Raw genomic sequence first — 72,089 nt, 5'->3', positions numbered from 1 at the left:
GTTAAGTTTCTCCTCGCTCTTTTCTGCGGGCTTTTCCGCCAGGTCTACAGGCTCGGATCGTCTAGTTTGCGCACCCTTTTTGAACGGAAATGGTTTCCGCGGTCCATTTCGACCGTCCCAGTTTCCCTCCTCGGCGTGCAACTTTCTACGGGTTGCGTACTCTTCGGCTAATTCAGCCGCCCTTTCCACAGTGTTTACATTACCTCTGTCTTGCACCCACAGTTTCACAGCTTGGGGGATGGTTTTGTAAAACTGCTCTAGACACATGCATTCAATGATCATGTCTCTGCTGTCGTACGCTTCCGCACTTTTAAGCCACTCGACTAGGTTGGCCTTTAAGTTATATGCAAACTCCGGATAGCCCTCGCTATCTTTCTTGCCTGTGCTCCTAAACCTTTGCCGAAAAGCTTCGGCTGAAAGGCGGTATTTCTTCAGGAGACTAGCCTTAACTTTTGCATAATCATATGCATCCTGCGCACTCAATCTGGCGATTACTTCCGCCGCCTCACACGGCAACATAGACAGCAACCGCTGTGGCCATGTACTCGGACCGAAGTTCATCTTTTCGCAAGTCCTTTCAAAATTGCTTAGGAACAAGCCTATGTCGGTCCCGACCTCAAATGGCTTTAATAGCCTGTCCATGCGGTACGATTCTGCCTCACTTGATCGACCCAGAGTGCCTTCACTTCCTTGAGACATCTCCAAACGTTTGCTTTCAAGTTCCAGTTGCATTTTTCTTAACTCGCGGTCTTTATCGCGTTCCTCTCTCTCTCGTTTTTCTCTGTCCCGTTATTCTCTTTCTCTTTCCCGTTTCTCTCTTTTTTTGAGAAGTTCCATTCCCATTTCAATATCTGCCTCACTGGCCTGATTGGAAATTAGCTCCAATAATTCCGATTTGAGCATTTCCTTGCGTACATCTAGGCCCAGTTCCTCACCAACAATCAACAACTTGTCTCTCAGCAGTGTCCTTAACTCCATGACTGCTGCTTTACTGCCTTGATTCTGCTCTCTAAATCTAGCTAGGAAAACACAACCTAGCTAACACACAACAATCTAGCTTCCCTACTGTTCTAAACAGAACAACCCCAAAATGAAGCCTAGAGAGTCAAAGCAAAAACCAAGCACTCACCGCAGATACAGCACCATGTCGCAAAGTCCATCTCACCGCTGTCAACCAGTTGTCAGGATTGGGGGCTCAATCCCATCGTCCGTGGTCCTTTGCCAAGATTGGAGTACGGCATGAATTCGAAGGTAGCTGGCCCATGCCGTCGTCCAACTTATTTACGCTGAGATCGTTGATGAAGTGAAGAACTATTTCTCATCGAGAACGAGGAAAAGGGGTTTATTTACAGAAATTAACTCAGTCTAACATGACTGCTTGAGAAAAAGAGTATCAGTCCAACATGACTGCATGAGAGAAGTGACTCAGTCTAACATGACTGCTCAAGAGAAGTGTCCTCAGCATTCGCACAACCACAGTTTTTATACACTCGATCCGCCGGCCATACGAGGCGGCGACTGTTCGTTTACTCATCACCAACTCGCCGCTGCTCTGCAGATCAGTTTACAGACACAAAGGCACACACATTCCGATTCCCAAACGACGGTGTAGGAGGGCCGCCGTTCCGGGAATTATCGGTGCCGATCGAGGGTCGCTCGTTGTTTTGCGCCACGCCGAAGCGTGAGAAGCACCAAAATACGTAGTTCCCGCGGCAGCTTGTCCATGCGTGTCAAATCAGCCCCGCGTTGGGGAACTCCAGAATCATTGTTCACACACCGAACTAGTTCCGTCACAATGTCGACGGGGCTGGAGGAAGGAGGCAGTTTTCAGCACAAAGGCCGCTTCTTCGAACGCCTCCCAGCTGCAGCGACGGTGAGGGGGAGATGCGCGTCGTGTCGCCCTGTCGTAACTGTGTGGCAATCTTGTTTTGCAGCTCGCCATTCTTAACAGTTCACGCCATAATTCATGAGCACCTCGGTTATCGGCTCTTGTGTGCGCAATGGATCCCCAAGATTTTGGTCCACCGCGAGAAGACGGAGAAGTTTAGCGCTGCCTTGACTCATCTGATCCGGTATCACAATGTGGATGACGACTTCTTATTTGCAATTGTGATCGGGGACGAACCATGGTGCCACTACTACGAGCCTGAAACACGACGGCAAAGCTTACAGTGGAAACATTCGAATTTACCGCGCCCAAAGAACGCAAAGGCCGTCATTTCCGCCGGAAAGGTGTTGTTACCTTTTTTTTCGATCGTCAGGGGCCGTTACTGATAGAATTTGCTAAATCTTGAAAGGCTATCAATTGTTTCCGATATTGTTAAACGCCGGAACGGCAGCGTGCCGGAATCAAGAACAAACAACGTGGAAAATTGACGAATGGGGTCATCTTGTTCCACGACAATGCCTGTCCCCACGTCGCCGATGTGGTTAATACAATATTGCCAAAATCCAAGCGGGAAACGCTGCATCATCCGCCATACAGCTCAGACATGTCACCTTGCGACATCCACATTTTGGGGCAGCCGAAAAAACAGCTCACGGGAACCAGATTCGTGCCGGACGATGACTTGAAAAAGTCAGTTACAGACTTTTTGGAGGAGCAACCCAAGGAGTTTTATAAGACGGGAATCACGCGATTCGTTAGTCAATGGGACAAATGTCTAAGTTCTCATGAAGACTACTTTTAAATAAAGTACCCGTTTGTCATATATTCGCGTTGCCTCACATTCATTTGACTTGCCCACGTATATCTTGCAGAACCCCTGCTTTTTATACGTGCTCTCTTTCGCGACTATAACTTTGGTGCAATTACTCAGGATACACGACAGGGGAGAGCTGCTGCTGCGTAATACATTGGAACAAATGACAGCGTCATTGAGATATTTAACTGGCCATTGCATATACACAAGAATGTAAACACGGATCTTGAATGACAAAGTTTCATTACCATATTTGTCCTCAACTTGTTCATTTCATTGCCTTTTCATTTTTCATATCAGCGGCATGCACTGCTTTCCTGGTTTCGATCGGATATAGCTCTAAAGTTCATGTGATATTCTCTTTACTTAATAAATAGACAAAAAATATGGAAGCATTGATATCAGTTATTTTGGGCACAATTTTTGGCACATACCAGTATATGGAGTTTTAAACTTGATAGTTTCGTTTCCTGAAAATTTGCAATTTTAGTCAATTTTTAATAAAAAGCTGACAATCTAAATGAAAAATTCGAAACCAGCAGTCACTAGAAATAAACTTTTTTCTTTTAAATGCAACAAACCTCGTCAAATTTGGTGCAATGGTTGCAGGGAAAAACGAATTCCCTTTTACATGTATTTAAATAGGAGCACCCGAGCTAAAGCTTCCTCTTAAGGAGGAGGCCGAGCTGCAACGTGAGCCCCCCCCACCCCCCCCCCCTCCCCGAACGAAATTTCTCGCTACGCCACTGGTAGCCACATACCTAAAGAGCACAGATGAATGCTTACCATTCAAACCCTCTCAATATACGCTATTTCCCGAGATGAAAGTGCAATCGAAGGAGAACTGACGCACGAGCTACCAAACTTCCTAATGAAAGCTGCTTCAATGATTTCACATGTGAGCTGTTAACTATGTCTAGCCAGCACTTCGCTCTTTTCCAAGTAGTGCTTACACCCGTGGTCGTGGCACTGAATGCCCAGATCACCCTGTACCGTGTTATACACATTGTTGTACACATACTGCATCCGTGTTATCTTGCCACCTGAGGTGAAATTCCTGTATTCTGGCTTCACACCCTCCATAAGGCATGGAGTGAGGATATGCAAGATCCTACCTTCATAATGGCAACGTCAAGCTCGTCTGTACCATGACAGCCTTTACCGCTTCAGTGCCTCGAGAGACCGTCCACAGCGAAAAAGAAATGGCGTGAGTTGTGCGCGCTATCCGACAGAACGACTGAGTTCCTCTGGCAGCGGACGCTCACGGCCTTGCGAGACATCGCTCCAAAGAAATCGCCGCAGCCAAGTAACCGTGTGCACATTGTGGGTGACATGGGACTGCCAGAAAAAGTGACACAGTTTCGGAGTCTTGGACCGAAATTCGCTGTGGAACATTGGAAAACACTCCATGAACTACTCACGTATGTCAAACAAATTGCTCAATGCTTTCCGGAAGGCGAATAAAGTAGGTGTGTATCTAAAGGTGTACACATTTTGTTACGGCGAAAACCACTTTGTAATGCATTGCCGACTAAACATGTAGCTTCCTTCTTAAAGGCGCCATCCCTAAGGCTTTTACCTTATGACAAAGAAGGTGGCTTTGCTGTGTTGCCTTTCGGTACCTTCAATACCAAGGCCACTCTAGCTATGGGCACCCTGCAATGGTCAGGCGGCGCAGCGATCGGTTCAGCCGTCAGCGCCACCGTGTCAGTTGCGCCAAACACCGAGGCGGCCACTGCTATATACGGAGGCATGCTTTTGCGGCGCTCGTTTGAAACTTGTTGGACGTTCTAAATGGTGATTTTAGGGCAATCGAAAACATCGAGCCCCATTTTGGACTACCGACTCTTGAGAAAGGACGTCAAATTTACGACAACAACCATGTATATCATGTCAAAGAAGTAAACAGCACGGTCATCACAGCGAGGTGCTTAAATTAAATAATGCTGATTTAGGTGCCAACACCACGACATGATTAGGAGGCACGCCGTGGTGGGGGGTTCCGGAATAAATTGGACCACCTGGGGTTCTTTAACGTAGACCTAAATCAAATTACAAGGGTGCTTTGTTATTTAGACCCCGTTGAAATTCGGCCGCCGTGCCGGGATTTAATCCCTCGAGCTCGTGCTTAGCAGCCCAGCACCATCTATAGCCACTAAGCAACCACCGCAGCTCGCGAAGTATTTGTCGCAACAAAACAAGCATACTTACGTCGAACTCAAAGTGAGTTAACAAATCATTATTGTATGCCACTTAAGTGATCAAATACGGCCGTGGACGTGCTTGAACTGTCGTTTGTCGTTGTCACATCTGTAGAGGTTTTGGCGAATTGGTAGGCAAGTGCTTTTTTCTCCGTTGCCAAGTGCCTCGAGCATATTCTGGTATTGTCGTTCGGGCTCGAATATGAAAGGGCATTACCGCTAAAGCACCATAGAGGGCAATCAGCTGATACTAAACAACGTGAAGACTGAACAAATGTGCGCAAGAGTGTGCGATAGAAATGCTAATTTTCGAATACTCGAAGTATGCTGCTGTGTACTCCAATTTTAGTTCTGTTGATCTAAGCGCGAGAAAATATCGGTGCGAATGAGCTCGGTTCCAGCATTCGCGTCTTGATCTTGGCGCAGGAAGAAACACAGCGCGTACAAAGCTCCAGCACGGAGCGCTTATGAAGCTAGATTAGACACGTAACAACCACTGCGCGTTTGTTTTGGAGTAAGACGAGCTAAACAAATATACCTAAACTAATTTACAAGAGCGCGAATAAGTTCACGCGTTTTTGTGCCGTTGACGCTTTATTGCGTGTTTTTACGGATGCCGCTGCTGGTTCATATTTTATTTTTCTTGTTTTTGCATTTACGTCGTAGTTCGTTTAAAGGAATTCAGAAGACCGACACGAACCACGACGATCCATTGCAACCGCCGGATTGCTTCCCCCTGTTTTGAAGGGAAGCGGTACAATTTGATACCGATCGACATTCCCTTCGAGGTGGTGACAATCCTTAACGCAGCAGTATCTGCGCGTGTTCTTTTTGTTCACACTTCTCACGAAGGAGCTGCCAAGAGGCCGCGGTGAATCCACTGAAAATTGGAAACTCAGGCTTTCAGGCGGGCCTGAGTGCACCACGCACAATGGTGAAATGACTGTGAGGGCCTTGAGGGCCTACCCGCGGGTGCTCACCGCCGCTGCTAGGTGGCGCGACATGTACAGGCCAAACTTCATTGCAGGGTGCCCATTGAATGCGTTTTCCGACGAGATTATATTTCTCGCACTAAAGTGAAATCCGAAGCCACGAGGCTTTGCAATGCCCATGGTCTCGACAAAATAGCAAAGTCAGCCAAAAATCAGCAAAGCTAAGTTTGGATTTCCCTTTTACAGCTAAAATTCACAAGAATGACTGCCCTCTACGAGTAATTGTAACCGAAAAGGGACTTGGCAGAAATCTGTCGCGATACTTCTGCAGAATAAGGCTAATCTACTAACCATTGAGGACCCCTATCTGGTAAGAGACTCGGATGCTGTGATCAGGTTTTTAAAAGTAAATAATAAGGGTCTGAGGGCTTTTTCTATCGATGTAAATACATGTATGTTATTCCCTGGCACATGATGATATGCTAAGATGTGTAGAAGGATGCACAGACAACTTTTGATCGATAGCATTCCGGAACGAGACAGGAATTGCGGTTAGTGGGTTTTTAGAATTGTCCTTTAATCTTAAATCTACGTTTGTCTCTTGGGAGAAAAGCCAGTACATTAAAAAAACAGAATTTGAATAGGTTCATGTGTTGCGCCTTTTCTCAGTGATATTTACCTCGCACATAAAGACCGCATTATTCAAACTTTTCTTGATATGACCCTGACTGAAAAAGTGTGCAGATATGTAGACGATTTTTTAGTTCTAATTGAATGTCCGGAGGAGGTGTCTGAGCAGGCAGCAGGAAAAGTGTTAGATGTATTCAGAAAAAAAACCTGCATCTGTTAGAGGTGATGCATGAGCTACCCGAATATAACTGTTTAAGGTTTTCGGACGTCAGGCTGTGCATGTTGTTAAGAATGGCCACCTGCAGTGCAAGATTGTCACCCACTTACGACTATGACGGCAACATCCCGGCGCTGTTAAGAATGGCCAGCTGCAGTGTGCAAGATTGTCACCCACTTACGACTATGACGGCAACATCCCGGCGCTGTTAAGAATGGCCAGCTGCAGTGTGCAAGATTGCCACCCACTTACGACTATAACGGCAACATTCCGGGAGCGTCGCCGCCAACTTCTAGCCACAGCGTGACTAAATCGACTTTGTGACGGAATGAGTTCGGCGGGTCAACTATTGTTCCCAAACTCCCCAACGCGCTACCCAGTACGGCTCCGAGTTCTACGGGGCCCATCTGACGTCGGCTCCGGACATTCGAACGAGTGTGCATTTGTGTGCGTAGACCGTCCTGCGGGGAGGCGGCTAGTTTATGATGACTAAACGAATGTTCGCATCACCTTGTTCGCGGGAGGACCGAGTGTTTAAAAGCTGCTGTTGTGCGGATGCTCGACACACTTCTCTTAAGCAGTCATGTTGGACTGACACTCTCTCGCAAGCAGTCATGTTAGACCGATGTACTTTCTCAAACAGTCATGTTAGGCTGATATAAATACTGTAAATAAACCCATATTCCTCGTTCTCGATGAGAAGCAGTCCTTCCCTTCATCAACGTCCTCAGCGTGGATAAGTTGGACGACGGCATGGGCCAGCTACCTTCTAATTCATGCCCGACTCCAATCTTGACAACGGATCACGAGCGATGGGATTGAGCCCCAATCCTGACAATGTCCAGTAGACATTTGTGCTGGTCGTTCAAACCAAGGAGCGGGAAACTGCTTCTCTCTTTTCAGTCAGCACATTGAAAATTAGTCAGAAGAGCAATCGTTAACGTGTGCCTTGTCAGTGCCCTCAGAAGGTCACGTCCGCATTCTACGAAAAAAAAAAGTTTAGTACACGAAGGCTTTAGTATCAGCTGTCGCGGAAAAGCTTTTTAAGCAAATCAAGCATGGCCAAGCTGATCGAGCACCACGTCTGCCGGTCGAAAAAAAAAGAACTTGCAGTACTTCCGTATATAATTGATGTGTCCCACAATCTGAAGAGAGTAGGGCAAAGTGCTGGTGGTGCGTTGGTTTCTTCCGCTCCGGAAAATCTAGCAAAGTTTTGCAAGTTTGCTTCACAAGCCAGGCGTGGCCATTGTACCGTGAAACACAGGAAGCGTTTAGTGCCCTGCATCACTGGCGTGGTGTACGTGATTCCTCTCACTTGCGGAAAGAAGTACGTGAGACAGACACGAACGTTCTTAAATAATCGTCTCAGGGAGCACCATAACAATGTGTACAACACGGTACATGGCCATCTGGACATTCATTGCCGCAACCCCGGGTGTAAGCCCTACTTGAAAAAAAAGCGAAGTGCTGACTAAACATAGTTCACAGCACATGTGAAATTATTGAAGCAGATTTTATTAGGAAGTTTGATAGCTCGTGCGCCAGTTCTCCTTCGATTGCACTTTCATCTCGGGAAATAGCCTAGCTTGACAGGGTTTGAATGGCAAGCATTCCGTGGGCTCTGTAGGTACATGGCTATCGTTATCAGGATTGCAAATGATGTTCCAGGTTTTTTTGCCGGTCATTACCATATTGCGCATGGTAGTACCCTATATATTTATTCATTCATGGCTTCATGAATAAACTGTTGTAAGTCAGCGCTGTGTGCGTGTCGCTCTCTCGTGTCCTTGTCTTTCTTGTGCTGTGCCCTTTTTCCGATGGCAATTGTTGCGGCTGTTGAAGCGTGTCGCGGTAGACCAAGACAGGTTCTGAGCGCGTAGGCTTGCATGCTGTCAAGCACTCTGGGAGTTGTCTTCCTGGTGGTTGATAGCACTGGAGCACTGTAACGCAAGAAAACCATGAAGAGCACATTGTACAGTGGGAGTATATAACACACCGACGGTACCCACATTTTTCCATCGATGACATTAAAAAAGCGACGGATCGAGATAACAGTCCCCTTTCGGTAGGCAACATGGCGCCTCCAGGAGAGGTCGTGGTCGACAATGATCCCTAACAATCGGGGAGTTCTTCTGTACAAAAGCTATGCAGATCCCACGCACTGTGAGAATCGAGGTAAGCGAAGCTTTCTGTGCTGTTTGCTTTGATCGACGATAATTAGCGGGGATGTTGACAGCGAATTTTTAATTTCTTCAACGTTCATGTCCAACACGAGAATAGTGAGTTGAAGTTTGTATGTGTGTGTGTGTGTGTGCGTGTGTGCGTGCGTGCGTGCGTGCGTGTGTGTGTGTGTGTGTGTGTGTGTGTGTGTGTGTGTGTGTGTGTGTGTGTGTGTGTGTGTGTGTGTGTGTGTGTGTGTTGTGTGACGACTGTGTCTAAAGGCGACTAATGCGAACTTTGGTGTTGAGACGCTGACTCTCTGAAGCTAAGCACACGTCAGTGTTGGAGCATTTTGTAATCTTGCGCGAACCTTGGGGCGAGTTACTCCTGAAGTCCCGATTAAAATGTCATGTCGTAACTTGACAGGCTGACCGACTGTGGCAGTCATTCCTCTAGCTCAAGCAGAGCTAGGTTGAACAAAACTGGGCTCAAGACACCAGCTTGTCGGATTCCACTGCTCGCGTTGTGGTCGGTAGTTTGGCCATATTCAGTAAATACAAAGAAGCTTCTTCGGGTCAGGTAGCTCCGAATCCACCGAAAAGTGCGGCCTCCAATGCGGCTTCATGAGAAACATTGTCATAAGCGCCCTTCACGTCTAAAAATAGCACTGCGGATAGACGTTTGGTTGATTTCTGTTGTTGAATGGAAGACTCAAGACCGATGACGTTGTTAACTGACGACGGCCCGCGTCGAAAGCCTGCCATAGCGTCCGGATAAACATTGTAATGTTCAGGGAACCACTCGAGGCGCGTGAGGATCAGCCTTTCGGTTAACTAGCCAACATCAATACCGATAGAAGTAGATCGATTTGATGTTACTTTAAGCAGATAATTTCCTTGCTTTGGAATGGGACAAGACAGCTACGATTCCATTGAGAGGAAACAACACCGTTAATCTCTGAGACGTTGAGGTCGTGTTGTAGGATCTCGCGTGCTTCATGGTCAAAGTGGCTTAGAGCAGCGCACGGTATCGTCAAGTCCGGGGGAAAAGGAACGCCTGCAAACGGCCAGAGCAGCCTGCAGTGAAGAAAGGTGCATCCTTGCAGAATCTCACATTAAGGGAACAACGTGCACTTCCATCTTCTTTAGTAAAACTGTGTCACCTGCGATTGTCTTACGAAACCTTTTTCCGACATCCACTTCTCAGCACCTTGATAGAGAGCAAGTGCCTTAAAAAGCTAGCGTTGCTGGGGAGAAGAGGGAAGGCACTGAAGTGCTCGCCATACGCGAGCGGGCGGTTTCCGGGAGTCCAACCAGTCACATAATTACTTCCATCGTTCATTGTCTAAATTTTCCATGCACTGCATCTGCAATCAGAAGCCACGTGCAAGGCTTCCCTTGCGTTCGACGTCCATAGAGGCTTTAAATGGAGACCAGTCAATTCAATTCTTCGAGCGACCGTGAGTGAGGGGCTGCTGCTTAGACCTTTGATAGCAACGTCAAGGAATATAGGCAGTTCCAAGGGTTTACAAGTGAGTAAACCAGTGGACTCTCGAGGTAAGGCATTAGAACACAAAAAGTCAGGTATTGGCAGCTGCTGTACGACGATCCTCTGAAGAATATCGGGCTGCCATCATTGAAAAGGCAGAGGTCATGGTCAGAAGTAAAATATACTTGAGTCCTGCCTCTTAATAATGTGCTTGTAGTTTGCCAAAGTGGGTGGTGAGCGCTAAAATCTCCTGTGATTATCGAGGGATCGAAGGCCATCATCAAAAGATTTTCAATACTTTACAGTCTAAATGACTTGATTCCAGTAAACTGAAAAGAACACCGAAGTGTCGACTGATCCCCGCCTAATCGCTACGCGATTGAGGTCAACAACTACGAGCAAGTGTCTGCGGTCACTACTGGTATATTTACTACACCTGTTTTGCAGCGATTGTTGTATTGAGCATGTCTGACAGACGATCCGCGATGGCGTGTGTTGGTGATTCCTTCTTACTATTGTTACAGCTGACAGTTGGGGTGAACGTTCTTTTCACGTGGCCAAAAAAGTCACAGTTTCGCCCGAAAGGCGAAGCATAGAGTGCGATAGCAAATTAGTGGACAGCTATACGGAGTAAGACTAGCAGTTTTATCAGCCGAGTAAACCTGTAAACATAGGCATACTAACTAAATTAACAAGGAGGGTGTCACGCGCTCAAGCAAACATGAACAGATCTCACTCGATGACCGCGAAAGTTGCTGTCAAAACGCTGGAGTGCGGAAGCGCGGCAGCAGCAGCGAGCGGATTGACCTTCGCTTTGCCTCTCGCATCAACGCGAACTAAGCCGCGAAAACACAGCGCATGGCGGACTCTGTCCCGTCGTAGATGGCTTTGAAGATACAGCAATACAGCGGCCCACGCAGGCGCGCGCGGGCCGCCCAAGGTAGACCCCCCCCTCCCTCCCTACCCGCTGTTCGGAGCCTTGCGCGCTACGGAATACGGTGCGCTGCGTCCCCGCATTCCTCCATTTCATGCACGAGATTTAGCCGCGATCGCCGGCTCACCCACGCACGCTTTCACTCTAAGAACAGTTTACACCCTTTGGCTTGCCCCTTCTGCCACACAAAAATAATCGTCATTTGCCTTGATGCGTTTCCTTTCTTTATCGCTGCGAGCCCGGAACTTTCCAGTAACGAACGGCACGCGCGTTATCAGCATAGAACAGTTTACACCCTTTGCAGTGCCTCGTCTGATAACGCGCGTGCCGTTCGTCACTGGAAAGTTCCGGGCTTGCAGCGATAAAGACAGGAAACGCATCAAGGCAGATGATGATTATTTTTGTGTGGCAGAAGGGGCAAGCCAAAGGGTGTAAACTGTTCTTAGAGTGTTCATTCGCATACAGCATACGGCACGCGGCGACGATTTTTATCGCCCTTGGACTTTATACGGAACTTCACATTGACGCCGACGGCAGAAATGCGCTTGGAGTGTCCATACAATTGTTATCGCAATAAAACAACGCCAAGAGCACTGAACTATCGCTCGGACGACGAAGACATTTCGGGCTCTCCAAAACGCCGTACAATACCGTGTTTCCAGCGGCGAACATAAATGAGTGAGTCCACATGTGGGCGCATCGGTGTTTGCGTTATTGCACCAGTGCGAAACCTAATCAATTCTCTTTAACGCATGCTGCGTGTGAGCGAGCGAGCGACGTTCTGAGTATTGGCAGGCGCCAGCATGGTGGCTAGGCCCTGTCAAGCCCTGACATGAGGACCTTTTTGTTCCTTGAGACGAACTATCCCCCGGCTGCGCCAAGGCTACCAGTTACCGTATTACTTTCCATTGCCAGCCACGAGTATTCTTCTTCGCTGAGGTAGCAAGGCATCATTCCTGGAACTCTGACAAAAGTGTGGGAACAATGACAAAATATTGCTGTTCGACACCCTTTTCTGGCAAGATAATTGCTCCTGTGACCTACGACGTTCATGTCAGCACTACTTTTTCCTGCGATAGCAGGTAAGCCTACAAGGCTTACCTGCTATCCCTACCTGCTATCGCTACCTGCAATCCGTCAGACGCTCGACTTGCGTCGAGCGTCTGACGGTTTCAAGGTTCCTAGTCCTCTACCCTTTTTACGCTATGTACCTCAGAACTACAGAATGCCACTCGATAATTGTCGCTTAGATTCCCTGAGGCACAACTTTCTCAAGGGCTAAAATAGCAGTATTTCTGGAACGTCTGTGACGAGCGCGGGAACAGTGGCAAGGCTCTCCCGTACTGGCTGTCCGGCACACTTATTAGGCAAGATAATTTAACCTTAGATCAAAGGTGCTACCAGAAGGGCGCGCCTTTTTGTAGGGTTAGCAGGACAGCATTTCTAGGATGACTGTGACGAGCTCGTGAACAGAGGCTGTCTGGCGCACTTTTGAGGCAATCGCCTTCTAGATTTAAGATGTCGCCAGTGGCATTCCTCTTTGTAGGGTTAGCAGGACATTCTTTCTAGAATGCCTTGACACGCTCGTGAACTGGTAAGTGGCTCCTGTCCCGGCTGCCGAGCGCATCTTTCAGGCAAGATAATTGCTCCTTAGATCTAAGATGTCCCCAGAGGTACTCCTTTCTGTAGCGTTGGCAGCACTGCATTTTATATCGCCACTGAGGGGCGTGGAAACAATGCCGATATGCCCCTGTCCAGGGTGCCCGACATACTTTTCAGGCAAGGTTATTGCCCCTTAGATTTAAGATGTCTCCACGGGAGCTCCTGTTTGTAGGGTTATGTGATATCTAAGTACCGCGAGAAGATAGGAGCGGACACTCAAGCACCGTGAAAAAGGAGAAAGTGAGAGGGGGCACAAGAACGGAGGCACGAGGCGTGATGTCGCAGTGGTCGGACCAGGCGGACAGCAGTTCCAAGCTCCCGTGGTGAACGAGGTACAGGTGGGCCAGGTGTGCGTGGCAATGTATGAAAGGCTGCGCAGCAGAGCGAGGAAGAGGCTGTCCGAGGTACCAGGATCCCAGATGCCAGTGCTCGACACGCTAGATGACCCGATGGTCGCTGGTGCGTGAGCTGCCACAGCTCCACTGTGCAAAGCAGAATTCAAGTCCGGAACAGAGATCGCTGTGCAAGAGGCGACACTCCCGTGCGACCGCCGCACGTGGGTTGCGAGCGGCGGACGAGCTGGACACCAAGGCCGTGCTGGATGCGCGACCGTAGCACGTGATTTGCGAGCGGCGTAGGAGCCGGACAACGACGCTGTGCTAGACATAGAGTTTACAGGCTGCCGCTGCTGCTTCTGAACGTGTTGTGCGTCCCTAGAGCTATACTGGACGGGGCATGGACGTGTCGTCGTCACATCCGACTCAAGAACGTTTATTCTACAGGGCCGTAACGACGGAACCGTAAGCCTCTCAGCACGTGACTACCTCTACCCATTTATTCTCGTGTGCTTGTGTGTGGACGTACTGACTGCCGTTACGCAGCTCTAACTTCCGTTATGCCCCTTTTGAGGTTCTTTTGATTTCTTTAAGTGTTCAGAACAGAACAAGATGCCCAAACGATTCTCTGTCACTCTTCCGCATCACTGTGCATTAGCAACAGTGCAGAATAGCCCTAAACAGAAGAATATCTGGCGTCCGTGACAGGGCCAAGCTCTGTTTCAAACCTTCAAAGCCGCACTTCGTTTGTATGCAGTGGGCGGGAATGGACTATGGAGAAGTTTATTCCGATTGGCAAGAAGCTTGACTTGTCAAGTAAAGAAGTGAGAGTGAGTTGACGAGCAGCCTTTAGATAAACAAGTTGAATCACTCTGATAGCTGTTCAAAGCAAAAGTTCTTGAACTAATTAACCTGCACGCCCTTTTAGGAATCGTATGCAGCGACTCTAATACACCCTGGCATTCTAAATACCTGAAGAGGTTATCTAAAAAGCAAGGCTCCTTCGCGCCGCAAAGAAATCGAGAAGCGCCAAGTGCTGGTCTGCCTATAATATAGCTGCTACATCGTATGCTAACGCCTCTACACTGCTAAATTCAATTTTCTTCACACTATACTTCCAACTTTCTTAAGAACTAATCCAAAACAGTTTTGGAGCGCCGTGAAGCCAAAAAATGAAATAGCCATATGCCTCATTGATGAATCTGGTGACCCAGTTCCAAAATATCTCTGTTCGTCGTTACTTAACGTAAGTTGACTCTTTATTTGACTCTTACATTATTCATTATTCGTACGCGCGCGATTTTAGTTATTTATCTACGCATCCCACTACATTCAGAAACTACCGGTATAGCGGCTATCCATAATGAATTGAAACGGTCGTCTTCGTGTGGTATTGACACAATCAACTCAAAATTCCTTACCAAATACCAAATAATATATTTATATCATATAAGGCTGCATTTTACTAAATCACTTCAGGATAACTGTCGGCCAAGAGACTGGAAAATAGCGAAGGTAATTATTACTTTTCATAATTTTGGCGAATGCATAACCCCCGTAACTATCACCCTATCTCCTTTACATCGGTCCCTCGTCAACTAATGGAGCATATTATTTACACTCATCTTGTTAATTTCTTGGACTCAACTTCCACAGCTCCCAACACTGGTTCGTAAATTATTTGTATAGGTAAAGCAACTTTTCATATTTACTAATGATTTGCACGTGGCCCTTGAAATAGGTGTGGTGACTGACAGTATCTTCTTGGACTTCTTCTGTTTGTTCTGTTCTGTATCTTCTGTTTTAGGCCCACTGCCTAATTGCCGTAATCCCCGCCAATTTGCCGTGTGATCATGTAGTTGCACCCGGAGCGGGGGGTGTGGTGGCGCCCTGGACGTGCCTTATGTGTTGCACAAGGAGCGACCAAAAAGCGGCTCGGTGGGGTTCAGGCGGAGTGGTCCAGCTCTCCCAACAGTAAGGAATAGATGGGCTCAGGGGAGAGGTGGGGAGATAGTAAGGTGAGGACTGTGCACGGGGGCAGGTCCAGTACGTGTGGCGAACGTCGGGATAGCCGCCGCACACCGGGCATGCCGGGTGGCCGCGGCGTTGTTCAATAATGTGTTGCATGGCGTCATTCAGCAATGTTTGAGTTTGAGCCTGACGAATTAGGGAACTGTCGTGGCGGGTGAGGGACGGATCAGGGGCCGGAAGGGTACATGCAGACGAGCGCAGTTCGCGGAGCCTAGCGCGGCTTTGCTTGCGGTGTTCAGCGCGGTGCATTCTGGCGCAATAGGTGTCAGGCCATGGAATAGGAGCGCTCGGTATTTTAGACTCGCGAGCGAGGGAATGAGCGCGCTCATTTCCCTGTATCCCCTGATGGCCCGGCACCCACTCCAAGAGGACGTGTAGTGAGGGATATTGTTGCATGTGTAGCGTGAGGGTTGCCCCAATATGACAGGGAAGTAGGTTGTTTGCGAAAGAACGAAGGGCTTCCTGGCTGTCTGAGCGAAGGGTTATGGTTGGCGTGGAGTGAGGGGGAATAGTAATGGCTTCCGATATGGCAAGGATCTCGGCGTCGGTTGGAGACGGTACTCCGCTATGCCAACGAGTGATGTCACCCTGAGGGCCGATGACTGCCGTCTTGGATGCGGTCGGCGAGAAGGCGGCGTCAACATAGTAGGTGTCATGCGCTGGGTCAGTTAGATGGGTCGCCCGCGCCTGTCGCCTGCCTGCGTTGCGTTCGGAGTGCATATTCCGGGGTATCGGTCGGACTTCGATTCGAGGGATAGTTATCCATGGTGGAGGGTCGATGGAAAGAGGTGGAAGGGGTGAAGTGTCGTGTCCCAACATTCGCAGGATGGCGCGTCCTTGGGACGAGGTGCTCAGACGGAGATGCTGAGACTCCCGGTGTGCTTGGACCTTCACATCCAAGGTGTTGTGCAGGGTTGCGCGTTCAACATCGATGCTACGGGCGTACCTGGGAACACCCATTTCAATGCGGTGACATCTTCGCAAAGAAGCCTCGAGTCGTTTGGTCTGGGTGCGTGTAAGTGCAACGTATGGCAGGCCATAGAGGATTCGGGAGTAGATTGCTGCCTCAGCAATTTTACGGAGTTCGTGTTCACGCAGGCCTGTGTGGTGCTTGCTTACGCGTGTCATCATGTGTATGACCTGACTTGCCTGATGGAGAATACGCCGTAGCCACTCCGCACTACGTCCATTCTCTTGCCACAGAAATCCGAGGATGCGGACGGATTTTCTGCGCGGGATAGGTTCTCCGGTCATAGTCAAGGTGATGTGGGCGCGTTCAGCAGCGGCTTTGCGCGTAGAGGAATTCAGTACGACGATGTACTCTGATTTTTCCGGGGAGCATGTGAGGCCTAGCTGGTGTATGTAGGTGTCGACGATGTCTAAGCCGGTTTGAAGTGTGGCTTCCTGTTCGCCTGGGTTTCCGGTGGCACACCAAAGTGTGATATCATCAGCGTATATTGCATGGCGTAAACCTGTAACGAGGTTGAGCTTTCCGGGGAGGTCCTTCATCGCCAAGTTGAAGAGAGTCGGTGACAGAATGGAACCTTGTGGCGTCCCTCGGTTTATAGGGAAGCACATGGATGGCTGGGTGTCCGGACCCAAGAAGCGCACTTGCCTAGCACTGAGGAAGCCGCAGACGTAGCGAACCATGCGTTCTCCGGGTTTGGTGGCTGCTAGGTTGTCAATAATGGCTTGGTGCAGGACGTTATCGAAGACACGTTTGATATCCACGCCTACAATTGTCCGGAGTTGTGCCGAGCTAGGGTGATCGTAGACATCTGTGGTAATTTGCAGGGCCACGTCTTGGGCGCATACGTGCCTGCGGAAGCCGATGAGTGTGTCTGGGAGATGGCCCTGGCTCTCAAGGTGCCATTCTAGTCTCGTCAGGGCCATCTTTTCTATCAATTTTCCCGCGCACGATGTGAGGGATATCGGTCGCAGGTTTTTAAGCGTGTTGGGAGGTTTGCCAGGTTTGGGGAGGAAAATAACTAAAGCTTCCTTCCATGACTGTGGAATGTTCCCCGTCTCCCATGCATGGTTAATGAGGTGTAGAAGGTGCTTCTAGTGGTTTTCGGGCAAGTTGCGGAGCATGGTATATGTTATCTTATCCGGACCCGCAGTCGTATTTCGTCGGAGCTGTATGAGTGCTGACCGCAGCTCCTGGAGTGTGAATGCGGAATCAATCCCTTCTGGCTTAGTTGGTGATTGCGGAAAGGGTGCAAGTGGTGGTGGGTTGAACTCCGGGTAAAATGTCTCTCGCAGTTCTTGGATAATTTCTCCTGTGGAGCGCCCGGTCTGCATTTGATATCGTTGGAGGGCGTAGCGAGGTTTGGCTTGGCCCATGAGAGTGCGAAAGATTTGCCATACTCTGGGTGTGTGAAGCTGGCCATTGAGGTCTTCACATGTTTGCCACCACCGTTCACATGCCAGTTGGTCAGCGTATTCCTGGCTCTCCTGAGTTATGGTGTGTATACGTTGGTGGAGCGTCCTATTATTCTTTGCACGGCGCCACCAGCTCACCAGTCTGCGGCGTCGTTCCCAGAGGGCTAAGAGGTGAGTGTCGACCTGGGGTTGATCCTCTGTGGCGGCAATGCGGGAAGCATGTTGGGACACAACCTGCAGTACATTGTTTGTCCATTCTGTGGGGTCAGTGTTCTCATCAATCTCATCCAGTTCGAGTCGTTTACGCGCCTTGTTCCAGTCAACAAGACAGATGGTTTTGTGGCGGGGTGTCCGACTTGGCCTTTGTGTACGCAAGGGAAGCCGGATCTCAATAATAGTATGATCGCTCCCCAGAGTGTCTTGGGTATTCTCCCATTGAATGTTGTAGCGGCTGATTGACCAAGTGAGATCAGGGTTTGTTTCCTTCTCATGTGAGTTCCCCAGTCTGGTGGGAGTGGTAATGTCGTTTAGGAGAGAGACTTTGTAGTTTGACATGAAGGTGTCTAACTTGCGGCCGAGCGCTGATGTTTGGTCATATCCCCAAGAGGGGTGTCGACAGTTGAAGTCTCCGAGGATTAGGACAGTATGGTGAGGTGTTAAGCGTTGCTGGGAGGGGTTGTAGCTTGATAACGGCCAGATATTTTGGTTTGGCGTCCAATAACAGTTTAAAATATCTAGACTGTAACCATGACCATGACCATGTGACCTGTCCTCGTGCTCACGTGCTCAGTAGTCGATGTATTCATATGCGTAATGTCGAGTTGGACTGTGGGCAAGGAGCTCTTGACGTAAGTCACCGTCACTGTGGGAGTAAGTGGGTCTGACGTGCCCCGTTGTTTGTACGTAATACTAGGAGCAACAAAATGTTCATAGCCAGTGAAGGGAAAGGCACCGTGGGTCTCCTGCAACACAAGAATGTTCGGTTCTGTTTTCATGAATAGCATATGTTGCAGGAGATGTTGTTTTTTGCGTCTGAAACCACGACAATTCCATTGCCATATCCTGATAGATGGGGATGGTGGGGTTGGGATCGGAGGTGTTTGCCTAGAGTTAGTGGCCATGTTGTGATTCAGAAGGGTTATGGGGAATGGGGCGTTTGTGTGGGTGCATAGTGTCCTCTATATGTTGGAGGCGAGTGGAAATTTGCGCAAATTGGTTTGACAAGGGGGTTAGAGCGGTCAGAATGGCGCGTTGTATCTGTTCAGTAATTATAGCTGCGATAGTAGATTCGATCGCTTGTTGCACGATGCGACGAATACGTGCATCTAACTCATCTGACAGCAGGTCTGAGCTCAATGGGGAGGGCTGCGGAGCGGGGGCAGTTTCTGGGAGAGCTGTACCACTCACCTTTAAAGGCGTAGACTGCGTCTGTCGCTAGTTGGGTAGCGCAGGCCAGTTAGGGTCGTCAGTAGCAGGCTTGGGTTTAGGTAGTTGCTGCCACGAAGGACGGCGCGGATCGTGTTGATCACTTTGTGATTTAGCTGTCTGGCTCTGTCTGAAGTCCATCTTCTGCTTGTGGGCGGGCTTCGGTTTTTGTTTGGGCCCATTTTGACTGGGCTTGCGGTTGTGACTTTGACTCTGGTTGCGACTGCGGCTACGGCTACGGCTGCAGTCGGTGTCAAGTGCCGAAAACCGGTTGCTGGTTGGCACGCTGGAGTCTTCTCGAGTAGGCGGTCGTGGGAGGTGGTGGGCTGCTCGGTGATTTGGATCGATCCGCGTCGGTGGTTTGCGTCGGCGAAGCGCCTCCTCTGCAGCGCGGCGGTGTGGGCAGTTTGCGTCCGTAGCCGGGTGGTCACCCCCGCAGTTGCAGCAGCGCATATCGTACTCGTGAGGAGTAGTTGACGTGTCAGTTCCAGGGGGGAAATGTTGCCCACAAGATCTTCAGCACGAATATGTCGAGGCGTTGGGGCAGACATCAGATCTGTGTTTCAGGCTGTAACAATGCCAGCACTGAAGGCATTTCGGCTTCGGTGGGCAAAGCCGGTAGACCGCTGAAAACAGGATGGCGCTCTTTGGTATTTGAGGCCCCTCTACCGTGATGATGAGAGACGCCGTCTTGCCAAGTCGCCGAAAAGACAGGATTTTTCGGCCCGGAATAAGGAGTTCTTCCTGTACGGCATCTTCCGAAAAGGAGAGTGGTACACCGTGCAGGACGGCGCGGGCGTTCTGTGGGTTGTTGGCGCAGTACGCACTCACAGGGTGCGATTTTCCGCAGATATCCACGGACTTTAAGGCGAGCAGTTTGGTGGTGGCCGATGCACGGTACGTGTCGATGGCGATGAGGTTTTGGGTTGTTCGCATTTTCACAACTGTGTCCTGCCTCTCGAACTTGGCAAGGTGGGCCGCCCGACGAATTTGTAGGTTCAACTCGATTGGTGTTACTGTGGAGAGGTTGAAGCCATCTGTCAGCTTCACAACTATGGTGGTGGCCTCGTCCTGCCGTGGTGCTGAAGGGGTCACGCAGGTAAATGCTCCCTGCGAAGCGTCACCAAAGTCCATGCCCTGTGGGTTCAGCGTGGTGGATTTCGCAGGCTGCGATGCAGTCGTAGCTGTTGAGGGCGGCGGATCCATGCCGAGCACGGCAGCGGCGGCGGCGAAGCGCCTGCAGTGCGGCGCGGGGTCGGGGGGCCCTGTGTTGGGGTCGACCGAGGCCGCCGGTGTTTTGGCGAGTCGCAGTGCGGCGGGCCAAAGTTCGCCCGGCGATGACAGGGAGCTCTCAGAGTTCGGCGGAGCTCTCGTTGCGCACGTCCGCTCGGGGCGAGCACTGAGCGCCGACTATGAACGAGTGAAAGCGTGCGAGCGTGAGCCGGCGGTGGCGGCTGTCTCGCGTGTGCAAGGGAGGAAAGCGGTGAGGAAGCGCGCCTTCTTCCGTCGCGTGCAAGGCACCGGGAGGAGGGAAGGGGGGGGGGGGTTCTGTCCGGCTATTCCTGCGTATAACGTGGCGGCGCACGGCCGTGCAGGCCTTATCTTGAAAGCGATCTGCGCGGAGCACAGAGTGTGTGCTGATAGCTTCGTGTGCGATTTGTTTTCACCGCCTAATCCATGTTGAAGCCAGAGGCAGTACGAAGATAAATTCCCTCAGTGCTGCTGCCGCGCTTCCTCTCTTCAGCGTTTTGACAGCGAGTTTCCGCAGTCATCGAGTGAGATGTGTTCATGTTTTCTTGCACTCGCGTGACACCATGCTTGTTAATTTAGTTAGTAAGCGAATGTTGTAGGGGTTGAGGGACGGACTTCGGGATGAAAACAAACTTGGGAGGGTTTATTTTACATTATATACAGAGAGGTGAGACTCAAGTAACAGTCGTACAGTCATTACGGGCCGGCGGCAACTCGGACGCTGCGGCCCGCGGCAAGAAGTTCGAGAGACGTGAATCAGGGAATCAGGGAATGCTCTGGTCTCTCTGGAATGCTTCTTTTAAACCCTTCGAGGACTGGAAGTCGCGTCATGTTCGACTAATGGGAGAGTCCGCTCAGATGACGCCATTTTCAGCCAATGGTTGGCGCCCGTATCGCGTTGTCACACCCGGCGGCTCTCTGTGGTCTTGCCTCGCAGACTTGCAATGCGCTTCTTCCAAGGCGGAGAATGGGGGGGGGTGCTCATACTCCATTGTCCGAGGGCCCACCTGCTCCCGGTGCTACGGCCGCGCAGCGGTAGCAAATGTCTTCTTCAAAGGCGATGAAGAGGTACGCTTGGGCCTTCCCGGCACTTCCGGCTGTCACGGCGCATTACCGCCGTCTTGGTTTGGCACCCACTTTACTTCCAACAATGCCGTGCTATCCCCTCGCTTTCTGGAAAACTCCAGCATTGAATAGTTCCTCGGCGGCACACGACCTGGGGGCCGCAAACTTGTTTGCACGTGTCTTGTGGCCTTCAACTTGTTTGCTCGGGCGCTCCTCTGGAATGTGCGTTCCTGCTTCTGCATTCCTCAATTAGCTGTGCTGCGATTCGATGTGGTCTGGGGAACTCGAAGTAGCCTCAGGAAACGGCGCCATATCTAACCGCTCGTCCTCGCCCCGGTTGTTCTGAATGGCCGGTGAACTCAATTCGCTGGCCATGAGGAACGCTGAAAGAACCTGCAGGGTATTGTTGTCGAGCCTCGTTTGACGAACTTCGGGATCCTGGGCCCTGGAGAACATACGTCAAACAAGCAAAACAACACAGCGCTGCACCACGTGCAAGCGCAGGCTCTTCGCCCCTGACTCGTCAGGCTATTATTGATTCAAAATGAACCCTGATCATTCATTTCCCCAATTTTGACTAAACAGTTCCAACCACCTTTCCAAACCGCTATCCATTTCTCCCCGAATTCCGACAAGACCAGAGTACTATTGTTGCTGCAAAACAAAAGGGTCGTTGACGTTGCAAACAACAAATGAAAACAGCCGAACACACTTTAAGTGGCTTAACTACACGAACAGCATGTTTCCAACCTATCGCAGTGGCGTACTTATCGCACGTATTGGTGCCACTGAACAATCTGGTCAACCTCACAAGCACGTAATCACAAGCGCACTAGCATTGGGGTCACTAAACAAAACGCGTACTTGCGTTGTAGGCAAACTTTTCATTTACGCTTACTCACGTTTCTTCCCTGAAAGTCCTACAGGACACGTGACATAAACGAACAATAAAACTTGCGGGATTTACACACTCCGCAGAACCCTTAAAATAATGCGTCTTTTAATAACTCGTTCCACGCATACTTATCAGAGAAGTCAGAATACGGCTGCCCTCAACACACACGAGCAACCCAGTCATAAATCTGCTTCCTTCCATCCACACAGGACATGCGCTAATGGAACTAAGAACGCTTCTCAGTGCAGATCATGCACTCACTGAAAATCTACGCGCTTAACCTTAGAAAATTCAAAAACACTTAAAAAGAAAGAAGGTTAAATAACACACGCGCTTTACCATAGGCCTTTCGACGATAACCTTGACCTTAAGGTTACTCACACACACACACACAAACAAAGAAAGCCTATATACTTATTAATGAACATCTCGCGAGACTACAGGTTTACTTAAAACGCATCTTTCAAATCTCGAGCTTCTCGAACGAAAACACGAACAAAGCTCATACGTTTACATATTGAAAGAAATCCTAGTCTCAAATCGCGAAAACTTTCCGATGCTCAAAAATAAAAAACAACACACTTCATTTCTACGGAAGGGCTCTTGGCCTTCCTTTCCAAACGTTTTCGACTGACTCATACTTTCAGTCGGACCCGAGGTGGTCGCGGTTTAAAAGCTACTCTGGCTACGGAGGAACAACAAAAGGGCTGACTCACTATCAGCTCCTTCAAGACGTTACAGTCCCCGCCAATTTGCGTCCTCGCGCCCCGCTTTCAACAGGACCTCGACTGACCGCGTCGCTACTCCCCACCTGGTCTCGTCCTGCCACCTTGCGTTTCTTCGAACTGCACGCTGAGCTTTGAAAAGAACTACGGAACGACGAGGAGTTTAACTGCCCCGTGCCCTTTGTCCGCGTCCGTGCAGAACATGCTTCGCGGTCCCCTTTTGACCGGTGGCTCGAACGTTTTCGATGCGTCAACATCGTCCGTGACGACCGCACCTTCTTCCTCGCGCCCTGCCCTTTTGGGTTTCTCGCCATCTTTGGCGGCGCTACATTAGTTACCGACTTTCGGTCTTTACCGCGCTTCTTTTTACGGCGCTTTCTCTTTGCACTCGCCTTCATGTCGCCTTCTCGTGCCTCGTGCTGGCCGGTACACATTGCGTCGGCCCGGATCGGTCTCTTACCCGCACAGTCCGAGTGATTCTCACTTAAATCAACACTCTCTCTGCCTCGACTGGCGGACAGCTCAACCGACTCTGGAACAATGCAGCAGGCTTTACTCGAGTTAGACAACTCGCACTCTTGCGAACTGCCCTCTACTACATTGCCCAACTCACGCTGTGCATCGGCACACAGCCCGTCGGTATCGATCGCTGTCTCACGCGCACTGTCCCAATGATTAATAACTGAACCGTCCCTATCTAGGCTATTTAGACTGGCGGAGAGCCGCACCGATCCCTGAACAATGCAGTTGTTCTTTCGTGGACTACGGAGCTCGCCATCCCGAGAACTACTCTCAACTGCATCGTCCAGTTCGCACTTCACTTCTACACGCAGATCTGACCTGACATGGGTGCTCGCGTCTGTCGGGTCAGCAGTACCCTTTTCTTCGCTAGCAACCTCGCTAACATTACCAGCGACGCACACGCGCGCTAACTGTGCCAATTTGTTCGCAGCTGACCTAGCTGTCTCCACAGTCATCTGTTGGCACAGCACCTCATCGCTCTCCTTGCGGCCTTTAACGGCCTCTGTTGCCACTAAGGCATCGTTAGCAGCTAGCCTTTTCCCTTTTCCTATGAATCTGCAGCCAATCTCACAGGCACTACTCTTCTCGTCGGCTTTTGGCGAAAATCTGCTAGACACTTCCTCATTCTTTCGCTCTGTACTACCTGCAGAATTCTCAGACAGCCGTTGTCTCTGTGCCATTAACTGATCACAATACTGTATCTCTTTGATCAGTGCTGCCTTCTCTCTCTCATAGTTTTGCTCACGCTTTCGTTCCTGATACTCACGTTCGTGACGCTCACACCTCAGAGTAAGTTCTTGAAGCTCATGCTTCCGTTCATTCTCGCGTTCTTCACGCTTACTCTCACTCTTAAGTTCACGACGCTCTCGCACACGTACATGACGCTCACGCTCTCGTGGTTCCTGTATCACCTCCCAAGCAAGCTCAATGCTTTTGCCGTCATTGTCACTATCGTTAATCGCCTTTATGATAGCTGGCGTTTTCATCCGTTCGTCCGCCTCAACTCCCAAATCGTCGCACACCAACAACAAGTCTAACCTCGTCAACCTTCTAAGATCCATGGCAGCTACCCCGACAGGTGGTTAAAACTGTTTTCCTTAATTAATTTGTGCAAACACACAATGCATCAAACTCCCGATTCCCAGAACTATCAAAATGAACACACAACATTTGAGTCTGGCGAATCATAAGGAAAAAAACCACGCGCTCACTTACGGTTGCAGCACCCTGCCATCCGGTTCATTCGTCCGCTGTTCCCGGTTCCTCCGGACTCCCTGGGTCGAAGGCTCGCTCCTTCTTCGCTACTCCCAGTTTCTTCGGACCTCTTTCGACGAAGGCTCTCTCTTCTTCGCTCTTCCCGGTTCCTTAGGATCTCTCTCGACGAAGGTTGATCCGTAGCGCTGCCACCAGCTGATGCATTCGGAGGCGATCTCACCGCTGCCAACCAGATGTTGGGGTTGAGGGACGGACTTCGGGATGAAAACAAACTTGGGAGGGTTTATTTTACATTATATACAGAGAGGTGAGACTCAAGTAACAGTCGTACAGTCATTACGGGCCGGCAGCAACTCGGACGCTGCGGCCCGCGGCAAGAAGTTCGAGAGAGGTGAATCAGGGAATCAGGGAATGCTCTGGTCTCTCTGGAATGCTTCTTTTAAACCCTTCGAGGACTGGCAGTCGCGTCATGTTTGACCGATGGGAGAGTCCGCTCAGATGACGCCATTTTCAGCCAACGGTTGGCGCCCGTATCGCGTTGTCACACCCGGCGGCTCTCTGTGGTCTTGCCTCGCAGACTTGCAATGCGCTTCTTCCAAGGCGGAGAATGGGGGGGGGGTGCTCATACTCCATTGTCCGAGGGCCCACCTGCTCCCGGTGCTACGGCCGCGCAGCGGTAGCAAATGTCTTCTTCAAAGGCGATGAAGAGGTACGCTTGGGCCTTCCCGGCACGTCCGGCTGTCACGGCGCATTACCGCCGTCTTGGTTTGGCACCCACTTTACTTCCAACAATGCCGTGCTATCCCCTCGCTTTCTGGAAAACTCAAGCATTGAATAGTTCCTCGGCGCGTCTTGTGGCCTTCAACTTGTTTGCTCGTGCGCTCCTCTGGAATGTGCGTTCCTGCTTCTGCATTCCTCAATTAGCTGTGCTGCGATTCGATGTGGTCTGGGGAACTCGAAGTAGCCTCAGGAAACGGCGCCATATCTAACAATCTCTACAAGTTTATATGGTCGACGCAACTACTGTGCTCACTACGTATAGCTGTCTACTAATTTGCGATCGCACTCGATGCTTCTCCTTTCGGGCGAAACTGCAACTTCTTTTTTCTAGCCTAAGCTTGTCGTGACTGGAATTATGGGCCCACCTCAAACAACATTATTGACATCTGACACAATCCGTCAAGAACTTAACAGGTCCTTTTGATGTCTCTTTTTTACATTTGCCTTTTCTGTCTTCACATTTGTTTTATTTTGTGCGTGTATGCATGCATGGTGCAATGACCCTTATGTCACCATCTTGTCATTCAATGTACCTTATGACACATGCTATCATCTTTTATTTTCATTTATTGTTGTTGCTTTTTGTGATTTTCTGTTTTCTGTAAAGTGTTCCTTATGAAATTAGCAAGTGTTGTTGCGGCTCGGGATAGCGTTTAGGCCAGTGGTCCTCCAGACACATTGATGGGTACGCCCGGTAGTAGGAATGAAGGGAAAAGGGTTTATTTTACATTATTAACGCTGCTTCCAGATACGGAAGCCACTCCATGTAGGAGCATATCAAACAACTGAGTTCACATCAGCACGCGTTAGCCCCTCTCTCACTGCACCAAAGGTCTGTGCTTTTAAAACTGCCGTCTTCCCTAGGAGTCTAGTTTAGGAAATCTCATGACTGAATCTCGGCCAATCACCGCTGCCGCCGCGCGCGTCGCAACCGCGAGCGATCTCGAGCAAACCGAGGTCGACGCGGTTATCATGGTAGCCTTTGACGTTGGCCCCTTTCATCACTTAGTTCAACTTGCCAGGGTCAGGTTCACATCGAGGGGTCTTCGCGTTACTTACCGCCTCCACGGAGGGCGGCAGTTGTCGCCTCGAAGTGAGCTCCTTTGTTTGCGTGTCACAGTCTATGTCGAGCGTCGTCGCCGTCTGGGCGCGCGCTGGTGAAGGGATGGCATCGTGGGAAACATACAAGGAATGCTCATCGCCATATTGAGACGTAGCAGCGTTAGTTCTGCGCCCCGGCCCTGTACAAGGCTTTAAAGCCTTTAGGGTACAATAAATAAATAAATAGATATTCACTTGCGGCAGCAAGTAATAATGAAGCACAAAGGCCAGCGGATCAACGGGTGAGCAAGTGAGCAAGCACAGGTTAGTAGAGTGTTGTTGACGTCCCACCACCTAAGCTTCAGAGAGGGAGCATGTTCTCTGCCATTGGTGCGCCGCCTTGACAAAAACAAACTACGTCACACTATAGCTGCGCTCTGAAAGAAAAAAGAAAGAAAGGAAAAAGGCATTCGAGCACTGTACGAACGCACAACTTTTCTTTTGCCAAGCCAGGTGCACAAACAACTTCGCTATACAAGAACCACTCACCATTATTCTTCCCTTCGTTTTGTTTCTTCCTGAGCACGTCAGATGCAAATTGCAAAATGATTTTCCGAAAGAGAGGTGTGTGTGTGTGTGTGTGTGTGTGTGTGTGTGTGTGTGTGTGTGTGTGTGTGTGTGTGTGTGTGTGTGTGTGTGTGTGTGTGTGTGTTTATGATGACCTAAATAGTATTCCTCGTCACCATAGCTTTTCAGCTAGTGTCGATCCTTAGCTCTCTAAATCTCTGCCCCTTTACCAAAGAGAGCGAGGCCAACAACTAACTCCAGCGGGAGCAAGGACATGGTGATAAATGAAAAAAAATCTGCTATTAAGGTGCAGTTACCTAAAGGTCAACAAATGTGCCACAGGTAGCGCAAGCAAAGAAAAAACTCGGTGTCTTTCCACTCTGTGAAGAAGGATGACCAGCGAAGCTGTGCATAAGGGGCCCTTAAAGGGCCCCTCACCACGCTCTATAGCAATTTTTTTTATACGCTGGAAATTGTTACGTGTCCTCTAGGAAGCATTCTGCCGGAAAAATTGTTCAAATCGGCTTATTAATAGCCGAGATAGAAATATTTCACTGCCGCGAACGCACGATTTCAGCAGGCGGGCTCCACTGCCAAGCAAGACGCTCTCTCCACTCGCACCGTCTCGCCTACGCAAGCGAAATTTCTTCCCTGCGTTCTCCCATACCGGACCTCGAGGATCGCGTGACGCATACGTCACAGGCCCCACCTCCATTCTTTCTTTGCTCCTCGCTTTTTTTCTTCGGCGCTACGCACTTCCGCCGATGGCATCGCGCGCGAGCTGTTTTCTCGTTCGCGCTGCGCACGATTTTGCGCGCTGTGCACAAGGAAACATGACTAGCGGTATAATTCACTAGTACCCGAATACCCAGGCAGAACAAGCGGATCGCAGAGCATGATCACGCGCTGGAAGGCGGTAGAAAATGGCATAGTTTCGGTACCTGCGCACGTGACTGCACGACCGTGGGAACAGGATGACGAAGCGGAAGTACATCTCTCTTGCTTGGGTGCGAAGTAAAACAAAAAACACGCAGCCATTCTGTTTGTGTGTTTTATTATTTTGTAAACTTCAATTAGTCAATTCAAGCAATAGATCGCACAGATAACAGACGTTGTCCTGAATAATTCTCGAAGTCACGTGTCACCACGAGCGACGTCATACTGCGGGCACGACTTTACGTAGGTGCAGGGGCAAGACTACGACGCCGTTCGGCTTGGAGCGCGGCGGCCGCAAGTGAGGAGGGAAACGGGGTTCGGATTGAAATTTCAGATCTTTCTGCGGCGCGTAGCGATGTAATAAATACTTTGCAGACACGATCGCTATCGCGCAATCTATACTCTGCGCTTGTCAGCTCAAAATGGCCAGGCCTGGTGAGGGGCCCTTTAATGGCGAACTGCACCTCCGCCGTGGGTCGGCCCAGCATTGCACTATCATCGGGATCGGCGCCCGTATGGGGAATGGTTAACGCCTACTTCACCTCCGCCGCGCGTCTGCCCGGCACTATCTTCGGGATTTTTTATCTGCGCGCAGAGACGACAGCCGGGAAAGTAGCCCTTAGCAGCTCGGCTGTAAAAAAATCGTAACGCTGCAAGTAATTGTTCCAACTTACGCTTTCATGTGTTTCAACCAATGCGCTGTCCATATAGCCAAAGCAATGTTCGATGTCTTTTTCACTTACGCGTCGGGGATAGGCACAAAGAAGACGACGAAGACGAAAAGAATGTTGCATGGCGAATACAGCTAACTTTTTTTGTCCTCAATTACCAGTTACTAATTTCATTTTACCTTAAAAAATTATGGGGTTTTACGTGCCAAAACCAGTTTCTGAGGCACGCCGTAGTGGAGGACTCCGGAAATTTCTACCACCTGGGGTTCTTTAACGTGCACCTAAATCTAAGTACCACGGGTGTTTTCGCCCCCATCGAAATGCGGCCGCCATGGCCGGGATTCGATCCCGCGACCTCGAGCTCAGCAGCCTAACAGCATGGCCACTGAGCAACTACGGCGGGTTCATTTTACCTTATTTTCCTCTAAGAAATGGTAATAACAATAGTTTCACTGCCCGATTCATGGCCGATGCTCTAGAGTGAGCTGTACCATTTCTTTAATAATCAACAACAACATCTGAGTGCGTCATGTCAGAAAACTGTTCCCACTCCGAGACCACTCGCCTGTCAACACTTTACACATGGCAAAGTTTAAGTGCCGAAGAGCTCGATGGTCGACGGGGTCGACCCTCCCTGCAAACGCGCCACAGAAGCACGAAGTATTCCCACCAGATTCTTCATGTATTGCGAGACAGACTATTGGGGCTAGCTGCCATTTGCCTTCGCCAGTGTGGATATTGCCGCTTGGGAGCACATCGCCGTTCAGCAGGACACCAACGTGAGCCACAGATAGTTGCATGGTATGTATCTTGCGGGGTAGTTTCATGCGCCTATGGCTTATGTGAGATGGGGACTAGCATCGCATGCGACCTCGACCCGAGCTTTTGCGGCGACGTCAGCGGACGAGCCGAGTGACGTTGAATGCGGGCGCGGCCAGGTGACCATGTTTGCAGCCAGTTTATGCTTTCTAGCAACGACAAAGCCCTTGCCGATACCACCGTAGTTGCGACCTCACTGGCAAAGCGGCCAAGTCGTCTGAGCTGCGTACACGTAATCAAGGAGTAAAGCATCGTGGCCTCGGCTTTGACGCTTCGCTCCAAATTCAGACAGATTTGGGTGTCGGTGCTGCCGACGAGGAACACCGACACCTCAATGTTTTTGAATTACTATTACATGAATGATGAGCAAAACGTGATCAAGGTGAATGCAGGAACCAACGTTTCGACAAGTGGACTTGCCTTAAGGTGAATGCAGGAGCCAACGTTTCGACAAGTGGACTTGTCTTCTTCAAGGCCTTGAAGAAGACAAGTCCACTTGTCGAAACGTTGGCTCCTGCATTCACCTTGTTCACGTTTTGCTCATCGTCTTGAATTTCCATCTCCCGCATTCCCCGTCTTTTCCATATACATGAATGAACATTTTATGCTGATATTCTGTTGTCCTAAAATACCTCTGAGTTTGTATTTTTTTTCTTAGTTATCAAACGTGGTATTCGATTCGAATGCTGATTCATGCACTTGGCGCTGGGCATCTTTATTTTGAAGTCGCCCTGTACCGCGTCCCGGTAAAGAAAGAGATATCAGTAGCTAGCATTGTTGATTGATATTGTAAGCATGTATTAGCTGTGGCGCGTATCATGTGCTTGCGCATGTGAAAAGCATTATGTTGATTCTTTAAGCCAATTTGAGCCTTTGAAGTGTTTTTTAGCTTTTATTTCATGCGTACGATATTTCTCCTAGACATCTCGATAAGGCTCGGCCACTCTGTTATAACGTCACACTATACTTGGAGCTGTCTCCTGTGTGCTTTCAGGCTTAATTTGCTATTCATTGGTACACAAAAACTGTTGAAATTAATTTTATGTTTTATTTTTGCTCTCATTAAGGCGGTATTAATTTGTATTAATTAAACATTTGTCAGTCGAAGCCCTTCAATCTGTAAATGTGCACAAAGACAAGAAACGAAGAAAGTGGACAGGAAGAAGCACTTCGTCTTGTCCACTTTCTTCGTTTCTTGTCTTTGTGCGCTTTTACAGTTTCAAGATGCTAGTAAACGAACTAGCCCAGTGATCCATTCTGTTACAGTAGAAGCGCTAGCAACAGCTCGCTACGAATTGCGTGTAGTTTGGGAGGACTTTTTCGCGCTTGAAGACGCGTTTAGCTACCAGTGCGGTGTTCATTTCCGTAATTTCTGTTTGTCGCTACTTGTCACCTATGGGCGCGACGTGGGCGATAGGCGCTGCACGTTGCTTAGTATCCGCAGAGTCACGTCCTCGGATGGAACGGAGCGCTGTGCGAGCTCTTTGGAGCCATAAGGTAGTCAAAATTCAATAAGCTTTTGTCTTGACGTCGATGATGAATAATCCGGCACGTTTCGCCCTCAGCGTAGTAATAATTGGTTGTTTATTCTTGAAATAAATAAAACGTAAAATCTTGGCATAATCCATCTCACGATGAATGTCGACGTTAATGCAGTTAGCACTGAAGCAATGTAGCGATACACCGTATTACCACCGCCGAAACGCGCCATGTATGAGGCCTGTATGCAGCCGGGCTCCTCTCTGGCACTTCCCTGTGGACACTGTACGCCATCTAGCGACGCCGCCGTGAAACCCGCGCGGCTCGTGTGTGAATATATATCCTGGCAACATTGTCTGAGTATATATGACGCGGGTTTCATTCCGCCCAGCCCCGAAGAAGTTTAAAGATTTTTTTCTGGTCATTGAAGAGCGGCAAATATATACGTAATCGCCCATACCCAGTCACGCAAGTTCGCGTGAAAGAGGTTCAATGAATTTCTGCAGATACCAAGTGTCACAAACCTATGTAGCCAAGTTGGTTCGACGGTTGGTTTCGGACGCGGTTCCCTCAGTACGGACGCCCGATGCTGTACACATTAGACATTAAAATACGCAGCGACCTAAGTTGGCGGGAGAATGGTTAGATCCGGGCATAGTCAGACACCAGGAAGTGCGTTATCAAGACTGTCCTAAGTATCCTAAGAATGCTAATCTCATTTAAATAAGCGCTTCATAGCTCAAAACATTGCCTCTTGTAAATTAATGACCGGTTCAGAAACGAATCTAGCAGTGCGGTGACGTCCAGCATAGCTAAGGTGGGCATAACCTGGCTGTTCCGCTCCAGACAATCTCTACGTGCCCCGAAACAAGTGATTACTTTTGGTATTAGTATTTTTCCTCTTTGAGCCTCCACCCTTCAAGTTTGAAGGCCTAATGCGTCACCACAAATACTTGGAAGGGGTAATGATTTCCTGTGTTGCACGCTAATCAGTATAATTATCTGATCTAGCCTCAATATTGGCGTTCTTGGTGGGATATGTGCAACGTTTGTTTCCTGTAGCGCAAATTGAGGACCCTTTGAAGTGCCTATCCATTGTTAGATATGGCGCCGTTTCCTGAGGCTACTTCGAGTTCCCCAAACCACTTCGAATCGCAGCACAGCTAATTGAGGAATGCAGAAGCAGGGGTGCCACATTCCTGAGGCAGGACACTTGCAAGCAAGTTCGGACGCCGCCGGGATTAGAAGGGGCCCGCGGACAATGGAGCCCAATCGTCCCCCTTCGCCTTTGAAGAAGACATTTGCTACCGCTGCGCGGCCGTAGCACCGGGAGCAGGTGGGTCCTAGGACAATGAAGCATGAGCACCCCCCTCCCCTTCTCCTCCTTGGAAGAAGCGCATTCCCAGTCTGCGAGGCAAGATCGCAAGGGGATCAAGTGATCAAGAGAGGAGGACCAAGCGCCGACTCTCTTCGCCGGGTATGACACCATCGCACGGGCGCCTACCATTGGCTGAAAATGGCGTCATCTGAGCGGACTCTCCCATTGGCCAAACATGATGCGACTTCCAGTCCTCGAAGGGTTTAAAAGAAGGATTCCAGAGAGACCAGAGCAGTCCCTGATTCCCTGATTCACCTCTCTCGAACTTCTTGCCGCGGGCCGCAGCGTCCGAGTTGCTGCCGGCCCGTAATGACTGTACAACTGTTACTTGTCTCTCACCTCCTTGTAAATAATGTAAAATAAATACTCCGAAGTTTGGTTTTCATCCCGAAGTCCGTCCCTCAACCCCTACATCTGGTTGGCAGCGGTGAGATCGCCTCCGAATGCATCAGCTGGTGGCAGCGCTACGGAACAACCTTCGTCGAGAGAGATCCTAAGGAACCGGGAAGAGCGAAGAAGAGAGAGCCTTCGTCGAAAGAGGTCCGAAGAAACTGGGAGTAGCAAAGAAGGAGCGAGCCTTCGACCCAGCGAGTCCGGAGGAACCGGGAACAGCGGACGAATGAACCGGATGGCAGGGTGCTGCAACCGTAAGTGAGCGCGTGGTTTTTTTCCTTATGATTCGCCAGACTCAAATGTTGTGTGTTCATTTTGATAGTTCTGGGGATCGGGAGTTTGATGCATTGTGTGTTTGCAAAAATTAATTAAGGAAAACAGTTTTAACCACCTGTCGGGGCAGCTGCCATGGATCAAGGAACCGGGAACAGCGGACGAATGAACCGGATGGCAGGGTGCTGCAACCGTAAGTGAGCGCGTGGTTTTTTTTTCTTATGATTTGCCAGACTCAAATGTTGTGTGTTCATTTTGATAGTTCTGGGAATCGGGAATTTGATGCATTGTGTGTTTGCAAAAATTAATTAAGGAAAACAGTTTTAAGCACCTGTCGGGGCAGCTCCCATGGATCTTAGAAGGTTGACGAGGTTAGACTTGTTGGTGTGCGACGATTTGGGAGTTGAGGCGGACGAACGGATGGAAACGCCAGCTATCATAAAGGCGATTAACGATAGTGGCAATGATGACAAAAGCATTGAGCTTGCTTGGGAGGTGATACAGGAGCCACGGGAGCGTGAGCGTCGTGAACGTTTGCGGGAGCGTCGTGAACTTAGGAGTGAGAGTAAGCGTGAAGAACGCGAGAATGAACGGAAGCATGTGCTTCAAGAACTTACTCTTAGGTGTGAGCGTCACGAACGTGAGAATGAACGCGAACGTGAGTATCAGGAACGTAAGCTTGAGCGTGAGCAAAAGTATGAGAGAGAGAAGGCAGCACTGATCAAAGAAATACAGTATTGTGATCAGTTAATGGCACAGAGACAACGGCTGTCTGAGAATTCTGCAGGTAGTACAGAGCGAAAGAATGAGGAAGCATCTAGCAGATTTTCGCCAAAAGCCGACGAAAAGAGTAGTGCCTGTGAGATTGGCTGCAGGTTCAAAAGTGAAGGGAAAAGGCTAGCTGCTAACGATGCCTTAGTGGCAACAGAGGCCGTTAAAGGCCGCAAGGAGAGCGACGAGGTGCTGTGCCAACAGATGACTGTAGAGACAGCTAGGCCAGCTGCGAACAAATTGGCACAGTTACCGAGCGTGTGCGTCGCTAGTAATGTTAGCGAGGTTGATAGCGAAGAAAAGGGTACTGTTGACGCGACAGACGCGAGCACCCATGTCAGGTCAGATCTGCGTGCAGAAGTGAAGTGCGAACTGAGCGATGCAGTTGAGAGTAGTTCTCGGGATGGCGAGCTCCGTAGTGCACGAGAGAACAACTGCATTGTTCAGGGATCGGTGCGGCTCTCCGCCAGTCTAGATAGCCTAGATTGGGATGATTCCGTTGTTAATCATTCGGACTGTGCGCGTGAGACAGCGATCGATACCGACGGGCTGTGTGCCGATGCACAGCGTGAGCTGGGCAATGTAGTAGAGGGCAGTTCGCAAGAGTGCGAGTTGTCTAACTCGAGTAAAGCCTGCTGCATTGTTCCAGGGTCGGTTGCGCTGTCCGCCAGTCGAGGCAAAGTGAGAGTAGATTTAAGTGAGAATCACTCAGACTGTGCGGGTAAGAGACCGATCCGGGCCGACGAAATGTGTACCGGCCAGCACGAGGCACGAGAAGGCGACATGAAAGCGAGTGCAAAGAGAAAGCACCGTAAAAAGAAGCGCGGTAAAGACCGAAAGACGGTAACTTATGTAGCGGCGCCAAAGATGGCGAGAAACCCAAAAGGGCAGGGCGCGAGGAAAAAGATGCGGTCGTCTCGGACGATGTTGACGCATCGAAAACGTTCGAGCCACAGGTCAAAGGGGGACCGCGAAGCATGTTCTGCACGGACGCGGACAAAGGGCACGGGGCAGTTAATCTCCTCGTCGTTCCGTAGTTCTTTTCACAGCTCAGCGTGCAGTTCGAAGAAACGCAAGGTGGCAGGACGAGACCAGGTGGGGAGTAGCGACGCGGTCAGTCGAGGTCCTGTTGAAAGCGGGGCGGGAGGACGCAAATTGGCAGGAGACCGTAACGTCTTGGGGGAGCTGATAGTGAGTCCGTCCTTTTGTTGTCCCTCCGTAGCCAGAGTAGCTTTTAAACCGCGCCCACCTCGAGTCAGATTCAAAGTATGAGTCAGACATAAGCGTTTGGAAAGGGAGGCCAAGAGCGCTTCCGTAGAAATGTTGTTTTTTATTTTGAGCATTGGAAAGTTTTCGCGATTTGAGACTAGGATTTCTTTCAATGTGTAAGGTTTGAGTTTTGTTTGCCTTTTCGTTTGAGAAGCTCGAGATTTGAAAGATGCGTTTTAAGTAAACCTGTAGTCTCGCGAGATGCTCATTAATAAGTAGATAGGCTTTTTTCGTGTGTGTATATGTGAGTAACCTGAAGGTCAAGGTTATCGTCGAAAGGGCTATGGTAAAGCGCCTGTTTTATTTAACCTTCTTTCTTTTTAAGTGTTGAATTTTCTAAGGTTAAGCGCGTAGATTTTCAGTGAGTGCATGATTTGCACTGCGAAGCGTTGTTAGTTCCATTAGCGCATGTCCTGTGTGGACAGAAGGAAGCAGATTTATGACTGGGTTGCTCGTGTGTGTTGAGGGCAGCCGTATTCTGACTTCTCTGATAAGTATGCGTGGAACGAGTTATTAAAAGACGCATTATTTTAAGGGTTCTGCGGAGTGTGTAAGTCCCGCAAGTTTAATTGTTCGTTTAAGTCACGTGTCCTGTAGGACTCTCACGGAAGAAACGTGAGTAAGCGTAAATGAAAAGTTTGCCTACAACGCAAGTACGCGTTTTGTTTAGTGACCACAAGGCTAGTGCGCTTGTGATTACGTACTTGTGAGGTTGACCAGATTGTTCAGTGGCACCAATACGTGCGATAAGTACGCCACTGCCATAGATTGGAAACATGCTGTTCGTGTAGTTAGGCCACTTAAGTTACGTTCGGCTGTTTTCATTTGTTGTTTGCATCGTCAACGACCCTTTTGTTTTGCAACAACAATAGTACTCTGGTCTTGTCGGCAATCGAGGAGAAATGGATAGCTGTTTGGAGGGGTGGTTGGAACTGTTTTGTCAAAATTGGGGAAATAAAAGATCAAGGTTCATTTTGACTCAGTAATAGCCTGGCGAGTCAGGGGTGAAGAACCTGCGCTTACACGTGGTGCAGCGCTGTGTTGTTTGGTTTGTTTGACATATGTTCTCCAGGGCTCAGGATCCCGAAGGTCGTCAAACGAGGCTCGACCCCAGTACCCTGCAGCTTCTTTCAGCGTTCCTCATGGCCAGCGAATTGAATTCAGCGGCCATTCAGAACAACCGGGGCGAGGACGAGCTGTTAGATATGGCATCGTTTCCTGAGGCTACTTCGAGTTCCCCAAACCACTTCGAATCGCAGCACAGCTAATCGAGGAATGCAGAAGCAGGGGTGCCACATTCCTGAGGCAGGACACTTGCAAACAAGTTCGGACGCCGCCAGGATTAGAAGGGGCCCGCGGACAATGGAGCCCAATCGTCCCCCCTTCGCCTTTGAAGAAGACATTTGCTACCGCTGCGCGGCCGTAGCACCGGGAGCAGGTGGGTCCTAGGACAATGGAGCATGAGCACCCCCTCCCCTTCTCCTCCTTGGAAGAAGTGCCTTGCCAGTCTGCGAGGCAAGATCGCAGGGGGATCAAGTGATCAAGAGAGGAGGACCAAGCGCCGACTCTCTTCGCCGGGTATGACACCATCGCACGGGCGCCTACCATTGGCTGAAAATGGCGTCATCTGAGCGGACTCACCCATTGGCCAAACATGACGCGACTTCCAGTCCTTGAAGGGTTTAAAAGAAGGATTCCAGAGAGACCAGAGCAGTCCCTGATTCCGTGATTCACCTCTCTCGAACTTCTTGCCGCGGGCCGCAGCGTCCGAGTTGCTGCCGGCCCGTAATGACTGTACAACTGTTACTTGTCTCTCACCTCCTTGTAAATAACGTAAAATAAATACTCCCAAGTTTGGTTTTCATCCCGAAGTCCGTCCCTCAACCCCTACACCATGTACTGCACGCTTCTTTCTGATGTCAGGAGTTGCGAGTATATCTTCGCTCATGATAATGTTTGTAAATTTGACACCAAACGAAATGGTTGTGCCCTAGGTGCAGCGCCAAATTGTGTGCACTGTTTTATTTTATTCGCCTCGGTTGGCTACGCTGTGTAATGTAGGAATGAAATTACATGTAAGAATACAGGCGCATTTCCTTCATATGCTGTAACAGCAACTTGTGAAATGTGTCGTCCAAGGGCCACCGCTTATACTCTTCTGGTTGGTCATTTCTTAACTTCACATCCATAAGTACACTTTCGCCGGCTGTATTTATACCAGGGCACATCCAAGTAGATGATGGGTATCCACTGCAGACGCAGGAGGACAGCACTTCGGAGACTGACAATGTCTTCACATAACTGACCCCAGGTGCAAGTGTTGACTGGTGTGAGGGCTGCCCCGGGCCGAAGTCTCCGGAGGGAGAATTCGTTCCCCCGTGAAAGATTGTGGGGAAGGGAGCAGACACGCGGGGGATGAGGACACTCATGAGGATGAGGATGAGGACCGCTGGAGGACGGATTTTCAGGCAATGTGGACAGAGTGTACGTCCGAGGGAAGGCAACGAGGAGGAGTTGAAAATGTGCCGAGAAAGAGCGAGCATGCCAGCCCGCAAGGTCATTGTTGTGGTCGTGACCGCGTGCCGGCACCCAATGGACAGTGATGTTCACACGCGAGGAGTTGTGAAGTCGGTGAACATGCTCAAAAAAGCGCAGCGTTTTCGTCACTCGTTTGAAGTGCCTAACTGGGTTGAGGCTGTCAGTGCGCTCGTAACTCGGGAGATACCTTTGTTGGTTTGTCGACGGTTAATCGTCGCCTCTTAACTGGTTATGTAGAAGATTGACTCTCCTCGTATACAAGTATGTCAGTGCCTGCAACAAATGGGATGACAAGACGAAATTTGATAACGTGATCTTTTATCTTGGGGACGTTGCGAATCTTTGGTTCCGCAGAAGCGAAGCTCATTTGAACCTGATTCGCATTCAATACAGGCTTCACGGAAGCCTTCGGCCGCCCAGTTGAGCGAAAACTTCGCGCGGAACAGTGCTTATACTAGACGAGACATACCAGCTGCACAAATGATGTTGTGGACCTTGGCAAACGAGTCAGCTCCTTCATTAATGAGAAGGACAAGGGAAAACCCATCTTCAAAAGCATAGAGGACGACGCATTTCAGATGCTGCTCGCCAGAAGCCTAACCTCCGTTGCGGCCTGTTGGCACTTTACCAGAGCTTCGATGAGCTGCGCCGCCACAGGGTCCCAGCGCTCACTGCTGTCCCATCCACTGAATCCTTCTCGTGCCTGACGCTTGCTTCAAACCCCACTGACCATGCCGACTTATTATTCCTCGTCCAGATCAAGGACTTCACTCCCGAGGAGGGGACGCGTCAACTGCTCATGGGAAAACTGCCATGCTGCCTCTCGGCGATCTACCTCGACAGCCCGATCCACCGCGATCCGATCCACCATGGCCCGATCCACCTCTGGCTGCTCCCCTCAAGCAGGCCATTCGCTGCACAGCTGCCCTGCTCAGCAATCGCTGCACGAACCGCGTCACCAAAACTGTTTTCGGCTTCAATGGTTACGAGCAGCCTCAAGACCCCCATATCTTTGGGGTCTCCTTGATTTCGCTTTGAATCCACGTCCTGCAAAACTTCTCGCCCATGCGCGAGAAGCGGCCCATATGATACGCATGGCCTCTCACGAGCCATGTTGCGCGCTTCTGTCATCGACGCGGGCCGCCTGCAACTCCGGCCGTCGCAACGCATCGATACTCGCCCCACCAAGACGTCGACATGCATCCACCCAGACTCCTCGCCGTCCTCTCGACGCCGTCTCGCCACCCATCGGTCCCCATCAACACGTCGTTCGCCGTCTCCATTACGCCCTCGGCAGTCCCCTAACGAGGGAAACTACTTGGTGCACTTCCACAGGCACCAATTGCTAACTCCGCGAACTATACAAGGCCTGCACAGTTGCAGTCACCACACAATATTCTTGAACTTATCGTCGAAGGAACCACCACGCTAGGGCTTATTGACACCGGGGCTCCTGTCTCGGTCGTAGACGAGAAAACGTGCAGTAAACTTCGCAAGGTCATGAAGCCGCTCTCTGGTATGTTCTTACTTACCGGAAGCACGCAACACATAGCACCTCTGGCTGCAATTACCGCTTGGGTGATAAATGACATCGAACTTTTGTGGTGTCTTCATGATCTCGTGACCTCGACCTCGGCTGGGGCTTCTTGTCCCGCCATCGTGCCATCATTGACTGTACCCCTGCCGAAGTTGCGTGTTTCTCCATCTGCACTATACCAGCGATGTGTTGATCAGTTTGTATGGAACGGCATTTTATATCCCGTGTGTGGTGAAGACCGCCGAAACACTGCAGTCTATATGACGAAATCCTTGCAATCTAGCGAGCCGAGGAAGCCGCTAAGGGCCAACAGCCCTTGGCCGAAATCTAGGCGGGGTCCAAGCCCTCCCCAATAAATCGCATGGCATTCAATAAGGTTATTTGAATGAATGAACGTTCGACAATGCAAAAGGCTTATAGCCATCAAGAGAACCTGCTTTCTTTCTAGCAGCACTTCTGGGTATCAAAACGGTGTGTGTGTGCAAAACACTGTGACAGGGCATCTAGTTCAAAACTTGCTGCAAATATCTTCAGTGGAACAGGAAAAGCACGGAGTTAAAGGCGTTTACTGATCGATGGCTAAAGGCCCAACCACAAAGAAGTTTCTGGCGGATTTTCGATATCGGCCTCGGCTGGCATCATGCGGCGTCACCCGCCAACGGCCAAGTTTCAAGCTTTGTAAGGTATATCGGGCACCGGCATTATTATCTGGCATGTGCAGACTTCAGCGTAGAGCAAGCGTCACTTCCAGCTTCGCGCTTTTCTTGAAGACTCCGGCCGACGCCGTAAATACGCCAGAGACTTGTCGTTGGCTCTTAGCTCAACATCTTGATTGATAAAGGGATCACTTATGACTCAACAGTTTTCGTTACTTAGAAGAGTTATAAGTGACACAAAATTCTCTTAGGAGTTCGTCGTTGAGAGTACCCGGCCCATATCACTAGTCTTCAAGTCAAACTCGAACACACTATCACTCGTGCTAATTATTAAGGCTGCATTCAAGTGCATATCGTGAATAAGTCTGGAAGGTGTGTGGTGGTGTTCACCAAGCAAAACCTGGCGAGTTGGCAAAACCTGGCCGGGCAAAGTTACTACGTGCTCGAACAGCGGGGGACCGTTCAATCTCGCGCGTCATATATTGAGGGGGCACTTTAAACTATCAATGTCATCGGCATACATGCCAGATTTTTCACGTTTAAGCTCATAAATGTAAATATTTTTAAGCTACGTAGAAGAATTCTTGTGTTTCGGCTACTTGGCAATCCATCTTGATAACTGCTTAAGAGCGCAAGAATACGCTCACATTCGCGCACTCCGATACCAAAATTATTAGGTGATTGCGAGTGCGTGCGTGTATTTGAACGTTTTCTTGTGCCCGTAAGCTCTTATCATTGTTTCAGACAGTTAACTGCCTTGCGAAGTAAATGGCTTAAAAGTACCAAAGGTGACCTTGTTGTAATTTTCGTTGCTGGAGTCTACCGACACGTCTTAATAGATTCTCTTCTTTCCTTACTGTTTTCAGTGCTCCTGTTTTTCTGCGTACTTACCTTATTTTAAGTGATTGTTCGTGCTACATGCATTTTCTCCCTTAATCTATGGACCTTCTACACAACGGCGGGGAAATTTTCGGCGTCCCGCATTAGTGCAATTCACTTGTAATTAATTATTGACTATAATGGTTTTCTTGATAGAGTGCAATTAGTTATTCATGACAAACGGCGCTATATCATAGAAACTTCCCGTGCACCCAGCTCGCTGAAGCCGTAATAGGCGCTGGTTTTCAGTGTCCCTAATTCCACGACATTGAAATCCGACCGTCTTTACCTTTTCTCCGTATCATTTTGTTTTTTCTTCTCCGAAAAGCTATTTTCACATTCAGCCTATTTGCTCTTCTTAATGCTTATTGCGCTGCCCGACGCTGCAGAACTGAAGGCAGAAGAAAAAAGGACAGACCACGAGGAGGCAGGGTGCGGGTTGAGGTGGGCGGGAAGTGGAATCACTTTGGTGTGCCTATACGCAGAGTCGAGCTCTTTGTTTGTCCACTTCAGTTATCGTGGGCGAAGGAACGCCGAATGGGTGCCTGCGCTGGGCGATCGTAAACCGCGGCGGTTAATTCGCCGAGTGTCCATTTACTGCCCTCGGACACTGGTGCAGGGCTGGGCGAGAGACCCGGGCTGGCAGCGTGGCCCAGCACGGAGCGCGATTAAATGAGCCCGGACCGGCGCCGCGTGTTCATTCGCGAGATGAGAAGGGCGGCGTGCAAGCAGCGTGCAGCGGGCGGTGCACGAGGCGGTGCCGTGGATGGTGGAGAAGACGCAATGCAAGGAAGAAAGGAAAAGACAAGAAAAAGGAAAAACGTTCAAAGCAGTATTGCCGCAAGAGTAGAAAACAGGCCCGTCGCGACATGCTGATAACTGCATACACGTATGCGCACATATAGATGCACAGTCCACGCGAAGAGAGGATAAATGTTTTGAACGGTTCCCCTGGGACACGTGCACACGCGTTGTGGCTCAATCGTCAAGCCATAATTTTGCCGACTTAGTCGCCTGCTGGCAGCTTCGTGCCAACAGTACGTTTGGGAGCAGTAGCAGACGACAACCCTTTGCAGCAAGGATGGCTGAAGTTCGCGGCTGCGATTTCTCCTTTGTTCGGGTGCCAGGCTGCTGCTTCTGCGGTGACAGTTGTAGGGAAGACGCTGACCTCTGTGGGAGCGGGTATGAACACGATGTTACCGGTGTTTGGGACAACATGGTCCACATACGTGTCAGGTGCGTCCCGCAGACAAACGCAATGAACCCCATTTACACAAAGTGGAGCTCATGTTAACTGGCCGCTAGGTTTTGTGGAGTAATGCGAGTCTCAATCATTCTTTTTTTCAATTCTACCCTTTCCGTAATACTGCTTCTGTACCTCAGTAATAGGCACACGTCCTTAGTGTAGACCTATATCTCAAACACATCCGCACGGTGCGATGTCTGCACATGTCGTAGTGATCTTTCTACCGATAAATACATGTGACATCGCCGAATAAGTGCCGCCAATGTCGCCCCAAAAAGACTAATTGCGAATTTATTGATGGAAATGCGTACACTAGTCAACGAAGTCACCAAACGCATGGGTTAATGATAGCGCGAGTTAGCGCTTTACCGCCGATGCAATTCTCCTACATGCGCCGACGAATTGCCAATCCCGGTGCAGTTCTCGCAATTTTAGGTTCCCTTAAGGAGCTGCTTGGCAACGCACAAAGCTAGAGTCTACCAAGTATTCGGTAGTTTTCTATTCTTTTCTTCAAATATTACTGGAGATAGATGCCACATGATATATTTTAAGACAGAGCAGCACCAGCCAAAGTAGATGGGCACTGGCAGCAAGGCCGGGTTTAGTCCTCTGCGGCGTAAGCATAATAAGAAATAATTCAGTTGAGTACAAAATTCACATCCAAAAGGGGACCACATTGTGAAACACACAAATCACTCGGCATCGTAAGTCTGCTCAGACACCATCGAGGTGTCATAACTTTCCAAACGTGACGCGAACTATTCAGCGAAAATAGAACAGAAATACGATATGCAACAACTATTTACAATTCTCGCCCTGAACTCACTATTTTCTTAACACATTTCCCAAGAAACCACAGTATCTAAGACATCTTCGGGCAAAATGAATAACGCTGTTAAAGAAGCACTTGTCTGTTATGATTCCGATAGGACAAAGCGCGATTTAGGCCTTTTACAAACGAAACAATATGAAAACCTCGCAACCGACATTCAGAACTTTCGCGAAGTGGCTCTAAACCGCATGCTGCACTGCGGAAGAACCGTACAAAACTTGAGCAGGCCGTGATGAACTTCGTCGCTTACCCGTCTAGATATGATCGAGCGCAAAAAAAAAACACCGACACGACAAAAAAAAGCATGAAATCAAGAAATTTCGCACCGGACGGTGCCGATCCATTGCTACTGTTACTCCCGCTGATAAGGCTTTGCGGGAATGATTAGAACCGTATCGCCGGCACGTTTTTGCCGGTATTTGAGCACCTCGCCGTGCAACAATTCTTCGACATTCCTTGAAGCTTTGACCACCACACACGTGCGAAGAGTGTTGCTTATTTTGCTCTGAAAACGCGAATAAGACAGAGCAGCACGATCAACGACGCAGGAAACTACGGTGCTCGGCTGCCATTTTCCCCGAGCGCACTTCGCAAGGACGCCACCAGTGCCGCGTCCATCGGCGTGCACTTAGGGTGCCTGAGTGGTCTCCCCCTCGCCGCAGCAGGAGCGCGGGAGAGAGATGTATTCAGGCACCCTGCGCGCACTACGTGTATACTGTTACGCACGGCCATGCGTTGTGCACCTCTCATTCTCTCGCAGTTGGCGCGCGCGGAACCTTGTACAGGGTCTATGACCCCAGAAATTCTTGTGACTGGCTGTAGACTAGTACACTACATCTCTAGGCTTGGAGTGGCGCCTGACACCGGTAAAAATACCTAAAGCAAGTGGGGCTATACTAATGCAGGTACAACCAAATTAGGGGGTCCACTAAGCTTCAACAAAAGGCACTCCCTGTCCAGAACAGGAATAAGTCTCCCTGGTGCAGTATTCGGCCATTTCATCCCAAATGACTCATTCGATTAACCAATGGACCTCAGTCCCCAGGATCTGCGGAGCACTGACCAAGGCGGCGTACAGACCTGTAACGCAGCAGAAGGTGCTAAGAATCTCTGGACACCGACAGGCCGTCCATGGAAACTGACCCTTGCAACATTTAACACCCGAACCCTCTGGAGTGAAGCTAGCCTAGCAGGACTCTTTGAGGAACCATCAGGCATTGTTTGGGATATCATTGGCCTTAGTAAGGTTAGAAGAACTGGTGAGGCTTATACAGCGCTGACAAGTGGCCACGTCCTCAGCTATAGAGGACTACCACAGATAAGAAGCAGTTCGGAGTATGATTGCTAATCCATAAGGACATAAGGACATTGACGAATTCTACAGCATTAACGAGAGGGTAGCAGTAGTCGTAATAAAGCTAAATAGGAGGTATAGAATAAAGGTACTACAAACATATGCTCCAACCTCCAGTCACGATGATGACGAAATAGAACAGGGCCGCTATCTTGTACACGTTCGAAAAGCCGACGTTCGATTTCGCCTCGCACGATTGTCCAGGCTGCGCCGATATGGAGGCCTAGGCCAATCTAGTCCAATCCCGTGAGGCGAAATCGAACGTCCGCTTTTCGAACGTGTACAAGGTAGCGGCCCAGTTTTTGAAGATGTTGAATTAGCGATGCGAAAAGTGGAAACTACTGTAGTCTTGGTCGATTTCAATGCAAAAGTGGGGAAAAGCAGGATGGTGAACAAGCAATTGGCAACTACGGCGTGGTTTCTCGGAACACTCGAGGAGAGATTTCGGTAGAATTCGCTGCGAATAATGAACACTTTCTTCAGGAAGCGTTGGAACGAAAAGTGGACCTAGAAAAGCCCTAATGGTGAAACAATAAATGAAATTGATTTCATATTTTCTGCCTATCCCAGCATATTGCAGGATGTAGAATTGTTAGGGTAAAGTGCACTGATCATAGGTTAATGAGAGCTAGGATTCACCTCGATTTTAAGAAAGAAAGAGTAAAATGGGGTGAAGAAGAAACAGGCCAACCTAGATGCAGTAAGGAAGCGGACCAGTTAAGGCTGGTACTTGCAAACGAATATGCAGCCCTAGAACAGCGAAATGAAGATGGTATAGAGGCAATGAATGAAACCGTAACTATACCGGCTTCGGAAACAGCAATTGAAGTGGGAGGTAAGGCACCAAACAACCAGTAGGTAAGCTCTCCCATGTAACAAAGGAGCTAGTAAAGAAACGACAAGGAATGTGTCTCCAACTCAAGAGATCAGATAGAATTCCCGTAACTGTCGAAACTCATCAACAAGGAGAAAACAAGCGATATTCGAAATTATAACGTGAGAAAGACTGAGGAAGCAGGAAAAAATGGAAGCAGCCTGAAATCAGTGAGAAGGAAACTTGGCATGGGACAAACCAACATGTATGCACTGAAAGATAAGCAGGGTAATATCATCAGCAATCTCGAAGATGTAGTAAAAGCAGTGGAAGAATCCTATACTGACCTGTGCAATACCCACAGCAGCCACGATACCTCCATTCGATGTAGTAATGAACAGGTTACAGAGGCTCCTTCTATAACTAGCGATGAAGTTAGAAAGGCCTTGCTAGACATGAAACGGGGGAAAAGCGGCAGGAGAAAATGGACTACTAGTTGATTTAATCATAGATGGAGGGGACATAATGCATGAAAGACTAGCGGCCCTTTATACGAACTGTCTATTAATTTCAAGGGCCCCAGAGAACTGGAAGAATTCCAACATTATACTAATCCACAAAAAGGAAGACGTTAAAGAATTGAAAAATTATAGGCCCGTTAGCTTACTTCCTGTATTATATAAAATATTCAAGATAATTTCCAATAGTATAGAAGCAACACTGGACTTCGTCAGCTAAGGAAACACGCAGGTTTCAGGAAGGGATACTTTACAATGGATCACATCCATGTTATCAGTCTGGTAATCGAGCAATCTGCAGAGTAGAATCAGCCTCTCTATATGGCTTTCATAGATTACGAAAAGGCATTTGATTCAGTAGAGATAGCAGCAGTCATAGAGGCATTACATAATGAAGGAGTACAGGACGCTTATGTAAATATCTTCGAAAGTATCTACAGATTTCACAGCTACCTTGATGATGATGATACGTGGTTTTTAATGGCGCAAGGGCCAGGTATGGCCAAATAGCGCCATGACAAATGGTAATTTTAACTGTGTATCGTGAATGGCGTGGACAGTGAATTCGTCATGGTAGGTGGGACATGGCTATAAAAAGGCCTAAAAACTGTCGCTGTAGATGACGTAAAATATATACGTACTAAAATAATGACGCAGATTTGTTAAAAACGTGGGCGATGACGATTGTGTTTCGGTAAAAACGTACGACGACGAAACGACAGTGATACTAGAGCTTCAAGACGACCCTCAAATACAAGGGTTGTTAAACACGTGTTAAAATTACCTGGCGAAATTATTTTCAGGGTGTCAGTTTTGGCTAAGAAATGTAAGACTACTTGTAGATTAAAAATCGGTTCATCGCTAAGAAAAAATGCCTGGTGGAGAGGTATATTTTCGCGATATGCGGAAGGGAAATACTTTTTCCTCTCTGTTTCTATTGCAGGGTACTGAATAAGAACATGGAGGACTGTCAGAGTGTTGCCGCACCAACTACAAGTCGGAGAATTCCCCTCCCCCCGCCCCCAGTCATGAGGTAAGAGTGAGTACCGTAAGTGTTTCCTATTCTTAATCGGCCAAGGAGTACTTCCTTGTACCGTGTGGCTTTCTCACTTATCCAGTTCCCTAGTTTTGGTTTTATCATTATTCAAAGTTTGTGTATCACACTTTTCTTGCCAATGACTTCTCAGTTTACGACGTAGAAGTATTTAGCTCTGTGGCATGGATGGGGACATTACCATCTGTGTCGCTAAACTTCACTGACGTAGCGTTTTCGTCAGCAACTACGTTGCCTTTTATACCTTTATGGCCCAGCATAAGACAATCGCTTGGTTGCACATATATGCGGAGCACAACAAGCTATACAGCTCATTCAAAACGGAATTCTTATGTTTTCGTAAACTAATTAGGGCTCTCACAACACTTACTGAGTCTGTGAAGACAACAGCCTTAGCGACATTTGTGAGCTGTATGTGTTTAATAGCCGAGGCTATAGCGTATGCTTCCGCTGCAAAAATACTGGGGTGTGGGTTTAATGGTCCAGATGTTGAAAACGAGGGTCTGAGAGCTGCGTAAGCAACACCAGCAGCAGACTTTGAAGCAAATGCGTAAAATTCATCACAGGTATACTTCTAAGTTGTAGAAAATGTCATTGTGTGTGAGCCTCAGGTGCTCGTTTCGATATTTCTAAAAAAGAGATGTCACATTGGATAGTTTGCCGCTCCCAAGGCGGTGGAAGCTGATTAGGAGCCATTAGGACATTGTCTAATAGAGAGACTCCTGTTTTTTCTGAGGGTGCTTCCGACCGGAGGGACAAAGGATGCCGGGCAGCTGGGCGGTTACGGAACGAACAGCCTGTCCGTGGAGAAGCCCTGAATAACTGAATGACATGGATGATCCACAGCTGAGTTTACCTTGAAGGCATACGGAAATCTTAAATATGTCCTTTGGTAGTATAGAGACCATTCATCGGATTCAACGTAACGGCTTTGGCGCAGGGCTAGCCCTAAAGGCGCCTGTAGCAAGGCGGATGCCTAAGTGGTGGATAGAATCTAACATCTTCAGATTACTAGGTCCAGCAGAATTATAGACTATTGCTCCATATTCAAGGCGTGTTAGTATAAGACTTTTGTACAACTGTATAAGGCTTCTCCTGGTGCTTCCCCAAGATGTGCGTGACAAGAGCATCAGAAGATGCATAGTCTTGAGGCATTTTGCCTTAAGATATTGAAGGTGTGGTACAAAAGTTAGCTTACTGTCTAAAAGGATTCCTAAAAATTTGTGTTCACAGCTCACAGATAGCTGTTCTCCATTGCGATCTACTACGAAGCCCGCCAGTACTACGCGTGCTCAGGAAGAGTTTAAATGGGATATCTTGGAGGTACGACACAGAAGGCTGCGCCTAAAGGTTTTTCATTCCATATACTACGGTAGAATTGGTATAGAAAGGGACAAATACATATTGCCGCCTCATTACCGATCACAACGCGTGGACCATGCGCTAAAGTTACGAGAAGTTCAGTGCAAGACCGAACTGCGTAATTAAGTATTTATTTTTTTCCAAAAAACAATACAAGAATGGAACAGGTTACCTGCCGGCGTCGTCAACGTCGTGTCAAATGATGTATTTTTTTTTGCCCAGGTAAAGTTACTCAATTACCCCGTTTTTTTTTTTGCCTTATGGTTTCAATTGCCAATGAATAACTTATCGTGTTTTGAAACTTCTGTAACTTTTGTTCAACTTTTGTTGTTCTTTTTTTTCCTCACGCGTCGTGTGAAAAATCTTTTGTGAATGTTTCTAACTGTTTTGTAGAACCTTCCCCCCCACTGTAATGGCTTTTGACGCCTGTGTGTACTAAATAAATAAATAAATAAATATACCTCTTTTGTTAGAGAACAGGACGCACGCACTTTTTTGATGGTTTGGTTTAAAGCCGTTTTCGTCCGCCAACTTAGACAATCTATTTAGGCAAAGCTGTACTTGTTCGCAGATACTTAGGTTACATGATTTGTAACCTATCAGGATGTTATCCAGATATAGCGAATAAAACAGACGAGGGGCGTTCAATAAAGATTTCCCCTGACTCCCTTCTATTTATTGCAGCATCATGAAACTGCGCATATGTAATGACATAAGTCACTATAGGTCATGTGCCAATGTGCAACTCTGAACTAATGGTCTTTCTTTTACAGGTGCTGAAGTGGTGTGAAGTGGGATAATGGATGCAGTGGAATACAGAGCCGTCATCAAGTTCCTGTACTTGAAAGGCCGCACTCGAAGGGAGACGTTCGCTGAGATGAAAGAGGCTTATGGGGAGGATTCCTCATCATATAATGCAGTGAAGAGCTGGCATTGTCAATTCAAATGTGGTCGGACTTTGGTGGAAACGGCTCCGATTGCAGGGCGACCCCACTCCGCTATCGATGAACACACATCCAGCAAGTGGAGGCCGCCATTTTGGAAAATCGCCGCCTAACCGTTCGAGACCCAGCCCAAAATGTCAAGATTAGTGTGGGGTCCTTGGAAAAAATCTTTCAGGACCCTCTTCATATGCGTAAGGTATCCGCTCGCTGGGTTACCCGGCTGCTTACACCTTTCCAAAAGCAGGGACGAATCGAATGCTCCCAGGCTGTTTTGACCATGTGCCATGGAAACCGGGAGGACTTTTTCAACAGACTGATTACACAGGATGAAAGCTGGGTCCATCACTATGATCCGTAGACTAAAGTCAAGTCGGTGCAATGGAAGCACTTGGACTCACCGCCTCCAAAGAAGGCACGCGCCCAGCCCTCGGCTGTCAAGGTCATGCTCATACTCTTTTGGGACCGGCTCGGAGTAGTCTTGATGGATTTCCTAGCAGAGGGTGCCACGATTACTGGGGCATACTATATGCTTCACTGCTGCGGAAATTGTGGGAGGCCTTCAAAAGCAATAGACCTGGCATGCTCACCAAAGGTGTCCTCCTTCTGCAAGAGAATGCCCCTATTCACAACTCACATGTTGCCCAGATGGAAGCAAGCTGCTGCGGCTTTGAAATTCTTCCGCTTCCCCCTTATTCACCCGACCTCGCACCATCGGACTTCCACCTCTTTCCAACAATGAAGTCATATGTGAAGGGCAAGCATTTTCCAGATGATGAGACTCTGATTTCTTAAGTCACAACATGGCTTTTGGAGCAACCTGTCGACTTCTACAAGCGAGGTGTTTACAGTTGCATAAAGAGATGGGAGAAGTGTGTACCTGGGCTTCACCTATGTAGAGAAGGATTAATAAATCTGCAAAGTTTCGTTGCTCTCCGTCCAAAGGAAGTGGGTCAGGCGAAATCTTTATTGAACGCCCCTGGTAGTACGTGGTACGACAGTCTGGATCGAGTTCATTTTGACAATAAAGAGAGTGCAGCTCAACAAACCACCTTGTGGAACACCAGCCTCTTGTGTAAAATTACGAGACAGAACGTTACGAACTCTAACGTGGAACGTACGATAACAGAGGTAATTATGAATCACGTTCAGTAAGTTGCCTCGTACTCCCATTTCAGACAGATCACGGAGAATTCCAAACCGCCAGCTTGTGTCGTATGCCTTCTCCATATCCAAACATACTGACAATAAAAACTGTTTGTGGACAAAGGCCTCTCGGATTTTTGTCTCGATGCGGACAAAGTGATCTGCTGTGGATCTACCCTCCCTGAAACCACATTTTAAGGCACCGAGTACCTTGTCGCTTTCAAGAAAATGGATGAGGCGACAGGTAATAATTTTCTCAAATAGTTTGCATAGGCAACTTGTCAGACCTATAGGCCTATAACTGTTGTGTGAGGAAGGATCCTTGCGCTCTTTGAGAATAGGGATTACGATTGCTTCTTTCCAGGCGAACGAAATGTATCCGGCAGAGTTGAAGATAGAGTTGAAGAGGGACAGTAGTGTTTTTGAGGTCTCGGGATGTAAGTGTCTGATCATCTCATACATTATTCTGTCACTTCCTGAGCGGACTTGTTGCAACAGTTCAGTGAAGCCTGGAACTCAGCCATTCTAAATGGAGGATTGTATACTTCATTGGATGTGCCTTTCCGAACCAGAGTCAGCTGCTCTGCTTGTCGCTGGTATTTTAGGAATGTATGTGTGTAATAAGATGTACTGGAAACGTGCTCGAAATATGCTCCTAGACAATCAGCCTGGTCCTCAAGGGTGTCTGCTTGTGTGTTTACTAATGGTAGAGGATGAGTTTCGTGGCCTTCTTTTTTGTTTACCCTGTCCCAGGCTTTTCTTTCGTCTGTATAAGAATTAATGCCGGAGATGTATTTTTGCCAACTGTCCCTTTTGGCATGGCGGCGCGTTCTTCTACCTTCTGATTTTATTTTCTTAAATATGATAAGGTTTTCTGTAGTCGGAGAGTCACGGAAGTGATTCCAAACCTTATTTTGTTTCTTTCACGCTTCCTTACATTCGTTGTTCCACCAGGGAACCCGTCTTTTAATAGGCGACGCATCTGTTTGCGCGATACATATTGACGCTACGTCGACAATAAATGCGATTAAATATGACACTGCATCGTCAATACTAAGCGCATGAATGTCATCCCAGGTCATATACGTCAGCTCTCTGTATTGCTGTATTGCAGTTCGCTGAGTCAACTTTCCACTGGGGCACATGTGAAGAGCATTCGTCCCATTTCCTTAACTTCAAAACAATCGGGAAATGGTCAATCCCGTATGGATTCTTATGTACTTTCTACTCCAAGTGCGGCATGAATGTACTTGAAACAGTGGTTGAATCTATAGATGAAAATGTTTTGTTTGCGACGCTGTAAAAAGTTGGTTCCTTCTTATTTAGCAGACATGCACCTTTACTTAAGAGGAAATTTTCAATCAGACACCCTCTGGCATCACATCGAGTCACCCCATAAGGTATGATGAACATTTAGGTCTCCAACGACAATGTAGGGTGCCAGGAATTGTGCAATAAAGCTTTCGAATTCAGTTTTGGAGAGTTGGCAGAAATGTATAAAGAAGCAATTGCCAGCAGCTTACTAAGAAGCACTCCTCTGACTGCAACTGCCTCAAGGGGTGTTTGCAGCTCTAAATTCTGGCAGGCGACACCCTTATCAACTATTATGGCGACCCTGCCTGATGAGGCAAGAGCGTCGTTGCGGTCTTTGCGATAAACGGCGTATTGTCACGGAAAGTTTGTGTGTGTAGAATTGAGGTGTGTCTCTTGCACACACAGCACCCTTGGATTAAATTTGCGTATGAGTTCATTTACATCACCCAGATTGTGGAGTAGACCTCTGGCGTTCCAATGTATAATTTGTGCATTAAACGCTTTTTCTGCTGTTTGTCGAGAGAGGTGGTTTGAGTTAGCTCACGAGGCCTTTCCAGGCCCCGTAATACGGTTTTTTCCTTTTTTCCCAACGCGCTCCATGGAGCTACGTCATTCATTCGGCGTCTGGGACACCGGACGAGTGTTAGTTGCATCCATCGGCTCTTCAGAGGCGGTGGATGATGCCCGCTCCGCGCGCACACTCTGGAGTTTGTCGGGCCTGTCTGCAAGGGCAGTGGGCCTGGGACCGGCAGGCCCGGAGGTCTGTTGGTGCTTCTTGATGGAGGGCGGAACAGCACTGGCTGCTCCTACCAGGGGGGCTGGTGGCGCAACCGTGATCACACTCCGTATGACTTGGGCGGCCGCCGAAGGATGGGGCGCTGCCCCCCGGCGCGACACATCGGTGTAGGAAGGACTGGACTGATTGTGGAGAGGGAAACGTTGATGTGCCTCTGGAAAAGATAGGTTTAGTTTGACTTTCAGTTCTATAATTTGTTTCTCTTTTTTCCGCGAGGGGTGCGATAGGGGGTAGGCAGGGTAATCTCCTTCGCAGTTGGCACAGCGCATTGCTGAAGTGCAGATGTCTCAAGCATGTTCTGTTGAAGTACACTTAGCAAAAGTATCACGCCCTCGGCAGGTTTGCGACCCATGCCCTAAACGCTGACACATGAAGCATCGACGCAGATTTGGGATGTATGGCCTGACACGAAGCTTGCAGTAGCAAGTTTGTATTGTTTCAGGTAGGTTGCTGGTTCCGAAAGTAATGATTATGTGTTTGGTAGGTATTTGGGGCTTGTCATCTCGCCTTAATGTTATCCTTTGCACTTTCACTACGTTCTGGTCTTGCCATGCTTGAAGTAGTTCGCTTTGACTCAGTTCGAGAAGGTCATCTTCCGAGACGGCCCCGCGCTCTGTGTTCATCGACCTGTGTGGGCCAACTGAGACGGGAATTTCCCTAAATGGTACAAGTTTAGAGAGTTTGTCCTATTGCACTTTGTTGCGAAGTTCAAGAAGATCGCCACTTCCCATCTACGTTACTTTGTAGCCTGGGCCTATTGCATCCGTCAGACATTTCGCTACAACAAATGGTGAGATCATTCTGAACAACCGACCGACCGAATCGCTCCATATCTAAACACGCAGTGCTCTTTTTAAAACGTCTTTTTTTTTCGTTCTTTTTTTCTTTTTTCCTCTCTACCACTCTGTATTGGCCCTCCGCACCATGATCGCTACAGACGAAGCAAGAGATTGTGCATGTGTAAAATACTTTTATAATAAACTCATTTCCCGGTCCATTCGCTTGTTATATATTGAGTCATACAATGAATGATGTCGCTGTGGTGGGCATAAGATAACTTGCTGTTTGTAAGCTTGGGGCTTAGATTGTTTTGGCATTATAACGCACATACCTCGATTAATAAGTTTATTAACTATGGTCCGTAGAATGTAACGATCCCTTTCGCTCGATTCTATTCCTCTATCATCCACCGTTCCTGACCGCCCGATCTTCGTGACAACGCGGACGGAGCGCCGCTCCGACCACCGACCACTCGCGAAAAGGACAAGAATTGGTATGGAGCCGTTTAATTATCCCAGCCAAGTTTTTCACCAGTGACTTTTAGTTTAGGGGTGGTATTCACGGGCGATCACTTTCGGAAATAGTTTTGATTTCGCGAGACTCGGCCTGAGACGTGTCCGTGTAAACGGCCGACAGCGAGTCTGGCGCTGTACCAAACTCGCTGTATTCGCACAATGCCAAGAGCGCTGTCGGCCGTATACCGTATTTATTCGTGTAAGGCCCGCACTCGTGACGGCCCGCGCCCCACCTTGAAGTACCAGAAAAAAAAAGATGTTCTAATATGCGTCCCGCGCGTACTCGAGTGCGACCGCAACTTTGTCGCTGACTCCGACGAAACTGTGCGGCAGCGCTGGTTAGGCCTAGGCGGCGTGTGCAGAGTGGGGCGAGCGGTTGCGGGAAGTTTGAAAGGTGGCCAGACCACCCATTTCCATGACAGAGACCCAAAATCCTCCCTGTACTTAATAGGTACGACTAACTGATCCAGAATCTCGCTCTTTCGGTCTCTGTAGTGCCGCTATAACAAGCCTCCTTTCTCGTGCATCGTCACGTTGCGCCTAGCAGTGCCTTCTTTAGGTGTTTCATGTAATTTAGCTAGGCTGACGTCATTCTTTTGCTCGGCTGCCAGTGAATCTGTGTCCACATGTAAAAGCTTATCAAAGTTCTTTGAGGCCGGTGACAGGAACGACCCTGTCTCGCTTGCGAGTGCGTCAGTTGACTCTTCCTGCAAGCGTGAACTTTTACACATGCCTTGTGATACGCTCTCATTGAACTGGTCAGCTGGCAGGATTTCCTCAACCGCTTTTCTCCGTCTTTACATGCTTCGGTCGTTTCATCTGCGATCTCTTTCTGAATGAAAATTATTTCCGCGGTCCACTTCGACCGTCCGAACTTCCGTCCTCGACGCTCAGCTTTCTACACGTTGCGTAATCTTCGGCTAGTTCGGCCGCTTTTTCCCCAGTGTTTACGTTTTCTCTGTATTGCACCCGCAGCTTCACAGGTTGTGGGATGCTTTTGTAAAACTGCTCTAGACGCATGCATTCAATAATCATGTCTCTGCTATCGTATGCTTCCGCGCTTTTCAACCACTCGACTAGGTTTGCCTTTAAGCCATATGCAAACTCCGGATATCCCTCGATATCCTTCTTGCCCATGCTTCGAAACCTTTGCCATAAAGCTTCAGCTGAAAAGCGGCACGTCTTCTAAAGGCTAGCCTTATACCTTCACATAATCATATGCACCTTGTGCACTGAGTCTGACAATTATTTCAGCGGCTTCACACGGCAATGTAGACAGCAACCGCTGTGGCCATGAGCTCAGAGCGAATTTCATCTCCACGCGAGTCCTTTCAAAATTTCCTAGGAACACCCTATGCCGTTCCCGACAAAAAATGTCTTAACAGCCTTTCCATGCAGTATGATTCTGCCTTACTTGATCGTTCCAGAGCCCCTTCAGTCGCTTTACACAACTCGAAACGTTTACTATCAAGGCCAAGTTGCATTTTTCTTAACTCGCGATCATTCTCACTTTCCTTTCTGTCCTGTTCTGTTCTCTCTGTGTCCCGTTCTTCTCCCTTTCTCTTTGGCCCGTTTCTCGCTTTTCCTAAAAAGTTGTAACCCAATTCCGATGTATTCATCACTGGCCTGTTCTGAAATCGGCTTTAATATTTCCGATTTCATAATTTCGTTCTGTACCTCTAGGTCCAGTTCCTCACCGACAACCAACAATTAGTCTCTCAGCAGTGTCCTCAATCCATGATTGCTGGTTTACTGCCTCGGTCCTGCTCGCTAAACACAACCAGGTAAACACAACCTAGCTAACAATCAACAATCCGATTTCCCTACTGTTCTAAACTGAATAACCACAAATAAAGCCTAGAGAGTCAAAGCAAGAGCCAAGCACTCACCTCAGACACACCACCACGTCGCAAAGTCCGCCTCACCGCTGCCAGCCAGCTGTATGAGTTGAGGCCGGCCATGTCAAAAGGGGTAGCCGGCCCATGCCGTCGTCCGACTCATCCACGCTAAGGACGTTGTTGAAGGGAGGAACATGTTCTCATAGAGAACGAAGAGTACTGGGTTTATTTACGATATCTACGTGAAGAGTGGAGAACGTTACATCTCATCAGTACAGCATGACCTAAGTGAAGTACACTGAGGAGTCGAAAACCTCTGCTTATACCCTCTCTGTCCTCCCTAGATTCCTAGGCCAGGGAAACAGCCGTCCAACATTCGTCCAATCGAAGCGTCCAAAGTCGTCGAAGGAGTCGCGTTGAGAGCGAGCGTTCACACACTCAATCCCGCACTTTTGTTCACTGCACACATAGAAAGGAGGGGAACTTTGTAGACAGGGGTTGTCAAGCTTGACTCAAGCAGGTGCCTATTGGTTCTTGGGATGACCTCGAAGTTAGTTGGGGCGGCTGTCAAACGACCGTGGTGGTTACCGGAGTCCGTGAGGGAATGCCTTAGAACGCCCTATTCCAGGATTTTCTTTCTTGCCCCCATTGGTCCCTAAAGGCGCCAGTGAACCAACAAACAATACTGTGTCCGCCAAACATGTCTCGCCTTTTTGGCACCGCACGCCTGTAAGATGAGGGCGCATCGTTGGCTTCAATAAGCGATTAGTCGCAGCGGGTTAGGAGAGGCTAGAAGGTCACTACCCCCGTTGGCCGATCGTAACACGGGGAAGCTACTACGAACCTCGTATAACCCATGGAAATGAGCAGAAAAACAGATTCGATAATGAATTGCAAAGCTCATAATTAAGCCAGGAACGTTAAGTGTTCTTTACACAACACCCCTAACAGGGCCCCTTTTACCACTGAGTGTGAACTCGGTCTCACGTACAATCTGTCGCGGCATCAACAGCGTTTAATGGCCGTGAGACAGTTTGAAGCACTTGATCAATAATTTTTTTCAATAACTCAGGCTTATCCAGACAAACTTAACATCGCATGCCAATAGGTCACAATGGTTTCCACATTTTTAGAAGATTTGATCTCAGTAGCTCTTATAGTGGCCACGGGAAATGTGGCTAAATTCTGCGCTGTTCGTAAAACACACCCACAATCCTCCGGAGCGCTTCCATTTGCTGTGTAGTGCAAACGCCGTAACCCAAACAACATGGACTTCACCTGCATATCATCCATACGATGCCCCTTATCTCCTCGAAATATAAACAAGTTGTCTCGTTTAGTACAACGACGATACCTGGGAATCTTGCTGTGAATCTCGTATAAAACATCACAATGGGGAGAAAACGAGAGTTCAGTAATTATGTACAAAACTCATGATTAAGCCAGAAACGTTAAACATTTCCCTAAGGTCCACACTAATAGGACTCGTACTTCCACTGAATATTATGAACTCATTGTCACTTAAAGTTCTCTCTGCAGACTGGGAAACAGCGTTTAACGCTTTCGAGCACTTCCAAAACCCGCAATCAACTGACGCTCTTTAAACTTTCCCACACATCACCCTTAGGCAGCTCTAGGAATATACCCGGGGGGAGGGGGGCCCTCCCCCGAAACTAAGCGGCATACCTCCCTCCCCTCCCCCTACCCGCGCCGCCACTCCTCACACACATTGCTAAAGCGCCGCCAAATCAATTTTGAGACTTGAAAGCTATTCGGCAGTCAACATTTTGCTGCCTTTCTCACTCCTTTTGGATGGCGGTAGTTATCGGCATCTCCTGGGCTTTCAAGGCCAGGTTTCACATCGATTCGGTGCCAGCGCGATTAACTCGAGCTGCGTTCAGTTGTCAACATTTATTCCAATGGTCACACGCATCGTTGTTGCTTCGTTAGTTCAACCTTTGTTTAGACTGATCCAGGGACCAGGAAAGGAATTCGGTTCGTAGTCAGCAGGCATGTATGCTTGCGGAACGAGTTGCGGCCGGAGACAGCGCCATATGCATCTAACTTTTCCTTTTGCTTCATTCTTTCCTCGAGTGAAGGCTCATCGCGACGCTGACATATCCTCGGAAACATATACCGGTGATATGGGTTATGTATGGTTGAAAATAAAATCATGCGAAACAGCGTCCATGATTAAACCCTGCAATAACCATTAAACCCATAAGGAATATGATTGTCACCTGTTACCTCGTCTGGTTTTTCCTTAACTGTACAGTACTTTTCATGCAAAATTGGCAACTGCAAACAAGGGTTGCAAGGAGTTGAGAAATTAACCGATCTACTAAGGGAGAGAGACGAGGCAACAGCCAAACAGAAAGGAAAAACGAAAATCAACAAATTTAACCGTTACTTGTGAAACTATTTATTTATGGATTGTTTGTCAAGCGAAGGAGAGGTCTATCTCTCAGGTGTATACCTGTGAGATACACCTTATTTCATTTCTATTCTGCGGGTTTACGCGTTTATATAGCGAATGGTGGGCATTATTAACATTTACACTAGTAAAGGTACCCCCCCCCCCTCATTTGCACAGCAACGTTACCTTGGGTTAGCCCCCCTTCCCTCCCTCCCCCCGAAAAAAATCCTGGGTACGTGCCTGCGAGGCTCGCTATTCCCTTTAAAGGGTATTCTTGTGGTACGTCGACTTCTTCCACTACATTGGGCAAGCTTTCTGTGCGGTTCATAAAGCACGCTTGTAAAGATCTCGAAAGCTTGTACAAGTAATCTGCTCCAAAGGCTGTAAATAACCTACACGTTTCAGGCTTTCAGTAATGGTCGTCCAAGCATGGGAGCCTATAGAATTACATAAAATCGGGAATAACAGGCGAGCATTGCGATACAAAATCCGCTATCCTTCTAAACAGGTAACGCTATCGTTGTCGTTGACGTTGACGTTGTCGTTGACACTGTCGTTGTCTTCAGTACGTTGTCGCCATCTGCGCTTTACGGAGGAAACTTTCCATGAATCCTCAATCGTGCTGAAGAAGTAACAGCAGTAACAGCCGTAGTACAAACTGCAACACGTGTATCGGACAGCGCAACTAGCTCGCTACTGTTGCTGAATACAGCATGGGCCCTGAGCACAAGCAGTATTCTCCACGACGACACAGCTTCAGCGACGGTCTGCCTAGACAGTGCGCTAAACGTGCTCCAAAAATTGCAGTAATAAGTACCGATTCGGATTCTGTTCCAAGATGGCGGAAAAAATATCGGTTCGGCTCGGTTCCGGTTCAGTTGAAGATAACGCTCCAGTTCCCGTTTTCGGTTCATTTCCGGTTCGCGTTCAGCAACCCGTTACCAGAAAAATCGGTATCAGTGGCCCACTTCGTTAAACACTCGCCAATGTGGCTGTTTTATCACGCTTCTCGGCACCCGCACATTTCGTACTTTTCAGACACAATGGCCAGTCGGTGGTAGGAGCGCCATTTACCTCTATCTAACTGCATGGGAAAGTTAGAGAGAAAGGGGGAGTTTCTAAAGGCAGCTAGAGATCACAAGAGAGCCTAATGCTTTCTCCCTATTTTTGTCCGTCCAGAAAGTGTCGCTCATTCACTCCGGACACGCTATTCGGAATGAAAATAATGAGGCATGAAGCGTAACGTATATAGGGACAAACCACACATGCGCCTTGAAAACCCGCATAGACACATATTTCCGATGGCTTATTACTATTGCGCAGGTTTTAGCTGTTACGTATCCCAGAGCAGATTGCCACTTCCATGGCCACTGTATCCACTGCTGCACCATCACTTCGGCGAGCACCTCTTCATTTCAGCGCATTAGCTTGCGAATAAACTGTTATCAGCCACCGCACCTTACTGCGGTCGTGTGATTAGCCTGCAGAATGGGAAATTTTCTTGCGTCCGAAAATGCCCGAGCCCTCAACCACCTCACATACCGCTTGCTGAAGCGGTTAACATTTTCTAATTCACGAGGTAATAAGCTCTGGGATCTTGAGCGACTTGCCGTTTGCAGACCACACATGGTAAATGTCCAGGAGCAGCACCCTGGAACCGACATTGTCTTAGAGATGCCATCAAGTAAAGTGCGCAGGCCAAGTGCACGCGATATTGCATCGGAACTCGGCTTCAGTGTAAGGCACTGTTAACTCTGGTCGGAAAAAAGCTTTCAAGGTGATAAAGCGCCGCTCTCCGGCTGACAGTTGTCGATGATGCTGCCGCCACGACGGCGACGATGGTATAAGGCCACGCCAGTGGAATGGCATTCTCCGCCCTTTTCGAAAGCGAACCAGAAAATGAAAACAAAAGGGCGCCGCAAAAATAACCCAAGAGCCGAGAGGCGAGGCCAATCTGTTTGAAAGCGATTCAAACGGAGACTTTTACGACCTCGTTCTTGCGTCTCTCCCTCCATCACTCCCGGTCCCGTCTATGGCGTCTGCTTGCGTTCCTAACCCTCGCAATGTATATCTTCACGCTCACTTTCTCTCTCTTCTTTTTTGCCCCATCGGTATTTCGCTATTAAATCAAAAATTTGTTTTTAGACCTTGCGAATCGCTCTGTTCGTTCCTGCCAGGTGAATATTTGTTGTTCCCTTTGCAGGGCTTCCTGCTCCAAGTCCTTTATAGTGACACTGAATGGCCGACGTTTATAGTCGTACATTTTAGTGCTTGCAGATCGAACTTGAAAGTAATCGCGTCTCGTGGCAACACAAGCACCATGGTTGTCCGCCATACTGCCCGCCTTGCCTTCGCAGGGCAACCTTTGCAGTAGAGACGATGAGGCATGCTTCACGGTTCAAGAAATACAGCACGAAAAAGAAAGGAGTATGAAAAGGAAGGCATTTACAAATATCGCAAAACCCACGCCGCTTTTTTTTCTTTTTTGTCGTACAACGTTTTCTAAACTAGCATGCTTGGCCATCTTGGTCAAGTAAGAATTCTGCTGCGAGGTGTAGTTGTACGTGTACTAAAAATCACCCGATAATGTGTACTGCGTGGCATCAGCTCGACTTGTATCGATCCACATTTAGCCGCAACAGGAAAGGTCGTTGGAGCATGCGTGCACTAGCCGCGTCAAAACATCCTCTAATGGCTGCAACTAAGGTAACCTTTCATTCATTCGAAGCTCTCTCTCTCTCTCTCTCTCTATTCTATTTCATGCCTTGTACACAGGCGAAATCTATGCAGGCGAATGTAGATTGAAGTACATAACCCTTTCTCTATCGTTTCTGAACGAAATGATGAATTAGATCAATGATGTACGACATGCCAACCTTCACTGATTGTCGACAAGCCAACGCATTCGCTGCGTAGCTCGACGAAAACAGTTTCTCTTTTAATGTAGTACGCCGTTTCATAGCACTCGTGGGTGGCAAGAAGGAGGCATAAATATTGAAGTATTAACGTTTGTATATTTTGAAGAAGAGTGTACCTTTCACCACGGACGCTTGGGCACGGCCACAGAAAGTGTTCGGCGTCTCTATATGATCGCGTGAAGTGCATAGCGGTGAATTGGCACGTCCACTCTTGAACAACCATGCTGACGCATAGGCAGGCCCTGTCCTTGCATGATTCAGTACTGAGGATCCCTCTCAACGAAAATGCCTCGTTATACAGGGAGCATGTGGCTTCAACCATTCTTCTCGTAATTTTAAAGTACACTGGTTTGCTGGACGTGTGGTAAATACCCCAGTCATATTGCAAGAGACGCTCCAGCAGTCGCAACGGCACCGCCACCAGCCTCGTCACCACGACCACCACCATTATCACCATCACCGCCAAAACCACCCCAAACAAAGTTTTACACCACAAGTATCGCCAAAAATCGTCTCCATGCAATGCACGTCCCACTATGCAAAGCAAATGCTTAGATAGCACAGTTTTTCTTGGAGTGCAGATAGTTTTCTGGCAGAAGCAGCACCGAAGATTCAGCAAGCAGGTCAAAAGAAAAAGAACTTGTCCACGGGCAATTTTTCTTTTTTGCTGTACATTATTCTCCTTGGCGTAGCGTAAGTAGCGTGAATAGAGACAAGCGCCAGTCATCTGCCACTCTACTAATTTCTTTTCCCGTTGCTTACGCTGCGCCGAGAAGAGTAATGAATAGCAAATCAGCAGAGAGTATCAGACGTGCCCGTTTTCAGCAGTTAAGTAGGAGCACTTAACAGCACAAAATTAATCTGCAGAAAACTAAAGTAATGTTTAACAGTCTCGGAAGAGAACAGCAGTTTACGATAGGTAGCGAGGCACTGGAAGTGGTAAGCGAATACATCTACTTAGGGCAGGTAGTGACCACGGATCCGGATCATGAGACTGAAATAACCAGAAGAATAAGAATGGGCTGGGGTGCGTTTGGCAGGCATTCTCAAATCATGAACAGCAGGTTGCCACTATCCCTCAAAAGGAAAGTGTATAACAGCTGTGTGTTACCAGTACTCACATATGGGGCAGAAACCTGGAGGCTTACGAAAAGGGTTCTGCTGAAATTGAGAACGACGCAACGAGCTATGGAAAGAAGAATGATCGATGTAACGTTAAGGGATAAGAAAAGAGCAGATTGGGTGAGGCAACAAACGCGGGTAAATGAGATCTTAGTTCAAATCAAGAAAAAGAAATGGGCATGGGCTGGACATGTAATGAGGAGGGAAGATAACCGATGGTCATTAAGGGTTACGGACTGGATTCCAAGGGAAGGGAAGCGTAGCAGGGGGCGGCAGAAAGTTAGGTGGGCGGATGACATTAAGACGTTTGCAGGGACAACATGGCCACAATTAGTACATGACCGGGGTAGTTGGAGAAGTATGGGAGAGGCCTTTGCCCTGCAGTGGGCGTAACTAGGCTGATGATGATGATGATGACTTCAGGGCGACTCAAAAGTGCTGTCGTGACTCAAGTATCGCTCCAGCATCTACAAAAATACATTTTATTTGTGTTTCCGCTTTGCCCGTAGTTAATCTCTTGAAACACTTACAAGATGTTACGCCGCATGCGTCACGTTACACAAGTTGTTCGCTCAAAGGGTGCCAAGCACAGCGATACCGTTTACCGCGACTCGTTCAGCGATTATATATATATATATATATATATATATATATATATATATATATATATATATATATATATATATATATATATATATATATATATATCGCACGCGGCAAGTTATTTTTTTATCCACTTTCCTTGACATTAATTTATCATTTCTTTAATTCAATGAGTAAGTATACGTAATTTTCCCTATGTTTTTCTTGGTGTCTGTGCTTGTTGGCTTCTCATATGATTATAAAAATCCTGCCCCTCGGTTCACCTTTTTCTTATCGTTCTTACGTAACGAAGGTCTCGAATCTGGCAACATTGATACCTTCAGGTAGAATGTGCGGGTTTATTGACCAGTTGCCTCCATCCAGAAAGATCACATACTGGTGACGCCTGCGACAGAAAGGATATTCCCCATCCGTCGCCAAGGTTTGTGAGTGATGGCGCTGGCTAATACTCCCAAGGTTAGTTCTAGTAGCAGCATATAAACGCCCCAGAAAGTGGATGGGGAAACTTCGCCGCGGTAGCTGAATTGGTTAGAGCATCGCACGCGTAATGCGAAGACGTGGGCTCGTTCCCAAGTTGTTATTGTCGTTCCCAAGTTGAGTTTTTCATCCTCTTTCATTGCCATTAATTTATAATTTCTTTAATTCAATTAGTAAATACAAGTAATTTCCCCGATGTTTTCCTTGGTGTCATTGTTTGTGGGCTTCCCATGATAGGATATGATATATATATATATATATATATATATATATATATATATATATATATATATATATATATAGATATATATATATATATATATGTATATATATACATATATATATAAAATCATATCATGAGAAGCCCACAAATGATGACACCAAGGAAATCACAAAATCAGACATCCACCCGTTCGTAAAGGAAACACATACGGGTTCCTCGACAGAAAAGCTTCAAAGTGGAAGAAAAATTCGTCATGGTTTCTTTCGAGGAACCCGTATGGGTTTCCTTTTTATCAATTGCTACGAATGGGTGGATGTCTGATTTTCCCATTATTAATTCTCTCCACCTTGCGGGTTTCCGCAGAACTACTACGTCAAACTCTTGCCTTTGCTTCGTGTTGTCGACAAATTCGACTTCGCCCTGCCATCTGCTAGCCGCCTGGTTAGCTCCGATGGTAGAGTGGCTGCCCCGGAAAGGCGGTGGTCCCGGGTTCGAGTCCCGGACCAAGAGAGAGAGAGAAAGAGAGAGAGAGAACTGCATGTAGTCGCCTGCAGAACGACACCATGACTAAATGGCGCCGTGACGCGAGCCCTGACGTCTTCTCAGCGGGTGGTCTGAAGCTTTTCTTTCGAGGAACCCGTATGGGTTTCCTTTGTAGCAATTGCTGCGAACGGGTGGATGTCTGATTTTCGCTTTATTAAGATCTCTTGATGCATGGCTATATTGGTAATGAGATAGGAGCCGGAGAATGAAGTCTTTGAATCAGGGCCATATTCACCAAAATTATGTCTCCGGGATTTATATTCGGCATCTTGGACCGATGTCGTTCGTCAAAGTTCCTTTTCATAGCGTGGCGGTATCTCCGTTGTTGCTACGTAGACAGCGCCTTCTCCTGGAGTATAACCTTGTTTGTAATCCCTTGTTCCTTATCGGCTACAAGCCACACAGATTTACCAAAAGCAGCAAAATCAGGGCTACATCCTAATCTTGCAGTGTAGGAACGGGTGTAATGTGAAACAGCCGTTTTTAACGCACATTTCCAGCTGCCTTTGAAGTCATAGTCGAGAACAAAGAACGTCTTCAAGTCGTGTATGACTCTCTCTGCTTGAGAATTGGCTTATGGGTTGTACGGGGCGGGAAAACGCAGTTCTACGCTGCGTAGCTCGGCCCAAGCACGAAGCTTGTCAATGTGAAAAGCTGGACCGTTGTCTGCTACGACAACTTTTACATTCCCAAATATATCTCTTTCAAGAAGCGAATTGACTCAGTTCGTGTCTTCCTTGCCGGACTTGGCTGCCACAAATCTGGTGCATTCATCTATTGCAGCCACAAATGCTTGGGTCTTTCGTACTCCCCCCTCCTTTTTTTTATGTTCAGCGAAGTCAAGGTGAACGACTTGGAACGGCATGTCTGGGTAGGTCGGTGAGAACATAAGGTTTTCTATTGGTCTGAATTTCACCTTTCATAGTTGGCACTCACAGAAAGTCTCGATGTACCTAGCCACATCGGTTTCGATGTTTCTTCAGGTCAGTATTTGTGTCAGTTTACAGGAAATCTTCCAAACACCATCGTATCCTCCCGACTCAGAACTCTTACGATAGAGATGCAGTATTGTTGGAACATATTTGCAAGCTATGTCAGGCAACTAGAGCGGCGCTCTCACACATGTTGTGGATGTGTGCAATTATAGCAGCTAAAATGGCAGCAGGTCGGAAGGCTCTTGCATCGAAGTGGGCCGCCGCTCTGTGCAGCTCCAACCTCAAGATACAAGAGTGGGCAGTCCAGTGGGCTCGAGAGGCGTCGACGAGGCAAGGCCTCTAAGTACCCTCATGGGAGACCTGAGCCAGGGTCGTTAAACTTTGCCGGATTTTCAATAAAGTCGTTTTCATCCATCCGTTATCACATATGTCTCAGGTACGTGCACCTGGCCGTTCTTCAGTTCTAAGTGATGTGTTCCCTCCAGTAGCTTGGCCAAGTTTACGCTTTCGGTGCTCACTACTTGGGGTACGTGAAGTCTTGACAGTGCGTCAGCATCCCGATGCTTTACCCCAGGGCAATGCAGCAATTCGAGGGTAAATTGCTGGATCTCGCTGATCAATCGGGCCACCGTTTCTTTAGACTGAGCTAGTTCAAGAAGGTATCTTAAGGCTTGATTGTCAGTGTAGAGCTTAAATGTGAGCCCTTCCAAGTAGCTCTTGAAATGTCTTAGAGCCATGACTACTAAGAGAGCCTCTTTTTACGTAGTTGTGTAGTTTACCTGGTGTGGGGAAGTGCCTAGCGATGCATCCAAAACAACGACGAAGCACGTTAAAATATGCCAGCATGTGCACCGGGCACGTGTGCCATTCACTACATGACGACGCCTCGCTTCACGTCAGCTTGTGCAGTGAAGAAAATAAAAACAAATACTTACAAAAAACAAGCTCCACAAAAGAGCGCTGAGCGAATCAGAAAATAACGCCTGGCTGCTGACGCAGCTTACAGAAGGGCCCACGTCGGCAATACAGACAGAATCAAGAAGCGGAGCAAGGAAGACGCGTTGGCTTCGGTCGAATGTCAACGTTCGCGAAGCCAACAGCTGTCGGAAGGACTCGGTCGAGCGCCGGCGCACGAGGGGATTTGTTAACGACACGTCTTCCATTCCCGCCAACCAACCGACAAACAAGCGTCTGCGATAGCTCGCCTGCCGTCTCCGCTCGTGCAGTTCATCAAGCGACGCTCCACGTCAGCTGTCGGAGGGACCTGGTCGAGCACCAACGCACGAGGGGATTTCTTAACGACACGTCTTCCACTCCTGTCAAGCAGCTGACGAACAAGATTCTGCGGGAGCTCGCCTGCTGTCTCCGCTCGTGCAGTTCATCCAGCGACGCTCCACGCCAGCTGTCGGAGGGACCTGGTCGAGCACCAACGCACAAGAGGATTTCTTAACGACACGTCTTCCACTCCCGCCAACCAGCCGACGAACAAGTATCTGCGACAGCTCGCCTGCCTTCTCCGCTCGTGCACTTCATCGAGCGACGCTCCACGTCAGCTGTCGGATGGACCTGGTCGAGCACCAACGCACGAGAGGATTTCTTAACGACACATCTTCCACTCCCGTCAAGCAGCTGACGAACAAGATTCTGCGGGAGCTCGCCTGCCGTCTCCGCTCGGGCAGTTCATCCAGCGACGCTCCACGCCAGCTGTCGGAGGGACCTGGTCGAGCACCAACGCACGAGGGGATTTCTTAACGACATGTCTTCCACTCCCGTCAAGCAGCTTACGAACAAGTATCTGCGACAGCTCGCCTGCCCTCTCCGCTCGTGCAGTTCATCGAGCGACGCTCCACGTCAGCTGTTGGAGGAACCTGGTCGAGCACCAACACCAACGCACGAAGGGATTTCTTAACGGCACGTCTTCCAGTCCCCTCAAGCAGCTGACGAACAAGATTCTGCGGGAGCTCGCCTGCCGTCTCCGCTCGTGCAGTTCATCCAGCGACGCTCCACGACAGCTGTCGGAGGGACCTGGTCGAGCACCAACGCACAAGAGGATTTCTTAACGACACGTCTTCCACTCCCGCCAACCAGTCGACGAACAAGTATCTGCGACAGCTCGCCTGCCTTCTGCGCTCGTGCAGTTCATCGAGCGACGCTCCACGTCAGCTGTTCGAGGGACCTGGTCGAGCACCAACGCACGAAGGGATTTCTTAACGACATGCCTTCCACTCCCGTCAACCAACCGACGAACAGGAGAACTCTCCTGCCATCTACGCTCGTGCATTTCGTCGCGTGACGCACCATGCCAACTGTCGGAGGGATTCGGTAGAACGCCAACGCACGAGGCGACCCCTTAACGACACGTCTTCCGCTGCCGTCAACCAGCAGACCAACAAGAGCCTTCGAGAGCTCGCCTGCCGTCTCCGCTCGTGCAGTTGATCGAGTGACGCTCCACGCCAACTTCCTGGGTCATCAGACAAACTGTGAGTTCGCTGTGGTAGTCGGTCTGAACGCGTTGCAGGGTCGCTTGATCTCGCTTGCCCCCATTCCCTATGTCTGCATATGCACTTTCTGCGTTACAATATATGTTTTTGTGCTGTGATTGTAGCCATTCCTTCCTTGCTGCCTTCGGAGGGGTCTTTGACTCTCACAATTAACCCTGCTTCCCAAACCACACCATAACAATGGGGTGCGCGACGTAGACTTTCTCTCTGATTTATTAAGAAGGTTGGAACAGTGCTATCAGAGATTGTAGCTGAGGGCTTGACGGAAGGCAGAAGCAGAAATCGTTACGCTCATTGAGGCCGGTGAGAAGCATGGCTCGAAAGGCGTGGAGGTTAAAGCATGGGCAGAACAAAAAGCAAAGAAAGCGCGTGACGACAGGGCAGAAGCACGTGAAGCCGATAGCCGTAGGCTTGAGTTATAAAGCGCGAGGTTTTGGACAAAAAGTTGCACCTTGGTGAGCTTTGCCTCAGCGAAATGTGACTACAAGGCACGCAAGGTTCTAATCATTGACAGGATTTGGCCGGGTGACCGTTTAATGACTGTTAGTTTCGCCGGCCTCAGCAATGAGTGCCGTAGCAATCTTGTTGCTGATCCAACAGACAGACGGACAGCTACAAAGGACGACCAGTCTTCATGTGGTGTGTCTCCTCATCAAGTTTTGTATCCTTGTGAGGAGCAGACTGATCTGGACTTCAGAGTCCAAAACATTCAGCATGTGTTTACAGGCCACAGCTTGCCTGGCGCTAAGAAACACACTAATATCAGTAGTTTACTGATTACACCGACAGCAGTTTTGTTGGTTCTACAGAAATCGGCATGAAGTCTTGCGAGAGGATTTCCTTCACTGAAGAAACAGGTAAAGGGCTCCAAAAGATATTATTTGAAGACTGTGATGCCTGCAAAGAGACATAAATTTCAGACTGCCACAAACACAGGAGGTTTGGGGGACAAGAGTGAGACCATGAAAGTTTTTGAGGTGCGCGCAATGGCTTCCTGTGAGCAGACGAAAGGCCTAGAATTACAAATGATGTCAGGCACTCCTGAGTGTTTCCTGGCAAGCTAACATCGCCGACGTGCTGTCCGAATGTTACCCGCGTCTGAAATCGATTGCGGTCGTGCGTGCTATGTTAAACGTTGCGTGGGAACATGGAAGCAGAAAGCCTGTTCTTCGGCGCATACAGCCTAGCAACTTGCATGTGGAAAACAGCTTAAAAGAAAGCAACAAACGTGCGAAATCGGGAAACACAGTAAGGACAAAGGCCATCCGAAGGCATATGCTTGTTAGGCAAGTGAACCCCGATGCTGCAAGAAGAGACAGACGCTTGACGATCAGTCTATATATGGTGTGTCAATGCGCATCGCAAATTTTTCAGGTGTATAAGAAAAGAGGCTTCTTTCTTTGTAGTGGCGAATCAGTACGTTATTTCTGCAGTACTGTTACTGTTATTCCTGCTTCTGCTACCCATCGTTACCCATCCTGGATACTGTTATAGGTAACATCACCAATTTAACAACTACCGCATGTTTTTCTGTTTGCAATGAAAATGGCACGTCGTGCAGTGATGGCGAGTATCATCGTGTGTTCCAACTGGATTTTTCTGAATTAAGCGTTACAGTAGCCATGAACTCTGTGTGGACAAGCTGCTAAGTTCTGTAAACTTTGTAAATTATCTGTACCACACTTTAACAGCAAGTTGTACGTCTCGCGAGAGTCGTCATGTAAAAAAATGCTTGGTTGCTAAGACAGTTCGAGTATTTTGAGTGAGTACAAACGATCGTCGCGTGTACCCTTCACGGGAAGTGTCTTATTCCCTAAACACTTCTTGAAATGGAAACTAATGCGGTGAAGTGCCTATAGCGACGCATTGAAAACGATGACTGAGCACGTTAAATATATGCAAGCACGTGCACCGGGGCATACACACCATTCACTATAGGACGACACTTCGCTGCACGTGCGCTCGTGCAATAAAAAAAAATAAAGCAGACAAATACCTACCAATAAACAAGCGCCAAAAAAAGAGCACTCAGCGAATCAGAAAAGAACGCGTGGCTGAAGCAGCCTACAGAAGGGGAAGAGTCCGCGTCGGGAAGACAGACATGAGCTGAGAAGCGTAACGAGGAAGGCACGCTGGCTTGGATCGGACGTCAACGTTCGGGAAGCCAACAGCTGTTGGGAGTACCCAGTTGAGCATCAACGCACGAGGAGACCTCTTAACGACACGTCTTCCGCCCCCGTCAACCAGGCGACCAACAAGAGTGTGCGAGAGCTCGCTTCCGTCTCCGCTCGCACAGTTCGTCGAGCGACGCACCACGCCAGCTTCGTGGGACATCACAGGAACTGTGAGTTCGCTGTGGTAGTCGGTCTGAACGCTTTGTAGGGACGCTTGGTCTCGCTTACCCTCATGCCCTGTGTCTCCGTATTTGCACTTCTTATGTTTGAATATATGTTTGTATGCTGTGATTGTTGCGATTTCTTCCTTACTGCCCTCGCAGGCATCTCGGACTCTCACAATCAGGCCTGCGCCCCGAACCATTTGGTAGCGCTTGGGCTTTTGAAAGCGTGAGGGAGTAGTAGCCAATCACTCGTTGTTGCCTTCCGCTGACCTTCCGCATTTTGATAAAGAACAGCGCCAGTTCCATAATGTGAAGCATGAGTATATGATTCGAAAGGCACATTAAGGAGGAGGAGAAAGAAGGGAGGGAAATGCAGATAGGTTAGCCAGTGTAAGTACCAGCTGGCCACCCATTGCTGGGGAAAGAGGTAAAGGAAATAAAAGGTGATATAATAAAAAGAAAATGTTAGGCGACCTTAATCTTTGACTTAGGTGTCTCTAGGGGACATTCGTACCTCGGCGTTGGTGTTCCTTGGTTAAGCGAGCGGACATCTTCCCCCTGGCTCGACATGCGGACGAGGAGCGATGGAGGGCGCGGAGAAAGCGCAGCGCGCGCCGCCTGGCGGGGCATATCGTCCTAGAGAGCGGCGCACATAGAATTTCTAAATAAATACCCTAGAGGGAAATGTGGTGCTAGTTTCTACGGGGGTTCTCCTGAGCATTGCCTCAACCTACATGGGAATGATGGGAAGTACAGGCTTCGGATTGACTTCGATCTTTAAACTAGCGGCATTTGCTTGCGGCGCAGTAAACGAAGCTATACTCAAATATTATCACGTAAAATCTAATTTTATTTCTGCAGTGTCTTATATAATGCGCAACACGTTACATCAGCTATGTATGACTTTCAGATTGCAGCATGGTTTACTGTGGTCTATCACCAGGGCACACTAGGGTATGCATTCTTGTGCGATTCTATTCCCGATTTAACGTCAAATAATAATTATTTATTTATTTTAGAGCGCAGCTCTTTGGCGTCCGTTCCTGGGTTTCGCGTCGTCGTCGGCGTTGTCGTCGGCCTCGTAACCAGCACCGCCCCCCTTTCATCCCCCCAGCGCTAGCAGCGACCGACTGATACCGCTGGATGCCGCTGACGCCGCTAGAGAGTCAAGATAACGTGACTGCATAGAACACCGTCGCCGCCATGCAGAAAGAAGAGGAAAGGGTCCCCCCCCCTGTTCTTGTGTGGCGGATAGGGTGCTCTTCAGTTGCCGACGCGCCGGTTATTTCACGTAGGCCCCGGCACGTCGACGAATACGTGACCACCTTCCCACGGCTAGACCTGGTTCTTAGCGCTGCGGAAGCGAGGGTATCATATTGTTTGTGTCGGCATCGGCGGCGTTGTCCCTGAAACCAACTCCGCAGCTGGGGTTGACTCACTATCGGCGTCAGCGGCATCAGTCAGTCGCTGCTATCTCTTCCCTCCTCCCTTTATCGAGTTGTCCGCTTGCTGCGCGCGCTTCTGCCCCCATCGTTTGCCGCTGGGTGTACACGCCGCCCCCCTCCCCCCTCTTCCTGCGAGTCTCCGGTTGTCAAAGCGCCGGCTCAAACTTAATTCCTTTCTTCGCTCCTCCTCCAATGCAACCCCTGTGCGGTGGCAATCAGAGAGCCAGATCGGTGGCGGCGGATCTGTATATGTGCACCGCCCGAGCCGAAATTGCCGCTGCCGTTCGCCCTGTGCGGTGGCTATTTTGCTGCGCTCAAATTTCGCATTAGGAAGTAACGTAATCGTCGGTATTTTTTTACAACAGCAATAACAACCGTGCATGTACTTATATAAAAATACTCACGAAGTATTTATGGAAATACAAAATTTTTATTGTGAGGTAGTGTTACGCCCTTGAGAGGAATGTTACAAGTGCCGCCTGCTACGACGCCTGCTCGCTGCCAAGGTGAGACTTTTCTCGCAGAAGACAGGCACTTGCGAACTCTCTCACTCATTCGAAAGCCTGCCTCGGCTTTCACGATTGCTGAACGTCTTCAAGTACTTCTATAAGCACATCTACTGCACTGCTAGCAGGGATGAGTGAGGCCTCCTACGAGTATCCTTCATTTTATTTTGTGTTGACGTACCGCTTCCGAAGCGTTACGGCGTGGCTTTGCACTTACCCATTTTTCGACACTAGACTACAGCCAGCAAGCAGCAACCTTTCCTACCACAAGTAAGTTTGTGTTCTCAAACTCCTAAAACACGCATTTCAATGAGCACATAAACAAACAATGCATATTGAAGCCCTCAATAAAATTTGATAGTCAAGCCACTAGAAGTACAACTGTATATGTCTTGTATCAGTAGTGCTTTCTTTTTGATATTCTCAAGTTTCACAAAGTACTTAACGCTACAGCGCCAACCTAACACAATTAACAAACCAAGGTCCAAACGATCAAAACATGTTCTTTCAACGTTTGCGATGCCGTCGCTTTCTCGTCAGGGCTTCGACACCACACCGCGACACAAACATCTTCCCAGCCACTGGCCCAGCGCGCTATCGCCACTTCGAGAAACAGAACAAAGGCAGAGAGCTTTGCGTTGCACTATCCCACTGCACGTTATAGCAATTGCGCTTGGAGCGAAACCAAAACGGCCAAAAAAATACTTTAGACTAGTTCGCCAGTCAACAGAATGTCAATCGGTAGCCTGTACTTCCCATCATTCCCATGATGGTTGAACGATCGCAGCGCCAG

Source organism: Dermacentor albipictus, chromosome 1, assembly GCF_038994185.2.
Source record: "Dermacentor albipictus isolate Rhodes 1998 colony chromosome 1, USDA_Dalb.pri_finalv2, whole genome shotgun sequence".
NCBI classification, from domain to species: Eukaryota; Metazoa; Arthropoda; class Arachnida; order Ixodida; family Ixodidae; genus Dermacentor; species Dermacentor albipictus.
This window is presented reverse-complemented; position numbering follows the sequence as displayed.